Below are 60,948 nucleotides of genomic sequence, written 5' to 3' on the forward strand. Positions count from 1 at the left end.
TAGTCCTGGTTTTCATATGTGCGAGCTTTGTGACATTAATCAAGAAACGTCAAGGTAACTCTGATAATCCATCTCTACGCTGCTATAATAGGCATGCCCAGCTGCAATGGATGAATCTTTGTGTCCCTCCCCAAAATCATATGTTGAGGTCCTACCCCCAATGTGATGGTACTAGGAGGTGGAGCCTGTGGGTGGTAATTAGGTTATAAGGGTGGAGCCCTCAAGAATGGGATTAGTGCCCCTATAAAAGGGACCCCAGAAAGCTCCCTCCTCCTCTTTCTGCCACGTGAAGATACAATAAGAGGGAACTCTGCAACCCAGAAGAGGGGTATTACTAGAACCCAACCATGCTGGCACCCTGATCCCAGACTTCCAGCCTCCGGAACTGTGAGAAATAAATTTCTATTGTCTATAAGCTACCCAGTCTATGGTACTTTGTTATAGCTGCCCGAACTAAGGCATTAACCAACTATCAGGACAGAATTGCAGCAGTGAGATTCAAACGTGACACCATACATGTGAACATGCTTGGTAATTCCTAAAGTATTACAAACATAACCCTACATGGATACCTGCACTGTGTCTTAAATCTACATAAGCAACCCAATTTTCCTAGTGTTGTCTTTATTCTAGGCTGTTAATAAATGCCCATTTGTTCTGGAACTAAAAAGGGGCAGAAGAGGGGGGAAACACCTGTTGGGTTTTAATCATTTACAATCAGGCTGTTGTCCCAGCCAAAGAACCAATTACACCTAAAGTTAAAGCCCAACTGCAACCTATTGTAAGGATTAGGAGATTGGTAGATGTTTTTTGTTTAAATCCCCACCTGAGGCATTTCTTTCTTTTTTTTTTTTTGTATTGCTTTTAGAGAGAGGGGAGGAAAGAGAGAGAGAAAAGCATTGATCATTTGCCTCTCATATGCGTCCCGACTGGGAATTGAAACCAAAATCTAGGTATGTGCCCTGACCGGGAACGGAACCCACCACCTTTTGGTGTACTGAGCCACCCAGCCAAGGCAAGATTGATAGACTTTTAATGGTAAACTCTTAAGTGCACAAAGGCTTATGCTCAAAACTCCCATTAGCAATAAGGAGAGGTGTGCCTGCTCGGCCCACCGAGAGATGAGGGTTGAATGTGATCCATAATCTATCTCACTTAATGTCATCAGTTTCCCTATAGCCCCTTCAAACAATCAATGCCAGTGAAATGCCACAGTGAACTAACAGCATTGATTTAGGAGAATATTGATGGTCTATTTCAATGAAGCTTTCCAACATGAGCAGCCTACAGAGATTTTAAAATCTTAATATACCTTTGCACAGTTTTTGTTTATTAAAGAGGAAAGGCAATCACTTAATGATAAGAAGGTAGTAGAAGGGGATCATACACATGAATATACCAGCCAAAGTATTCCCCCGAATACTGTACTTGCGTATTTTCCTTTATTATTATTACATAAAAATTGATTACATTTTTGAGCCTTTATAAAAGAGAAAATATTTCCCATTCCTTTGGCTTATAAGAAATGAGCAAACCAGAAGAAAAGTGACATTGGCTTTTTAAAAATTTCCTTCAAAATAATCACTGAAGACACCCTTTAAACAGTCATGAAACACGATGCTTGGTTAGAATTTTCCCATTTACTAAACACAAATACCGTGTCTCCCCTTTTCTCACTCTGCATTCACTCACTTATTGATTGCTGTCACTTCTTCCTTTAAATATCTGATATCTGCCCCCTTCCTTCTAGTGCCTTCACACCTACCTTAGCTGCAGCTCCTTTACACCAGACCCAGACTGTGGCAGTGACTTCCTAGTCGCTTCTCTCTCTTTAAATCAGTGATATTTCAACCCACCTCACATATTCTATACTGCACAAAATGTAAAATCTTTGAAATCAGGATCTATACCCTGTATTTCCTTATATTATAGATATAGTAACCATTTTTTCCCCGAACAGAAAATCTTGATGCTTATTTGGCAAGTACATTTATAGAAAAAAGCAGAAACCTGAAATTGGACTTTCCTCTCCACGCCTGTGGTTACTGTATCTAACAGAACGCATTCTGCATCACATATATACAACACACATGGGTTTGACTGGTGGGTTGTTTCGACGTAAGAAATGTCCAAACCTGTAGAGAATTTTTATGAGTTTGTTTCAGCAAAACAGGTGACAATTGCCAGAAAACAAAATCTCAACAGATTGAAAAATGCTCCGGAAGATGGCAGTTTAACTTATTTTATATGCCACAATCAAAGGAGACGTAGCGGGAGGGGGATCACATGAAATCCATTCGTGGTAGCTTAGGGAGGTGGGAGAAAGCAAAGAGGGGAAATCTTTGAGACTGGATAGAGAGTAAAATGAAGAGACAAACATTTCTTTTATACGGGTGGGTACAGGATAGTTAAAGATGAACATTTATAGCACATAGAGATGGCATTTGGGGAATAAGGTAATTAGGGGCTCTGTTACCTCCTGCTCTGGTTCCGTGGGTGGACCCTGAGGGGTCTGGAAAAAGGGGATTATTCTGACATTCCAAGGGTTACGTTATCTTAGATACAAAAAGACAATAGACAGGCTTACTTAAGGTAGAGTGACCTTTGTTAAGGAAACTACAGGCCTACAATGTGAGCACCCGCAATGACTTGTTTTTAATTAGGATTTTTTATGTTCAGACCATCCTACATGGTTGCCTTTGGCCTCTGTGTTTGTCGAGCCTGCCATGCAAGCCTCCCCTGATCTTGTCAGGTTTAGTATGTGGCCTCTTTTTCATCCACACCACCAATGTAAAAAAAGGTATTTTCCATTTTACTTTTTCTCCAATCTCAGAGATTTCCCCACTTCGCTTTAAAAAAATTTTGAACCAATAGCCAACATTTAAAAATTGCTGATTTCACATAAAAATCAAGCCAGGGAAGAGATTGGCTTACCTTTGAATCCTTTGTTTCAAGAAATAAAAGCCTGAAAATATAAGCAAGAAATAAGAGGCTATATAGAATTGTCCAAACAGATCTGCAATAGAACTTATAGGAATGGTGGGGGGGGGAGATAGAAATTTAAAACTCAAGTTCAAAAGGAAATTAGACATAGCTGAAGAAAAAAAATAGTGAACTGGAAGTCAGATCCTAAAAAAAAACCTATCTAAATGCAGATACAAAATATTAAAGATAGAAAGTCTTGGACAATAGAATTAGAAGATCTAATATACATGTAATCAGAATTCTCCAAGGAGAGAGCAAAAATGAGGGGGAGAAAACACACAAAATAATAGCTGAAAAATGTCCAGAATCACTGAAAGTCATTACTTACCTGGTCTCAGAAGGCATGTAAGTTGTTGACCTCTTGTCTATAAGTAAATTTTTATTAAACTTTAAGAAATATGTCTTTCACTGAATACTACTTTACAATTTATAAAGGACTTTCAAATACTAAAATCTATACTATATGTTTTTAGACTTATTGGAAGTCTTTGATTTATTTTCCTGATAAGGAATTGAAGTAATCTCTAGGCCTTTCTCTTTAAAGTAGAGAAGAAAAACTTTCTTATCACTAAGCTTACTAACGGTACAGCACATTTTTACGTGTGATAGACATGCTGGTTACTACCACTGAATTTGATAGCTTCTCAGCAATTTTCATTTCAGCATTTTTGGGGGGATGTTTCCTTTGCAAATTTTGCTATCTTCTGTTTTCTCTGTCCAGCAATGATTTTGGGGATTCACTGAAGATACTGCCCTTCAGTGAGTTAAGTGGGGAGATCCAATTTCATTATGACCTTGGAGGCTCCTTAAATCATTTTCTCTATTTACTATGTGAATAAGTTTGAAACTGTTAGCATGGCATAACAGGCGACTTCTGCCTTCTGTCACTGCCCTCTTTCCCAGCTCTACTCTCAGTACAAGCACACAAGACAACTCACACTTTCCCCAAATATATGATCACATACCGGGCTCTTAGGCCACACCATTTCTGCACAGGAAATTCCACTTGACCCTCTCCTTGTCCCTCCCACTCTTTTCCAATGTTTTCCACACTCATCTCCTCTCACCTAAAATCTCAAGAAAGTCTACTGGTCCTTCCCAACCCTCCTCAAACTGGGCATCTAGCTACCCAAAGCTTTCTCTGAAAACATCTATGGCACCTCGTGCTACAAAGTATTCATCTCTGTATCCAGGCACGTCTAGCATGTGATGGTTGCTCAAATTCTTGGTGAATAAATGGTATAGAGAATCTGGGAAAACAAAGGGTGGGAGGGAAGCAAACTTGAAAGGTCACTGTAGGGCAATCTTACCCTTGAACCCAGAAAAACCACTCCTAGGAAATTAACCTATGTAAATAATTGAATGTGCTCAAAGATTTCACTGCAAGGCTCATTCTTCATTGCTGTAGAAATAGCAAAATCCTGGACACAATTTTTTTTTTTCTGGAAGAAAACAAGCCTCTTATCGAACTAGCAAACATTAACAATTAAGAATCCAACATATTTCTGATAAAGCTTGGGTAAGTTTTAAAAATGAGTCATTTGTAATTCAGTCTTATCTCTTATGCAGCCATTCTTCAGACAGTCCCCACATCTTCAAAAAGCCTCTCACTGGTCATCTTTACTGCCATCAGCCTAGTCTGTTCTATCCACACACATCTGGAGATGTGAAGTGGTGGGAGACATCTGTAATACTGTCATCAATAATTTAAAAAGACGATAAAGAACATTCTAGGCAGAAGAACGGCCAGCAGCAAAGGTCAGAGAAAACATGGTTGAGACATACAAGTAGACCAGACTGGCCGGAGCAAGGGAAAGGTTGAAACAATAGGTTATGTCTGGGTTGTACGGAGCCTTAAAATGCCAGGTGAGGAATTTGGAATTTCCTTCTGTAGGCAGTTAGCAGCCTGGACACAATTTTAAGACCTTCAGTTGGGCTTTGTCTAAATAAATGCACAGCAGAATACTAAAATAGCCATTTTAAAACATGAATGAAAAATATTTAGTGGCATGTCATAATATAATTTGATGAAACAACGTTCAAGGAAAACAGCAGTGTGTTCACTCTGATTACAGATAGTGCTATACATCAAATTATCAGCAATGGTTTTCTGGCTATAGGGTTTAGATTTTTTTTTCCAATTCTGAAAAAAAATCTAACTTTTCTATAATGAGTATTAATTGTTTTTGTGATTAAAAAAGGGGTTGATTTTAAAGAAGAGAGTCTTGTCCCTTTGTGGTCCTGCTTTTCTTTGGAGCGCCTACTATGAGGCCATTCATATTCCCAACAGTCCGGGGTGCCGGAGGGAAGGGCTGTCCAGATATTTTAGCCTCATTTCAGAAAATGGAGCCTTGGAAAGAAAAAACAGCTGCTTGAGTAAGCAGTGATTTGAAAACCCAAACAATTCTCAAGATTTCATGTTGGAGAACTTCCATTAGCCTGTTTCACTTTTCAAGATCAAGTCCTTCAAAATTCCGTGCCTCCCATTTGCCTTGGGAGGACCCTGTCCTATCCAGGGCAGAAACCTGAAGCCAGCATATTTCCACTTACTTTTTCATTTACTTGGACATTCCACAGCTGGACACACACACACACACTTTTATCTTTTATGAGGCTGCAGTTATTACCAGGTTACTAAATGGGGCCAGACCCTGCCAGCAGAGGCCCAGGCGTGGCTCCATGCCTGAGGTGCTGCGTTCCCCTCTCCAGCGGAGCAGGCAGGCTTCAAGTCGGGTGACTCGACTTCCTGGAGGTCCCCGCCCCAGTCACCGCCATCAGGTCACTGAAAAAGTCACGTTCTAGCCTCAGAGCTGTTCTGAAGTTTTTGGGAGGAAAGGGGAGGGGAAGTGGCAAGAGCCCTTGCACAGGACCAAGAGACAAGGCCGCCAGCTTGGTGCCTGTTGCTAATTAGGTGGCTATGGGGGTGATTTTCCTGTTGAGTATGTTAACCCGCATCTGTCAGAGACGGTGTTGACCTAGAATGTCCCTGCGAACGCTGGAAAAAAAAGAAAAAAAAAGAAAGAGAATTAACATGTATTGAGGGTGCCCGAGGCGCTAGCACCCATGTGAAACAGCCTTATTCAACCCTCCAACAACCCCTTATTGTAGGTGTCCTTGATCCCAACATACAGTTTGAAAAGAGAGACGAGGCACATGGTCTGCGAAATGCTTCCCAGCATTTTTGTATCCGTGATGAACTTGGAAAATATATTTTTACAGCTCACTTGGGCAAATGAGCACCAACCAACCAGAAGCCCGCTGCCCCACTGCCCCGGGAAGAGGGGCTCCAGCTCTCCGTACACCTGTCCCAGCTGCGCCTGTCCCCTGCTCCCGGGCGCGAAAGCCACGAAGCTTCCCTTGGCTGATCCAAGAGAAAGACGACACGGCCGCGTCAGGACAAACCTGCCTTTGACTCGCCGCTCTGCCTCCTGCTGATTCCAAGCTAAGCCACTGTTTTTGGTTTGGTTTTTGAGCCTGCTTCCTCACGTCTACGTGAAGCTAATAACCCGCACGTCACTAGGAGAGCGGCCGAGTAATGAATGTCAACGGCTGCCACCGAGCCTGCGCCCGGGGACCGTTCCTAAGGCGCGCTCCCGCGGCGCGTCCCGGGCCGCCTCGGGTCCCGCGCTGGGTGGGGAGCGCGGCCCGGCGTCCGGGGCGCGGCCCCGCGGGCGCCAGAGGCGGGCGCGCGCCCGGGGCCCGCGCGGGGGCGGGCAGGGTGCGGGAGGCGGAGCAGGAGGGGGGAGTTCCGGGTTTCGGAGCCGACTTCTGAGCACCCGGCCGGCTGCGTCACCGCCCGAAAGTGCAAGCCGGGGGCGGGGGCGCGGCGCGGCTGGAAGCCCCGGCGCCCTTACGGAAAGTGCGAGGCTGGAGTTCCCAGCCGCCAGCTAGGTGGCGAGGTCTCCTCCCCGCCCCCCCTCCCCCCCGCGGCGCCTCGGGCCTCCGTTCCCGCTCGCCCTGCGTCCCCTCGGGCCCCGCACGCAGTCCGGGAAAGCGCGTGGGGCTGTCTCTGCCCCAAAAGAAGGGACAGCCCCCCCCCCCCCCCGCGCTTCTCCACCCGGGGACCCGGCAGCGAAGCGAGACTTTCTTGGCCCGGGTTTGGGGCCATGCGGGACCCCGCGGGCCTGACCGCGCCGTCGAACCTCGCAGATCTCTGGGAGGAAGGGGGGGGAAGGGAGTGAACGAAAAAAGCTGGCCCTGTGCGAGCTTCCCCCACTCCTTCCTACCCCGGACCCCCGTCCGACTCCCCATTGCACAATTCCTGCCCCGTAATTGCCGCGTGACTGTGACCGAGCCCGGAACGCTTCCCAGGTCTCCCTCACGCGGACAGCAGCGGCCGGGTGTCCTGCCTTGACCCCAGGCGCCCTTTAAATCGTATTTCCGAGGGCGACTGTGTTGTCCTTTAAAATGCAGACGTTGCCCTTTACCAAGAAAGAAAAGCCCAGCGGCTTGTTGGCACATCCGCTCTGGGTCAGCGCCTGGTGAATGCAAGTGACCTGCCCTCCCCCGCCCCCTGTAGTATTTCCAGACAGAAAAGGGGATTCAGCCTATTTGGGGGGAATTCAGGAGCTGATTTTACAGGAGGGTGGGGAGTGATGCTTCCAGGTGTTGGCGACACAGTCTTTTTTTTTTTTTTTTCTTTTTCAGCAAAGAAAGAACTTAAATTTTTTTTTTCAATTACAGTTGACAATATTATTATATATTAGTTACGGGTGTATGACATAGTAGTTAGATATTTATATAACTTGTAAAGTGACCTCCCGCACTCTCCATAAGTCTAGTTAGTAGTCACCTGCACCATATGTAGTTATTATAATATTATTGACTGTATTCCTTACCCTGTGCTTTACATCCCTGTTACTATTTTAAACTACCATTTGTGCTTCTTATTCCCTTCACCTTTTTTCACTCAGCCCCCTACCCCCTTCCCTCTGGCAACCGTTAGTTCTCTGTATCTATAAATTTGTTTCTATTTTTGTTTGTTCGTTTATATTGTTCTTTGGATCCCACATATAAGTGAAATCATACGGTATTTGTCTTTCTCTGTCTGACTTACTTCACTAAGCATAATATTCTCTAGGTTCGTCCATGTAGTTGCCAGTGGCAAGATTTCACTTTTTATGGCTGAATAATATTCTATATTCTGTCTTGAGCTCTCCAAGAATCACAGTGTTCTTAGCACTGATGGGACACAGTAAGTACTGAATTAATAGGGGATGAATGAATATTTGGAGGGGGTATTTAAATGCTGTGTGTAGACCAATGCATTCATTTTGCAGATAAGTACATTTAGAGGTTAAGTGACTTGCCCAAACTTACGTTAGCTGATTAATATAGAAGGCAAGAATGGAATCTGTCTCACATTTTAACTCTAAATACTTGTAATTAGGAGTGAGTGTATTTTTCCCCCTTTGTGAAAATAAAAAATGCCTTCCAAAGTAATCTCAGCAAATCCTTACTCCACGCCCTCTCCCTGCCCATCTAAAACAAATAAAACAACAATAAGCCCCAATCCCATTACATGCATGTAATAGGCTAAATTGGGCATTGCCAAAGCAAGAGATTTGCAAGGCATTTTTGTCCTATGCCCATAAATTAATAGCACTCCTTAATTACACAAATGACGCCCCTAAAAAGAAAGAAAAGAAGAAGAAAAGCAAATAAACAAATTAAAAAGTGCTTCTCTAAGATGGTGTGAAGGATACCCGGTTCCCACTAACTTTCCTTTTGGAAGTACTGTGCGTGGTGTTTTGCCTGGGAACTGCTGGCCTCCTAAATGGCTGTAGCGTTGCTCTGCGACTGGTCGGCTATTTTACTCAGGCTGGGAGTCGATTTGTTGCTCACCTTTCAGAACACACAAGCTGCAGCCTGTGAGAACACAAAGGACTTCAGTGCCAATCTTGCAGATGGCTGGACAGCTTGTTGTCTCTGAAGTTTCAAGGCTGACCAAGTATAACAAAATGTCTAAATTAGGGACCAGTCGCCAAACAAGTAGATGTAAAGATCAAAGGAATTAAAGCCCTATAGCAATCGTGAGTAAAACTTCATTCTTTTGAGGGTTATCAACAGTGGTTTCCACAATGATGATTATGATACAGTTATAATCATATGAGTACAAACTTCTTATCCAAGAAGATTGGGGGGGAGGGACCCAGTGATCAGATGAGACTGTGACACGTATCATTTTTCAGGTTGGCCACATACACTCTGAAATGGGGCAATCTTCTTCTCTAGCTCCTCTGTCTTCACCCCTTCTCTACCTCAGCTGTCTTAAAGGTGGGAAGGTATAAGAATCGCTTAACCTTATGAATAGAAAGGGAAATTCAAAGTAAAACCACACTGAAAGACGTTCACGTACCAGCCAGACTGATAAACATGAGTCTGACCACTCCAAACGTAGAAAATGCAGTGGAACAGTGAACGCTGATACACTGTAAATAGGAGCATAAATCTGTATGAACACTTGGGAAAAAAACAGTTTGGCATTACCTGTACTTATCCTATGACTCTTCGACTCTACTCCCAGTTGTATACCCTAGACTAGAAACTCTCGCACTAAGAAACATGTACATGAATGTTTATAGCAGCATTGTTAGTAATAAAAAAAAACTGGAAGCAATCCAAATGTCTGCTAAGGGTAGAACATATGACTAATTGCTGTATATCTGTAAAAGGGACCACTATACAGCAGTGAAAGTGAACTGACAGCTACAAACATCAACACAGATAACACAAACACAATGTTTTGTCCTTTCTATTGAATCTATTGGGGTACATTGGTTAACAGAATTATACAGGTTTCAGGTGCACAATTCTACAACACACCATCTGTGCACTGTATTGTGTGTGCACCACCCCAAGTCAACTACCTCTCCATCACCATGTATCGCCCCTTTACCCTCACTCATCCCAGCAGCCACTGCACTGTCGTGCCTGCCCATGAGTTATTTATCTTTTTATTCCTTTTTGCTCAATTCCTCCCCCAGTGTCAAGCCACCCCTCACAGCTGTCAGCCTGCTCTCTATGAGTCTGTCTCTATTTTGCTTGTTAGTTCATTCTGTTCATTAGATTCCACATGTGAGTGGAATCATATGGTACTTGTCTTTCTCTGCCTGGCTTATTCCACTTAGCATAGTGCTCTCCAGGTCCAGCCATGCTGTCCCAAAGGGTAAGAGTTTCTGCTTTTTTATACCTGACTAGTATCCCACTGTGTAAATGTCCCACAGCTTTTTTATCCACTCATCTACTGATGGGCACTTGGGCTATTTCCAGATCTTGGCTATTGTAAATAACGCTGCAATAAACATAGGGGTACATATATTCTTTCCAACTAGTGTTTTGGATTTCTTCAGATAAATTCCCAGAAGTGGCATCACTGGGTCATGAGGCAGTTCCATTTTTAATTTTTTAAGGTAACTCCATACTGCTTTCCACAGTGGCTGCCCCGGTCTGCATTCCCACCAGCAGTGCACAAGGGCTCCCTTCTCTCCACACCCTCGCCAGCACTTGTTCTTTGTTGGTTTATTGATGGCAGCCATTCTGACAGGTGTGAGGTGATACCTCATTGTGGTTTTAACTTGCATCTCTCTGATGATTAGTGGTCTTGAGCATATTTTCATATGTCTATTGGTCATCTGTATGTCCTCTTTGGAGAAGTGTCTATTCAGGTCCTTTGCCCATTTTTAAAATTGGATTGTTTGTTTTTTTGGTGTTGAGTTCTATAAGTTCTTTATAAATTTGGGTATTAACCCCTTATGAGATATATCATTGGTGAATATGTTCTCTAATCCAGTGGGTTGTCTTTTCATTTTGTGGATGGTTTCCTTTGCTGTGCATAAACTTTTTATTTTATTCTGTTTTAGTAGCAGGTGCTCATTATGTTAGTTGAACCTGTAGACTCACTGAATTATGCCTTGTGCATAAAATACTTGATCTTCATAATGTTTACTTTGAAGTATCCAGAAACAATTAAATAGTAAGGCACTTAATTTAATAAACTAGGTAATTTTTGCCATCAGCCTTAGAAAGATCCATTCAAGATGGCTAAAATTTTAAAAAGAAAAATATTGTTATCTTCCTTATCTAGAATTCCTCTTGCATAGTAATGTTGGATAATCATGATTTTGAAACAAAGTGGCCAAAACGAGTGGTATAAATTCCAAGTGAGTGGCCCTAAGGGCCAATGAATACAGGTTCAGGGCAGGGGCTGTGTGGCCAAGGAAGCCCTCATAGACCAAAGAGTAACTGGGGATCAACCTGAAGGAACAAACAATGGGACCCACTTTTATAAATGTAAATAGGCAAAACCAGTTTTAGCAAGCCCATCATCTGACAGAATCCAAGACCGGGTGTAATTGGGTTCCAGGAAGGAAGACGACCCAGGTACTGTCTCGGGAAAACACCCAGACCCTGTCTGTTGGCTCATCTTTGTAGGTCTGTATAATTTTTCTGTCTCTGCCAGTGAACTTTGGCTGCATTTCCAGGCCCCATGGATCATAGCTCCCAATGGTGACCCAAGTCTGGCTGCCTGGAGAGATACAAACCCTTGCTTTTGGTCTCACCTCCAAGATTCCCCTGTGAGAGGCTGTGACTGGCATAACTTGGGTCTGGTGCCAACTTCTAGTCAAAGTAATTGTAATCAAGGTAAAAACCAGTAAGCCACCCCTATGAAATGGAGAGAGCACCCAACGGTTTCCCACTACAGAAGGGCAGGAGAGAAAAGTCAAAGGGAGCAGGAAAGCCTTTCCTAGTCAAAGGCCTGAAGGCAGAAATGTGTATGGTTGTTTTAGTAACATTGAGTAGGACAGTTTGTCTAGATATGAAGTTTGTGTAAAAGCACTGAGAGATTAAATTGGAGAAATTCCTGGCTGTCAAGCTAAAAGGTTAAATATTCTGTAGACAGAGACACTGTGGATACACACATGGGAGAAAATCCTGTGGTGACACAGGCAGAGGTTGGAGTGATGCAGCTACAAGGCAAGGAACACCAAGGATAAGCAGTAACCACCAAAAGCTAGGAGAAAGGCCTGGAACAGATTCTATTCCAGAGCCTTCAGGAGGAACCAACCCTGCTGACATCTTGATTTGGACTTACAGCTTCCTGATCTGTGAGAGGATAAATTTCTGTTGTTTTAAGTCAATAAATAAATAAATAAGCAAGCAAGCTAGCTAGCTATATAGGTTCAATGAGTGTAACAGGTTTCAATAAAAAACACTTATATTCATGAAGTCTTTCAAGGTCAGAAAGTCTGTTTAAATGCTTATGTTTACTACACAATAGTTTATAATAATAAAAAGCTGAAAACTTGCCTGTCCAGAGTGGCTCAGCGGTTGAGCATCAATCGACCTAGGATCCAGATCCCAGTTTGATTCCTGGTCAGGGCATGTGCCTGGGTTGCGGGCTTGATCTCCAGTAGGGGGCGTGCAGGAGGCAGCCGATCAATGACTCATCACTGATGTTTCTATCTCTCTCTCCCTCTCTCTGAAATCAATAAAGATATATTTAAAAAATAAAAGCTGAAAACAACCTGGATGCCCATCAATAGAGCAATGGTTAAAGAACCGATGGTATATCTAGCCTACAAAATTTAATATCATATTAAAAGGAATGATGTAAAGCAATAGTCACTAACATGAAAAGATTTGTTAAATTATTAGCAGAAAAAGGCAAGTAAAATAGTAGAATATGTATCATATCACGCCACTTATATTGAAGTATTTTAAAAACACATAGTTTTTATTAGGTAGAAAAATTTCTGAAAGAACATTCTTGAAACTGTTAGAGTGGTTTCCTTTGGGGAAGGAAGTGGGATTGATGAGTGGGCAGGGTGGAGGTGAAAAGCAACATTCACATTTTACTAGAGATGCCATTTGTTTTAAAAAGAAAAAAGTACAAATATATTATTAAAAATTAAAAAGTTAATTTAATTTTCAATAAGATAGGCATAAGGATATGTATCTAGTCTCAGAAAGTAGAATATTACTTTCCATTTCTGAAGCAGCTTGCAGTTTACAACTGATATAATAAACCCTTGCTATGTTCCAGGTACCTTTTAAGACTTTCCACATGGACCTAATATTCACCAGAACCCTACGAGTTGGGTAGGATGTTATTCTTTCATCTTACTGGTGAGGTGATGGGGAAACTGAGGCACAGAGAAGCTGAGTTACTGGCCCATGATCACATAGCTGGTAAGTGGCAGAGCTGGGATTTGAATGCAGGCATTCTGCCTCTGACTACACATATACAAAAGCATTTTCACATGTACTGACTTGTGTGTCCCCAAGTACCTACTGTCCCCCACATCACATGGGAGAAAACCAGGACCCATATCTCAGTGTCCTGTAATTGCCCATTTTCATGTTTATACACTCACTAGACTTTGAGCTCCATTATGCGAGACATCTTTGTTTTGTTGTGGATTTTTGCACTCCAGAGCAAAAAGTGATTTTGAATGCTATAGATTAAAAATGTTCACAAATTATCTGACACTAAGAGAAGGAGCCTAATTCCCCTTCCCTTGGGCATGAACTGGACTTTGTGATCCACTTCTAATGGAGAGAATAAAGCAAAAGTGGCCCTGTGACTTAGAGACTAGGACATAATAGGCATGATAGTTTCCTGCCCCCCCCCCATTACTTGCTCTCAGGGAAGCCAACTGCCATGTCATGAAGAGTGGCCCATGTGGTGAGAAAATGAGGCCTCAAGCCAACAGCCAGCAAGGAACTGAGGCATCCTGTTTATAGTCGAGTAAGTGCACTCAGAAGTTGGTCCTCCACCCTTAGGCCAGCCTTCAGATGATTGCAGCCCCTTCTCATCTGGTCTGTAACCTCCTAAGAGACCCTGAGCCAGAATCACCGAGCTTAGCCAATTCCAAAATTCATGACCTATAGAAACTGTAAAACAATAAATTTTCTTATTTCAAGCCACTAAATATTGGTATAATTTATTAAGCAGCAATAGATAATTAATACAAATGCTTTTTATTTTAAAATACATCTGTATATATCTGTAACTTGGATATTTATGAAATAAGCTTGTTTCGTTTGCATTTTCATGCATATGATCTTTTTCCCAATTGGCCTGAAGCATCCATTTACCTAAGGATGGTATGGAGAGGGTGGGATTCGGACCGTCAAAGGAAGAATTAATAAAGAAAGTGTTAAAAATCAGCTTCTGACATCCAAAATAGGATTTTTGATCAAAATACTTATTTAGAAAGCCAGAAAAAAAGGTGTGAGAGAAGAGATTTTCCACATTCCTTTTACTACCATTGACAAATCAACTAGGTTAAACCTACCAGGTTAACCTACCTGGTTAATCAACCAGGTTAATTTATCAGGTTAAACCTGGTAGACTATATCACAGAGTTTCTTTTTTTTTTTTTTAATATATCTTTATTGATTTCAGAGAAAGGAAAGGAGAGGGAAAGAGAGAGATAGAAGCATCAATGATGACAGAGTCATCATTGATTGGCTGCCTCCTGCATGCCCCGGACTAGGGATCGAGCCTGCGACCCCGAGCATGTGTCCTGACTGGGAATCAAACTGGGATCTCCTGGATCCTAGGTCGATGCTCAACCACTGAGCCACACCCAGCCAGGCTCACAGTTTCTTTTTAAGTACTATAGTGAGACAACTTTGTCCACCTAACATGACTAGACAACTGAGTTTGCTGTCACAGGACAGAACAAGGATATGATATTGAAGAAGTGGGATGTTTGAGCCTTCTTCCTGCTTCAATGGATTGTGGGGTGAAATTGGAGTTAGGAAAGCCAGTCAATGAGAATTTTCTTAGTAGCATTGTTCTGAATAGTCTGAAACTGGAAACAATTCAAACATTCATCAACAATAAAATAGATAAATAAAGGATTGAGTATTGGAATCCTAGCCAGAGTGATCAGACAAAAAGAAGAAATAAAAGGCATTCAAATTGTAAAGGAAAAAGTAAAACTGTCACTATTTGCAGATGACACAGTACTACATATAGAGAACCCTAAAGATTCCACCAAAAAAAAAAAAAAAAAAACCTACTAGAACTGATAAATGAATTCAGTTAAGTAGCAGGATACAAAATAAATATCCAGAAATCAGTTGCATTTTATACGCCAATAATGAACTATCAGAAAGGGAAACTAAGAAAACAGTCCCATTCACAATTGCTTCAAAAAGAATAAAATACCTAGGAATAAATTTAACCAAGGATGTGAAAGACCTGTATTTGGAAAATTGTAAGACACTGAAGAAAGAAAGCAAAGAAGATACAAGTAAGTGGAAGCATATACCATGTTCATGGATAGGAAGAATTAACATCATTAAAATATCCATATTACCCAAAGCAATCTATAGATCCAATGCAATTCCTATCAGGATACCAATGTCCTATTTCACAGAACTAGAACAAATATTCCAATAATTTGTATAAAACCACAAAAGATCCCGAAGAGCAACAGAAATCTTGACAAAAAAGAACAAAATTGGAGGAATCATGCTACTTGATATCAAACTATACTACAAAGCCATAGTAATCAAAACAGCATGGTATTCTTCAATTAAAATTTGACAAAAGAGGCAAGAACATACAATGGTGTAAAGATAGTCTAATAAATGGTGTTCGGAATATTGGACAGATACATGAAAAAAAAAAAAGAAACTAGACCACCTTCTTACACTATACACAAGAATAAATTCAAGACAGATTAAAGACTTAAATGTTAGACTTGAAACCATACAAATCCTAGAAGAAAACATAGGCAGTAAAATCTTAGACATTTCTCATAGCAATATTTTTTCTGCTATATTGCCATGGACAAGAAAAACAAAAGAAAAAATAAACAAATGAGACTAGAGCAAACCAAAAAGTTTTTGCACACCAAAGGAAACCATCCACAAAATGAAAAGACATCCCACTGAATTAGAGGACATATTCACCAATGATACATCTGATCAGGGGTTAATATCCAAAATTTATAAAGAATTTATGAAACACAACATTAAAACAATCCAATTTAAAAAATGAGCAATAGATACTTCTCCAAAGAGGACATACAGATGGCCAAGAGACATATGAAAAGAAGCTCAAAGTCACTAATCATCAGAGAAATGCAAATTAAAACCACAATGGGAAGATACTTCTGCCTGCTTTTTTAAATCAGATTTGGGAAAACCTAAACTTCATGCATATGGGATATGAGGTATTGATACTCTTGTCTTTTACTAGGTGAATGCACTTTTCCAGCGACCAGACCTGGCTACTGGGCCAAGGAGTGCCAAGAGGCTGTCTATTGAATCCTTGAGTTCTAAACATAGCCCTCTCTACACCATCCGCACCATAAAGCAGCAAGCCAATTGCTGCTAATAAGGATATATCACCGCTTCTACATATTAGTTCTATGGCCTGAGGAACCCCTAATGACCAGGGGGAAGTCAAGCTTCCAGTTCTTTGGAACCATGTCTGTTACACTTCTGATTTTTCATAGGAAGACACTGAAGCCAAGAAAATTTGAGGAATTTGCCTAAGACTGCATAGTTAGTATAGGAGCTGAGACTTGAAGACTCATCTGTTTTCCCCACACTGGAGGAGGACATCTGTGACTTATCACTGTAACAGGTGGGCATAGGGAACAGCAGTAACATAATGTTAGATTGTGATCAAGGTGCCTCAGGAGGGGTTAGAAACACAGTAGCAGATGTCCTGTAAATATTAAGGCACCATAGGGAATAAGACATTTGTCATCCTGCTGTCTCATTGTGCCAAGCTACAGGATTGAAGATGTTTTTGCCCTGTTTTTCCAAAGCAGGGCCTTTTCCAAAACAATTCAGTGTGATGACTACTTAAGCCCATTTTAAATGTGTCTGCTAATGAATTTCCTTGGTATTGGAAAATAATACCATTTTTCCTTTGTAATGTCCATTCCCCAAAGGAGCTCACATTGCTGCTGCTTTTTTTTTTTTTTTTTTTTTTTAAGTCACAAAGAAATCCATACTAAGGAGCAACAGGGCTCTTTCTAATCCATAAAATGCCATCAAAATGGATATTCTGGTAAACCACAGGGGTTTCAGGAACCATGCTGGAAAAGTTTGTAAGTGACTCTGCATTTTAGGATTTCTATAGCTTTTCTGGGGCTTTACCAAAAGGAGAGGAAAATAGATGTTGGGATGTTAAAAACTAGCAAATGTCCACTGCAGTGCTTCCCAAACATAATTTGACTAAAAACTGACATGATTTTATCTAAACAATGAAGCCAGGAGATAGGCCACCGGGTAAAATATTGTTACTGATACAGGCATACCGATAAGTCCAATGGAACAGTTAGCCAGCAGTAAAATCATGAGATATCACTAACTTTAGAGTCAGAAGTTCTGGCTTGAAGACTAGGTCTGTCCGCTATTTGCTAGCATTATGACCTTGGATGAATCACTTCACTTTCTAAGCCACAAAAACAGGAATAACCTGAAGATATAATTTTCAGGCATCATAGTGGGATTCTAGAAATATAAACACATGAAAGTCCCTGGCGCATAAAGGATATTTACTCTGAAATCCTGGGCCATAACCTTTTCTACCTTCCCTCCAAGTCACCCCACCCCAGACTTACTTTCTTCCCAGCCAGTGTTTGCTTTCCTGACCCAGAAAAATCTTTGGATCATTGCATTATGGAGCCCCCAAACTGTAGCCTCAGCTATGTGATTAGAGCATGGTCCTCTCAACTCCGAGAATGCTTTCAGGTTGGAATGCCATTGGAGCATGGTAAGCCTGACTCAGGCAGTGCCCTTGGAGCAGAGCCTGGAAAATGTCACTGGTTCCCATGGCTGGACTTCCAGGAGTGAAAGTGAGTGCCAACCGCCCCCACCCCTCACTGCACACTGCCCCTTCAGATTCTAGTTTGGTAGCTAAGCTGTGTGTCCCTTATTCCTCAAAATGTGGTTAAGGGTTTGGAACTGCTCCCTTGGAAGCCCCAGAATTTCTAGATAAGAAGTGCTTAGGGGCAGCAGTCTGGCTGAAATGAGTATCTAGAGGAACCGTTTTTGGAAACTGCATTTTTAATACGTAGGTTTCACTCAGATTGTATGCTATTTGAACTGGCTTGCGGTGGGGCTGATGGTGATTATCTAGGAACTTTGATCACCCCTTGACACCACTGTGGACTGCCCTCTTTCCATCTCTATGGCTCTGTACCTGACTTATGTAAGCAGTAGAGGCAGAGCAAAATTTCCTCATGGGCACTTTGGCTCTGCCTCCTGTCAGTCTGGGTTCTCTAGGAAGCAGACAGACGCTGGGATCGGGTCAGAAGTGCAAGCAACTTACTGGGGACTAATATCTGTGGGAGGTAAAAAGAGGAGGGTGTAGGAGTGAGCAGGGAAGTCTTTTAATCCAGGATGCAGGTCTGATACTTGCAAAAGGAGGGGAAGGAAGGATGATTAGGTAAGTGGAGCCTCAGAGAGTGGATGTAGCTCTGGAAATGTCACAGGCAGCCTAACAGGGGTCACGTCCACCTTGCATAGCAGTGGTCACGTCCTAGTATCTCTCATGCTCAGTCACTGGCCGAGGACGCCTTGGGAAAGTGCTGCGCCTTAGATGCTAGGGTGGGTCCAGACGGTGCTGCAGCTGGAGGCCATCAGCTCTCTGCGTCCCTCGCAGCAGGTTCTTTCTTGAAGAGAGGGCTGAGTGGCAGCCCCTATAGCTGCCACAGCTCCCAGTACCCACCTAGCCACTCTGCCCTGGACTGTAACTGTCCTCACGGAAGGGAGGCGGGATGTTGGCTCCTTTTATGACTCCCTCGGGTGGATGTTCAGTACGTCACTCTGTACCTTGGGTTTCTTCACGTTGAAGTATTTCCTCTGAGGTTTAGATGAGGTCATGAAGGCGGAGCCCTTGTGATGGGACTAGTGCCATTCTTAGGTGAGAGAAACACTGACAGGTTCTCTTTGCCAGATGAAGACATGAGAAGGTGGCCATCTGCAAGCCAGGAAGAGAGTTCTCCCAGGAACGGAATGTTCTGCATCTTGGACTTCCCAGCCTCCAGGTCTGTGAGGAATACATTTCTGTTGTTTAAGCCACCCCATCTATTGTATCTTGTTATAGCAGCCCTAGAAAATTAAGACAGTCTCAGAAGCATGTAGCCGCATTGTATCAGAAACGTTCATCTTAGAACTCTGTTCTTACAGGAGAATACCAACTAATAAAAACAGAATGATGGAATTTGAAAATCACCAGCGGATGCTAAAACTAGTTGACTATTGGATAAAAAGAGAATACTTACATAGCCCCCCAAACCTTCCTACAGATTATTTCCTGATTTTAAAAGAAAAATATATTTACAGCACAGAAATCTGGAAGATACCATGTCCAAATCAGCATCTCCGGTATTAAGTCAACATAGTATTATGAGCTTCCTCACATGACGGCACTGAGAACACAATACTGCTTCTGTGGAATTCCTGCCCCAAATGTATAACCTGAATGTAATCATCGGGCAAGTCAGTCAAACCCAAGTTGAAGGGCACTCTACCAAATAACTGCCCTGTACTCTTAAAAAAAGTCATGTTACAGAAAGTCAAAGGAAGGCTGAGAAACTTCCAGTTAAACTGAAGGTTAAAGAGACACGACATCTAAATACAATGCATGATCTGAGACTCGATTCTTGCCGGGGGAAATAAAACAGACATAAGGACATTATTGGGGAAATTGCATATGAACCACGTGTTAGATAATAGTATTGTATCGGTGTTAAAGTTCTTGCTGTGATCATTTTGCTGTGCTTATATAAGAGAATATTCTTCCCTCAGCAAATAGTCTGAAGTATTTAGGGGAGACAGTATTTAGTAGGAGACAGAAGATGTCTCCAACTCACTCTCAAAAGTTTCAGAAAAAAATCATATACACACACCAAGGAGAGAGAGAGCGAGAGAGAGCATGGTAAAGCAAGTGGGCAAAATTCTAAACAGCTGGTGATGCTGGGTAACGGGGATACAGTAGTTCTTCGTATTATTCTTACAAATGTCTTCTAAGTTTTAAATTGTATTAAAATTACAAACGACAAAAATACACTTTTAATTTGAAACAAAAACCTTCTTTCGATGATGTTAATCCGAGGGTTGAGAAAACACTTAAGGTAATTATCACAGGTTTTTGTTTCAGGCATTTAAATTATTTTGAAAATCAAAACAAGCAACTCAGGAGAGTTCCAGAAATGCACAGCACTACTTTCTATTGGAAATGTGATTTGCTTTTGTTCTCTAAGTGCTCCTCAGATATTGCCTGAATACTGGCCATTTGGTCAGAAGTGGGTGTCTACAGTGAGCCCTTTTGCAAAACAGAACATTTTATTATTCCAATTTCACAAATGGAAATAAAATGTATGCAAAGAATAAAGGCTGAGAGAAACACAATGAATCTACTCAAAATAATTTCAAATGACTTGGCCCTGTTTTCTTCATCTTGATGTTAGCTTTGTAAGCAACCCATACCTGATATCTGAGTGACAGCAGGATTGTTTAGGGAGAAAACAGTCGGTATTTATTTTCTTATAGAGTATTTATAAGTGAGAATACCATCTCTTCAGTTTATTCATTTACCAGTTTTCTAAATTACCATTTTCCCTTCTCCATTTCTCTACACTAGACTGTCTACCATTGCTTACTGAACACCTTCTAGGTGCTATGAAAATATAAGAGAAGACTGGGACATGGGTCTCTGTGGCAGAGACTACTAGTTGCCTATTCAACATCAATTATTTTTTTAAAAATGTCTTAAATAGCATTTAATTAATTAATTTATGTAGGTGCAAAGGTGAATATTTATTTAGAATGATAAAAGAAATCACAAGTCACACATTTTTTTAAAAGTGGTAAATATCACAAATCAAGAAAAAAGTTATCGACTAACTATATTTTTGAAACTTTAATAGTTTCTTCCGATGATCAACATCCATTTCTCGGAAACAGAATACCTTTCTTACTGCATTTATTCAACTATAAAATATTTCCCCACCTTCCTTGCAGATGTGGCGACCAATGAGATATAAACAGAAGTGGTAAGATGAGCTTCTGGAAAAGGTCTTTAAAATTCTCCTGGGAGGCCTACCGCTTCCCCTTCCTCCTTTTTTCCTGTTCCTTGCCTGGGACACAAATACGATGGCTTTCAGGAGCCACCTTGTAAACACCAAGGATAAGGCCATGCTCTGGGGAGGGCTAAAGGAGGGAAGAACTAAGAGAGGCTAGGATTGCAATGTTAGGGTCAAAACGACCAGCCCTGGCCTGCCTTTCTCTGGGCGCCTTCCAAGTGAGAGAGAATTCAACCTCGATCTTATTGAATCCAGCATCACTCTGGATCTCTGTACCTAGCAGCTGGATGCAATTCTTGAATTACATAGTCCCCGATTTTAAGAAGTAATTGAAGAAAGAAGACTAGTGCACAAAAACCACTTAGAGAACACCTCTAGGTCGCACATAGTTAAAAGTCCACAGAAGCAATAGAGGCCCATCGCCATTTCCGTCCAGTCCTCAGCTTAGCAACTTAGGGCATGTGACCTTGGGCGAATTCTCTAAACTGTCTGAACTTAAGTTTTCCCTTTATAAAATTAGGATGACAATAATTACCTTGTGTGGTCCTAATGAGGAGTAGAGATAATGGACCTGGCACTTAATAAGTGCTCAATAAATGATAGTAGTATTTATAAGCTACAAAAACGCATCCAAGGATGAAATCCATACAAGTCGAGGTCATCAGGAAAGCCCTAGAGAATGAGCTGGATCTTGCCGGCAGTGAAGGGTGAAAGTGTCCAGAGTGGATAAAGGAGAAAGGTGTTCCACAGAGAAAGGGAAAGGCAGGCGTAGCATGAGTGAAGACATGGGAATTGGCCGGATAGAACCTATTTCGGAGTTGCAAGGACATCAACATCACTGACACTGTAGAGTTAAAGAAAACAGAGTGGCAGAGGGAGTGTGAGACCAGGTAGCCTAGATGGGGTGCGGTAAGGTTGAAAGCCAAAGAGAAGATCTGTGACTTGATATGAAAGGGAGAATCCATAAATTTTATACAAAGGAATGATCAGAACAGACATCCTAAAAGCTCATCACATTAAGGTGTTCAGCTATCCCGAGTTATTTTCTTTTAGGACAAGTGACAAGGAAATGAGTTGGAGTGCCAAATGGAAGGCGAGTGTCTAACCCAAAAAGTTGCCATTAATTTAATGGAAAGATTGCCTAAGAGAAAACATTAACCTAATGGTTAGAAAGGTGTTCACGGGGTAGCCTGAGTCCTTTTAAGCTTTCGTCTGTGGTGTTTTTCTATAAAATGAAGACTCTGGCATTTAGCAGAGGTGTTTTTCCCCCCCTAAAATTTAATTAAGCCAATCAGACAAAATATGTTTCTCTGTTCAAACCATAAAACACCAGCAGAAATTCACCCATTTCGATTCTAATGGTATCTTTTCCTCTATCTCACTTAAAAAATCCACTTAGCAATGCCATTTGTTTCCAGCAAATATTTCAGAACTTTTCAAGGTAAAGGTTGAGGTCCATTAACCAATCCCTCCACTCCTTGGCTTTCACAGAATCACCACATTGTATAATAAAGTTAAATTATGATTGCTTTTCCTATATTAGGATGGAAATTGGTAAACTAATCCAGCTGTCAGAGCTCTTGTAGAACTATACTTCCCAGATCCAGCCCACCCACAAGTTCTGATTTGAGAATTCTTCCCTTCCTTCTCATGACCTGAAACTGAGTACAGTATATAATAGAAAATAGAAACAGATGGGTATGGAGCTTGGCTGAGTAATCACATCTCTGAGACGTCATGGAAAAGGCACAGATATGGAGTGAGAAGACTTGACCTTGAGTCCTGTCTCTCCAAGTAAGATGAGAGATGTTGGGCAAGACAGATTTCCCGAACCTGTTTCTTCTCCTGTAAAATAAAGATTAGAACCCTTTTCTATTTCCAGAAGTCCTTCCTCAGGAGGATTGCAGAATGTGTGAAAGTAACAGGCATTTCTTTACTTTGTTTATATTACTCTCTTCTAAGTTTTTAACTTCCGGACACCCTCCAATTTACACTGTTTCCTAAAAGAACAGAGAAGGACAGGGCCCCAAAAGAGGTGCTTTCATTACAGGTAAAGGCAGATCTGATAAAAGACCTACTGGTGCTCCAAGAATGAATTTCAGAGCAATTGTCTACTGCTCTGATACATAGAAATATTAGGGGGGAAGGAAAGGGATTGACTTGACCCCAACAGAGGGAACTAGCACTAAGGGGAAGGAACCTCAGACATAATGGGGGAAAACTCTGTAATAAGCCAAGTAAAGATAGGAGAACCTTTGGCACTCCTGTCGCCAGAGGTATTCAAGCCACTGTTAGGTGGCAGCCACTTTGCAGTTACTTTACACTGGAGGTCAGAGAGCTCCTCATCACTAAAAAGGTTCAGAATCTGAAGAAATAAAAATTTAATTAAACAACTTCTAAAACGTATTACCTGTTCTGAGAGTTCGTAATTCTATCAAATATTTTTTAAAGGGGGAGTTTAAGAGCCCTCAAACTTTTCTCAAAAATTGGACAACTTTCCAATTGGGAAGTATTAAAGTATTTCAAGAGCAAAGAGAACCTGGATATTAAAGAATATCTAGATCACTGCTCTTTATAATAATTAAACATTGGGAAGAACTGAGCAACCCCATAACTAGGGAATAAGAAATTATACTATGTTCACTTCATGGAATAGTATGTAATCGTGAAACCACATAAACAGAAAAATTATATATAAGTGGAATAATTGCAATAGGGAAACTATATCAAAAGCTCTGATGGCAGAAAAATGTGTCTGTTCATATCTCTGTGAGCCGAAGGGACAACCAGGGGTTTTCCTGGAGCACCGAGTGTGGCTGCCCTGCAGGGGACACTGCTGGTCCGGGGACAACAGGCCTCCCCCTGCTGCTGCTCTGACATGACCCCCCCCTTCCATTTTTTCCTTACCACCGTCTTTCTATGTGTCGTTTTCTTCATTCTGATCGCGGTCCCCACCGTCCCCGTCTTTCCAGGACTTGAACTTGTTGATCTTCTGGCTGCTGTCAGCCCTGCCTCGCGGAGTGGATCTATCACTTCTCCTTCCATGACGATATCCAGGGCCGGCTTCACGGGCGTGTGAACCGGGCACAGGGCCCTGTGCTTAGACGGACCGCTGCTGTAATCTTGAAATTCTTAATAATTTTTTCAATGAGGGAACCCACTCTTTCATTTTGCATTGGACCCCACAAATTATGAAGCCTGTCCTGAAAATATTTCAAATAGCTTCATGTCAAACTTCCCCATCTCTTTGGACATTCTTTTTGCCCGACCTGATTTGGGGTCTTTCAACCATCCTGGTTGTTCTTTGACTTTTGTTCCCAGAGCTCACCACAGACCCTGCCTATGGTCTAGTCAGTGTGAAGTATAGGGATGCCTCCAACACTGTTCTTATAATGGTTCCTAAGACTGTATAAATATTTGTAGCCATGGGAACCAATTATTGTTTACTACGCGACAGGCAATATGTTAAGCGTGTTATATGTGTTATCTAACCCTCAGGACAGCCTTCCTGCTTAAGAAACAGATTTATCCCAGTTTGTAGACAAGAAAACTGTGGCTTGGAGAGGCTACGTAACTTAAGACCATACAGTTACAGGTGGCAGAGAATTCAAACCCAGGCCTGACTGACTCTTCTACACCATGCTCCACTGTGGTTCCTCCCACGCTATTAGAGGCGCTCACTGTTTGGGAGGCTAGAGGCAGCCTCTAAAATATTGAGCTATTAACCAATTCTGACCTTATCATCAGCTACTTTTGATTGGCAGTGATTCAGCTGAGGTCCCTTCGGCTGCTGACTGAGCTACCGCCACGTGGCCATTCCTTTTTCCATGTTCATGCTCTCTGCTAGGTCCTTTCCCGAGGGTCCCTCCACCTCCCCCATGGCCCCCCCCCCGCCAGCTTAGCCTCTATAGTAGTTTCCAATCGCTGCTGTAGCAAATTACCACAAGTTGAGTGGTTTAAAAAATACAAATTTTAAATGGTGACAGAGGAGACTTGACTTTGGGTGGTGAACACACAATACAATATACAGATGATGTGTTATAGAATCGTGCATCTGAAGCCTATATAATTTTACTAACCAATGTCACCCCAATAAAGTAAATTAAAAAAACATTTTAATCCTCACCCCAGGATATGTTTTCCACTGCTTTTTCAGAGAAAGTGGAAGGGGGAGAGAGAGAGAGAGAGAGAGAGAGAGACAGTGATGTGAGAGAGACACATCGATTGGTTGCCTCCCGCACATGCCCCGCAGATCCAGCCTGCAACCGAGGTAAGTGCCCTTGACTGGAATCGAACCTGAGACCTTTCAGTTTGCAGGCTGCTGCTCTAACCACTGAGCCAAACCGGCCAGTGCTAAAGTTTTTTTAAAAATACAAATTTATTCTCTTACAGTCCTGGAGGTTAGGAGTCCAAAATGGCCTTTACAGGGCTGAGACGAAGGTGTCGGCGAAGGCGCGCTCCTCCTGGAGGCTTAGGGGGGAGCCGCTCCTTGCCTTTCATCTTCGAGCAGCTGCCTGCGCTCCTTGACTTGTGACCATGTCACTCTGATCACTACTTCTGTCATCACGTCCCCTCTGATGTTGACCCTTCTGCCTCCCTCTTCTAGGAACCCCATGATTACACTAACCACCTGCATAATCCATAATAATCTCCCTATTTCACCCCATTTGCAACTGTAATTCTCCCTTGCCATGTAACATACCATTGTGACGTTTCCAGGGGTTAAACATGGAGATCTTCGGGGGCCCACTGTTCCGTCGGGCGTAGCCTCTCCCCACCCCTCTCTCTCACACAAACTCACAGTTCCCCTTGTGCCCTCGATTCCAGGGCCCCCTCTATCCTGCTCACCTTCTTATGGACGCATTCTGGGCCTTCTGTGTGAAGCCGATAAACATTTCTAGAGCCCCTGTTACGTGCAGGCATTCGGCTAGGGCAGGGAAGACCTAGAAGACAGTCAGTCCCTGCACTGAAGGAGCTCACATTTTGGTTGAGCTGACAGAAAAATCATGAAAGACAATACGGCAATTACTGGATAAAAGGGAGCACAGTGGGTGGAGAGGCGCTCAGGACTGGGCTTGGGGCGGAGAGGGATATGCATAGATACATCTCACCGCCCCTATTCCTGTCACAGGTCCACAAAATCGAGAGGATTCGTCATGGAAAATGCGGGCCTGTGACCCGGTCTCGGAGCTCCTGAAGCGCCGGTGCCCAGGGAGGCCGGGGGCCGGGCTGCCCGTCAGAGACCCAGCAGCACAGGCGCCCGCAGGCCGCCCTCAGCCCGGGCCGCCGGCATCGCAGCTCAGGGCCGAGGTGAGGACGCCCCCGGCAAATGGAACAAGCTATCCACAGGGCCCAAGGGGGTGGGCTCACCCGGGTGGCTGATCCTCTCAGCGTCCCGGTCTGAGTCTGACCTAAAAATAAGGTCTTACTGTGAAAGTTGAAAAGGGAAGAAACTTGTCGATTAAAAACACAAAGATGTAGTTCAGTTCCTTTCTGCAACTCAAACGTGGAGCCTGAGGAAGGAGCCAGAACCTGTAAGCTTTCGATGATTTCTGTTTGTTTTAGATGCTGTACCACAGCCCAGGAGCCTGGATGTGCCTGGTGACTGACCTTTGTTCCTACCTGTTGGCCATTTTCTAACTCTTATCATAAGAAACACAGCGGCTATCGTCTGGATCTGTATGTTCCTGCCCGCAGACCAGGGGCCTCGTTTCCAGCTCTGTACTGAACTCTGCTGTCTCATTTCAGAAGCACAATCGTGTGTGTGTGTGTGTGTGTGTGTGTGTGTGTGTGTGTGTATTTGTTAATTTTCCTGTTTAATCATCCTGGTTATGACAAACCAGGCTATTTAACACACACACACACACACAACTTTTCCTTTCCAGTGGCACGTAACCAAAAAGCTACTTAGATGGACTGAATCCATATTAAGTCAGGTGACTTTGTGAAATCACTAGTGCATGTATTGAGCTTTATAGTTGACCAAAGGTGTTCTTGGCCACTGAATTTTGCTCCTATAACAACCCTGTGAAACAGCTGTCCTCCATGGGGGGGTCCATTAGCCCTAAAGACCTTTCCAATCCAAAGTCCCCTTCTGAGAACAATGACTGAATGGGGACTTTGCATTTTTTACTATGTAGAGTTAGATAAATTCTGCCCTTCATCTACAAAAGACTAAACCCGAATCAGTTGTACTCTCTTTTAGTCTCATATCTCCTATGGAGTCCCCTGATACCTCCAGCCATGTGGGCATTACCTCCCAAGGCAACCTCCACATTTGGTTGGTTCTGACTGATGACCAGAGAGGTTTATATTCTAGTGAGTCCACAAGAGGGTCAGAGAAAAGATGACACCTTTAAGTGGTCTGGTGTGGGCCCATTACAGGTTTTCTGTATTGGAAATAGTCAGATCCTTTCTCCTGGACAATATGAATATCAGGGGGTCATAGAAAAGGCATATCACTGAATTTAATGTCTTTCCCCCCAAAATAATGCACAAGGACTGCTGTTTATCACAACCCTTGAAGTACTGGGACTTGAAGTTACTCTGTGGCTAAAGAAGACACTATCTTATATCTAAACAATAAACCTCCATTAATGAAGGGACTATGGATGCTTTTCCTCCCTGAAACATTTAGAAGTCAAACTGATATAAAGGTCTAATTATTATGCTCATTCTAATGATGAAGACATGAAGTCTCAGGAAGATTCAGCAATCGACAAGTTCTCCTGGCTAGGAAGTGGCCCTGGCTATGGATTATGACTAATTAAAAACAAAACCTTAAGTGAAATTGTAAAAAATCAATTAAAACTAAACAATAAATTTAAACATTTTAATGTATGGACTTTAGATAATAAAGCCAAAACCCCATAGGACAACTTGGATGAATCTCCAGGCAATTACACTGAGCAGGAAAAAAAGCCAGTTCCAAAGGTTATATATTATATGATTCTATTCACATAACAGTTTTGAAAGGAAGACTAGATTAGTGGTTGCCAAGGGTTAGAGACAGGAACAGGGTTTGGGGGGCGGGCAGCCAGCAGACTTTGCCTCCACTGGGTGGTGTGGAGATGGCCGCTTCTGCCCATTGGCCAAGCAGAGCAGGAGTCAGATCAGATGTCCTTCGAGCCAACCCGCAGGAAAGCCTTAGCTTCCAGGGCACTTTCTCAGCTTATTGTCCACCTTAGAGAAATTAAGTGAAGTTGTAAGTTTTCCAAATGGTTAGTGTGACCCTAGGATTAATATACACAGGTACTTGCCTGGGTAAAAAGAACATTTACGGCAGCTTGGTGCTGCAGAAAGTCACTGGACTTTTAAGGGACGGTGAAGATTGATGACAGCCTGCAAACCATCGCACCCGTTTTGTGGAAAGTCAGAGCGACCAGATGGCTTGGGAAGTGGAGCTTGAAAAAAAAGAGCTGCTCCAGGTTAGTCTAGCTCAGTTCCTTCTGAGCTGGTGACGGTTCATAGCCAACAGGCCAGTGGCCGGGGCAGAGATGTACAAGGAGTTTGGTGCACAGTGCGCGAGAGGAATGAAGAGAGAAGGGACGCCACAGCACAGTGCAGGATTCGCAGCTTGCGGCTGTATCCGGATGTTGTCCCTTAGAGACGGTGAGGCTCTGAGCAAGTCTTGGTCTGAGTTTCTGATTCCCTGCTTGCAAAATAGGGTGATGAGCCTCTGCCCAGCCTGCCTTATCAGGTTACTGGGAGGAACAAATGGACTAGTGTTAAGAAAGAAGTATTTTGTAAACACTTATGTTCTATGCAAATGCAACGATTAGTAATGTGATTTGGCAAGATTCCTACTAGTGGTCCCTAAATAAATAATGTAGCTATGATTTGCCAAGTTAATTAAGTCTGCAGGCTGGCGGGTCATGACCGTCAGGTATTGATTGCATCACTAAATGACCAGGTGCTGCATTCATCATGAATTCATGGACGGGGTCAAGCAACTGGGAAGGGGGCACAATGGGCCACATCGGAGCTTAGCTCTAACTTCTGCCACCTTCTTACTTTGCTTTCATAGCTGATCCTTGGCCCAAAGCTATGGATACAGGAAACTTTTAATAATGAATGATCATCTAATTTGGTAAGGGGTTCTTCTTCCTTTTCAACTTAGATATTTTGGTAAGTGACTAAGTTTGGACATGCTGGACAGGAGAGGAGAGGGGAGATGATCACAAAGGGTGACAGCCTAGCCACCTGAGTTAAAAACCTTCTGTGAGAAAAGTGGCACACAGCATGTGCCCTCTGGACTCAGCTGGCTGTGTGGGTCACCTAGGTTCATCCTCTCTGAGCCACGGTTTCCTCACCTGTAAAATGGGAAGGATGACATTGCTCTCCTCATAGAACTGTCCCGAGGACTAAGTGAGATAAACAGACATGGACGAGATGGCACAGAGTAGGAACACAGTAATTTGGATCCTTTTTTCTTCCTTCAAAGAATAGAAAGACGATATCGTAACTCCTTTAAAATATCTTCCTGTGCCTGTTTTACAGTGAATGAAAATAGGAGTCTTGGATAGCTAAGCTTAACTTCTCTATAACTCCCAGAAATGCACCTTATCAAGCATGGGATTTGGAGTCAAACATAGATTCATATCCATGCTCCACCAATGACGAACTCTGTGATCGTAAAATACATTAATTTCTCCTAATCTCAGTCTCAAGGGTAAAATAGATTTCAATAGTATCTACAAATATGAGTTTAGAAAGTTAAATAGGTAGTATATGTAGTGTGTCCAGGACAGTGTCTTATATGCAGTCTAATGCAATAAGTAGTTGTTCTCATCGTAAATAACTCTCTCGGGTGTAGCCAGAGGAATGGACAGAGACACGGAGGCCATTATCCACAGACATGACTATTATTTTTCATAATCACTGGTAACCTGTGGTTCCAGCTGCGCAGTACTTTTTCCCTACAGTTTGCAGATAGTTCACACTAAAGGTCGAAGGGCGTGGATGAACCAGCAGGGTGGTGTGACTGCAAAAAAACACAATGGATATAATTCCAATACCACACCCGGGGGACTGGATGACACATTTAAATTGGACGTGAACAAGTTGGACATTATGCCAACGGGAGCAAGCAGGATGGGAAAATAGCTGGAAAGATGCCACAGGGGAATGTTTGAACCACTAGGATAAGAGAAACCTAAGAATAAGTACAAATAAGCCAATATTTGAAGGGCTGATATGTGAAAGAACCATTTCATTTATTGTCATTTCCTAGAGGGCAGAACTCAGACCAATGGGTAGAAGTTACCTGGGGATAAATTTAGCTCAATACAAAGAATCTTCTAACAATGCAGTCATCCAATGACAACGCAGCTGTCCATCAGAGGAGCGGGCTGTCCAGCGGAGGAGGACCCGAGTCCCAAAATCTGGCTCCGGGGGCTCTGGGGGTGAGGAGAGGCTGGGCTGGACATCCCCTACGTTCTCTGCAACCCTGAAATTCTACCTCCTGAGAGGCCCACAATGGCTCCCACAGTAGCAGTCTTGTGTTAGCGAGTCATTTGTGTGAACCTTCTGCTTCATGCTGTTACCTTAGGAGCACCACAATAGAAGAGAGAGATATCTTTTTAAATTTGATATTAGCTATAGTTACTGTAGATAAGAGGCCCAAAATATGTATCCAACCATTACATACTCCTTACCCACTCTGAGGAGGGGACCTGAAGTGCCAAACCAACCTCTTTTTCATGTTATTCATTCCAACAATACAGTGAAGAAAGAAGCTATTATTACTACTAACATTTAAAGACTAATTGTGAAGTAAAAAAAACAACACTGCTTCCATTTCAAGCACATTATTTAATACCACAAAGTTCCGTTTTCTTATGTGTAAAATGGGTATGAGACTGATATTTACCTGTAAGAGCTGCTCATTCATTCGTTCAGATATTTGAGCACTTTTATGTACCGGCTCTACCAGCTGGGGGCTTATATCACAGAGCTAAAAGACACACAGTCCTCATGGAGCTTCCATTCCAGTGGCGAGGAGGTAGCAAGAAACACAGTAAGCAAAGTGAAGTGTTAGTGTGAACATACTAGGTGAAAGAACTATGAGAAAATAAAGCAGGAAAAGGGAGGGGCCGGGGAGGTGGTTTCTGTGAAAGGATTAAGCGAGACAATGCAGGTGAAAGTTACAGCACAGGCGGGTTCTGTAGAAAGTCTTCAGTTAGCTATTGTCACCACGAGGACTCTGGCTTGCAGGGCCTATAGTTATGTGCATCACCCTGCTCCTGAATTACTCATTAGGTATGTCCATTCAGTTAAAACCAAAAGGAAGTGGACCCTGATATTGCTTTAGGATGGAAGGAGTAGGTGGACATGTCATGACTTTGGGGCTCCAGCGTTGACTCCTTTGTGCAAGGATGCTGACAAGGACCCGGAGGAGCCCTGGCTGGTGCGGCTCAGTGGATAGAGCATCGGAGCGTCAGCCTGGGCATCGAAGGGTCTTGGGTTTAATTCCCAGTCAAAGGAAGACAACCAATTGATGTCTCTCTCTCGCGTTGATGTTTCTCTCTCCCCCCTCCCTCCCTCCTACTCTCTGAAAAGCAATGGAAAAAATATCCTCAGGTGAGGATTAAGCAAAAAAATAATCTGTAGCAAATGTAGAAACACAGAAACTGGGGCTTGAGCTGCATTCCATCAGGTAAGCGACCTAACTTTTCTAAGCCTTAGTTTTTTTCCTCCACTTGACCAGGATGATTTCGGCACTTGGTAATAACATATGTATAACACTGGGCACAGGGCAGATACAGTTAGCTTACATTATCCCTGTCCAAACAAACTCATCTGAATCTTCAGATTTTCAGCGCATTCAGAAAGAAAAAACAAGGCAGTATTCCTCAGGAGGGAACATTCTGCAATCACGTGTTGCTAGGAGTTGGACTAAGGTCACTTGTTATGAGAACAAACCAGGAAAAACATCAGGAAGCGTTCAGCTGATTCAGTGCTCAGTCCAGAGCTCAGCCTCGCTAGTTCCTTGGCTGTGGTCTTTGGAATTCCAGAAGATGCAAACAAAGCCACACTGATTCCCTCACAACAGTTCTTCGTGCAAATCCGAGGATGCAGCCAACAAGCAGTCCGAAAGGATTTATGAAGTGTGCTGCTGTCCACAGAGCATGCGAGTCAAGGGCATACACAGGCTCTCTTTAGCCTGCCGTTTTCCCAGAGACCTCTGTAGCACAGGCCTCTGCCTCTTACCACTCTGAATGAGTGTCTTGGGGAACGAGAATTTGATTTGCTCTGTGTTGAACTTTTTCTTGAGGGGACAGCTTTGCAAGGAAGGAGCTTTCTGCTTTCCCAGAAGGGGAAAGCAGAACTCACATCCCCACCAGTCCCTCTTCTGGTAATTCTGAAGTAAGTGAAAGCTTTGGGGTATTTATTGGTATTCATGCAGTTTTCACTAGCCCTCCCAACACAGGGGAAGCTATTTCTAGAATTGGAAGTTCCCTCAGGGCAGTCTAGATGGCACAGTAAGTCCTACTCTGCTGTTAGAGGGCTTGCATCCAGCTATCTGCCCCTTCCAAGGGCAGCTGTGACCACCTGGCACAAAAGGAGGAAAGAGGCATCAAACGACGAGGTCGACTTTGCTGGGTCCAAGTCAGTGCTTTGCAAACTATCCATGGAGAAGGACCAGTCTGTTCTTATTGCTAACCCACCATAGACTAATACTTTTATAAAACACAATAAAAATTAACTGCTAGAAGAAAATTTAAAGACAGAAAATGCAAGCCAATGTTTTTATTACTAGACTCAACAGACATAAAATTATTCTGACAAATGGCTATAAACGCTTTAAATGTTTACTCACAACTTCTGTATCTAATCTAGCCTTGGACTGCAGCACTCATCTAAGTCATTGTTTAGCTACATTTACTTGAAACAAAACAGAAAGTCACTTGCCCCCTTTCTCTAGGAAGTAAGATGATATATTTAGCGTAGTGTCTAGAGTTGCAAGTTCTATTAGAAATTTTTTAAAACTTCAATTTAAAAATACTGCTATTGCCAGGCCAGGCGTGGCTCAGTGGTTGAGCATTAACCTAGGATCCAAGAGATCCGGGTTTGATTCCCGGTCAGGGCACATGCCTGGGTTGCAGGCTCGATCCCGTCGGGGGGAAGCAGGAGGCAGCCGGTCAGACCCTCATCACTGATGTTTCTCTCTCTCTCCTTTCCTCTCTGAAATTAAGACATATTTTTAAAAAAATACTGCTATTGTTTCATTGTATTTTTACTTTTTCAGTATAAATATGCCACATTTGAATGCTGCTGTAGTCATCAAAATGGCCATGTACATACCTATATGTGTGTATGTATATTTATGTATTTTTACCACAACTCCAAAGAGGTGGTGCATGGAGAGGTCCAAGGGTTCCCGATTTCACCAGAAAAAGGCATGAAGCCATCAAGAGATGTCCCATCATTTGACTTTTGGTCGAGGCCTTTTTCTAATTATTTTTATACTTTCACTGTTATACTTAGTTTTCTTTATATTTCACAAAACTTTAAAGCTATGCTAAGTCAGAAACCCTGGAAATACCTCTTAACAGTCCACAAATTAGAGAACTTTAAATGCTAAGGGCATGGGAATTACATTTTAATTGCTTACATGAAATAGCAATTACCTTCACCCTGAAGACTTAGGAAGAGAGCAATCAACTCAATCCTGTTGCTGGCTGTAACAGGCTATTACTCTTTTTTTGGTGGTAAAATATAAAGTTTATCATTTTAACCATTTTTAAGTGCACAGTTCTGTGGCATTAAGCACATTCACAGTTACAAATCCATCACCATTCATCTCCAGAATTTTGTATCTCTCCCAATAATTGTCCTATTAAACATGAACTTCCCAATTCCCCCGTCCTCCAGCCCCAGGCAACCACCATTCCGTTTTCTGGATGTGACTACTGTAGGTACCTCATGGAAGTGGAATCTCTTATTTGTCCTTTGTGTCTGGCTTACTTCACTTAGCATTCTGTCAAGGCTCATTCATGTTGCAGCATGTGGCACAATTTTCTTCCTTTTTAAAGCTGAATATTCCCTTTTACGTATATACATTTTGTTTTCATCTATTGATGGACATTTGCCGCAGAATCTATTTTTTTACTGTTGTGAATAAAGCTGCTGTGAGCACTGGTTTATAATTACATTTGAAGTCCTTCATTTGGGTACATAACCAGAAGTGGAACTGCTGGACCATATGGTACTTCTGTGTTTTATCCCATTCTCCCCATTCTCACGCACCTAAACCAAAGAATGCAACAAACATACCAACCAACGGGGTGTGTGTGTGCGTGTGCGCGCGTGTGTGTATTAACCAAAGCCTGATGGGGAACACCCCCATCAGGTTTCTCTTGGATTACCTGTCACTTAACCTGTTGGAACATCTTACATCTATGAACTGCCTTGAAGATGCCAAGGACCTCCGGGCCTAGGCAAGCCTCCTGGAGCTCCTGCAGCAGACTGAGCCTCAGGCTTGCCTGTGGACATGAAGTGGGACCCAGTATTTCCATCTGTAGAAATACACCCAAACTACACCCAACACTCACCTCTGCAACAGCCCACAGACTCAGGTGTGGATACTGGGATCAAGGTCGGGTTAAGTATGAGACCTGAATTTTAATGGAACTAGTAATGGGAAAACAGGAAGATGGGGGAAGGTGGTGAAATCCTCTCCAAGGCCAATGATTGCACAACGCCTGACTCCCTGAAGCACTTTTTCCACCTGCTATACTACTAAAAACGGAGTGTTCCAAATTACTTGAGAATTCACCAATCCCAGAACTTTCCTTTCTTAGTTCTTCCAGAGTTTCTGTCAGAAATTCCTTTTCTGCTTAAGGGAGCAGGGCTGGTGGTAGCATACACATCGGGGCAGAGCCATCACTCCCTACAATTAATCAAGAACATAGTCTAGCCTGCAATTTAGAGAAATTCTAAATGAACAAAGACATGTGAAGGTACTGGGCCACAATGTGGTCAATGCCACGCGGAAAATAACAATTCAAGCAGGTGTGGCTCAAGGGATTACTTCTTCGGGTGGAGAAGGGGAAAAAGGTTACAGAGAATTGTGTGAACCAGCAAAAAGAGCAGTGACCAGGAATGTCTGGGGACCGTATGAAGGTGAAACAGTCTCTCTGGAAGGGGAGGCACGGCTTTGCCTTGCCACTTGCTTCCCATTACCTTTTTTCCTGAAGCTGTTCCAGTGAAGGGCTTTAAAATACAAATGGCCCACGTCTAAGACAATGACTGGGCTGGGCTGGTTAGTAGTGACCAGGACTCTAACACATAATGGTTTTCCTTTACCCTGGCTCTTCTCACCCTGCAGGAGGCAAGGCCAGGCAGGCCTTGTTCTCTTTGTCCAAGCATATGGGTCACTGCTTTGGGTTCCTCACCAGTCAGCCATCAACAATGGTAAGGTTCCCAGATATAGGCATGAGCCTGGGAAAAGGTAAGAGGTCCTTGTTTAGGCACTGAGCCTAAACTACATGAAATTACCTGAGCCTTGCAGCCGACTGTTATCTAACACGTGATGAAGTCGTGCACTTTTGATTCTCGTTTGCTGCTATTCCATGGGTACAGCTTCCTTAGGAGTCTTGGAGGAGGGGTGGGGGAAACCCTGGCTTCCCTAACAACCCCACCCCAACAGTACTCTCTAGAGCAGGATGCAGGTTGAAGGTGTATGCTCTGTAAAATTTCCTAGTCTTTTATGCAAATCTTCTGTTGGCCTGGTATTTATAGCTTCATATCCTAAAACTTGATTTGTTCTAGATGTCACTGCAGGGTGGTCCTTGACTAGTTGATAAAAATAATTTACATTTTATTTTCATGTAAAGGTGACACCAACAGCAATAACATGAGCATTCAACAAACATTTTTTTAAAATTACACTTGATTTAAAATATTTATGTTCTTGAAAAAAACAAGCCATGTCCCTATCCATTCCTTAAACACAAAGATATAACTTTATTTATGTAATTATATCAGCGATTTTCAACCAGTGAGCTACACAAGTTTTTTAAAACACACAATACCTGACTATCCAGTCAGGGGCACTGATCTTTTTTCCCCTTAGGCTGTCAAATAAAAAAAAAATGACAACAGTCAACACAACAATAGCCATCTGGTAATTACACCTATTCTTTTGTCACATATTCAAAACATGTAACATTTTTTGGTGTGCCGCAGGATTTTAACAATTAGTTTGTGTGCCATGAGATGAAAAGGGCTGAAAATCACTGAATTATATCAACACTGTTCAACATGTAGGGCTTTTTTTCCTCCCTGTTTAATTAAGTTGCATTTCACTTTGAACATCTAATACTGTCAAGCGCCAAGCTACTGGAAGTAGGTTACCCTTTACGTTTACAAAAATGGCACACATTTCTCTGAACAGCACCCCAAAAATACTAATTCACACTTCGCACTTGTCTAATACCAGTTTCCTACAAGTTTCAGAGATCTTAACAAATGTCCAAACCTCAGCCTCCTAGAAGTCCCAAAGCTCTTGCTCCCTGCCCGCCCGGCGCCAGTCCCCGCGCCGCGGCGCAAACCACGCGGCGAGGAACAGGCGGAGGCGGAGGGAGGGCGCCCCCGCCGGGAGCGCGCGGGTTCGGCGCGCCCGGGGCGCACGCCTCCTTCGCCTCCTCGGCCTCCTCGGCCTTCGGGCCTCCTCCCCGGCCCCGGGCTCCGCGGCGGAAGGCAAGATGGCTGCCATCCTTCAGTTATCACAGTACTGTACCTTTAGAATGGACAGCATCAGCACTGTGATAACTGAGCCAGGGCAGCCTGTCAGTCTCCGTGCTGGCCCGCGGCGTCCTGGGCGGCTCCCCGCGAAGTGACGAAGGCTGAAAGGTCCCCGTCCGGCTGGAGAGGTGGGCAAGCGCAAGGAAACGCGGGGTCCTAGCCCCAGCGGAGGGTGACGCTGAAACAGTGAGAGGCGCGGCTGAGTTCGAGCAGAAGGAAAGGCCCGCACGCGATCTACACGTGCGGACGGCGAGCGACCGCGCGACCACGCGGCGGGCGGTCCAGCTGCTCCGGGTCGCTGTCCCACGCGGCGACTCGCGGGCTGTGTCCCTGCCTTCAGTCGTGCATGAAATAAAAACTTATTGAGGAACTACGATGTTGCAAGACTCTCCTAGATGCTCAAGAAATTAAGACAAGCCATGGCCCCTGTTCTCAAAGTGCTCCTGATGCAACACAGCGATCTTTCACTTCGGTCTGACATTCAAGATGCTTTCTTATTTGATTTTCCACACGAATCCTACTGGGTTGTCAATGAACTATTCATGAATTCATAAAAAGAGGATTCCGGAAATAGGTGAGATACTATCTGGCCCATTTTACAGACAGAAAATAAAAACCTAAGAGGGGTTAGGTGATTCACTTGAGATCATACCCTAAGTTACGGTGAACCTGGGCTCCAGTCCATGTCTAATGACTGAGGTCAGTGCTTTCTCTCTCTACCCAAATCTGGCCATTCAACTCCATCAACTGGATATCCAGGTTACACAATTTACACAAACAAAAGGATTTCTGAAAATATCTACTTTTTGCTTAAGGTTTTTAGTTTTCTCAGTATCTCAGGTCATAAAGCAGAAATTAGTGGGGGTTTTATGCTTTAAGAAGAAATGTACATTAGTTAAAAAAAAAGACTTTTATTGTTCTTATTCTGAGCGCTAAGAATGTACTCAAATTAATGACACTGATGATTAAGTACTTAGCATACTTGCAGGGCGTTTTTCACAACAGTTAATGTCAATCCTATCCTTACCGTGGTGCAAGAATCATTGATAAACTTTGAAATGCCTTTAAAAAAAATCAACATATACACATCACATGCTTTGAAATTATCTGCACCTTCGAGGTGTATCCTGAAGTCACTTCAGGGATGATTCTTACTTTAATGAAAAAGTACAAAAAGGTTCTGAAATTGGATTTCAGGCTTAAGAATACCAACTTATTAAAAACCATGATTCTCAGTTCTTTTCCATGTTGGCCATAAATTCTCAAGGCATTTCAATATGAGTGAAACTTGACAGATATCTGAAAAATAATGTTTTCAATTAGGCATTTACTCAAGTTTCAAAGACTCATTATATGTAAATTAGATATTAGCATTGTACTTCAAATAAGTCAGAAGATGAATCAATTCTTTCGATAAGCAGAAGTCAAAAAATAAGAGTATAATGATTCTAGCTCAATTACTAACCTTTATGACTATGAAACTGACCTTATCTTCAGAAAAGTCATATCCAATGAAATAATCCACCTACACACAAATTAAAACAACATTCTCTAAAGTGCAAAAATATCTGAAAGTTAAAGAGGTCACTGCCTAGGTCTTAGCCAACTGATGTAATACAAAATTGAAACACGAGAGGGCAATGAAGATTTTTTTAAAGAAAAAGTTGGATCCCATAACCTAAGATTCCTGGAAATAGCTGCACATTTTCACCCAAATTATAAACATCTGTTAAATGAACAAAGGTACTGTGGTTGTTTGAGAATAAAATGTAAGATAGCTGATCCATCAAAAGGATAAAAAAGATTACCACCTGACACCTCCTGGCCACAAGTTCTGTCCGCTTTGGCAAAGACGAATACTTGCTTTGAGATACTTGAGGGGGGGTAAGTATGGGAACAAATAAGTAACACTGATAAACTTATCAGTTATTAGACTGTTCTTCAGTGAAACAATGTCTAAATGCGAAGTATACAAAGATGAACTTAATGTTTGTAATGTACTACAAAGCTGAAATTCACTCTATTAGCCAAGACCAAAAACCAGACAACTAAACATTTTTGGTACAATAAGTAAAGGATATTTCCTTTATTTCCTTATTTTTCTCTCATTTCAATTTTTTTTCTATCTAAATTAGGGGTTAAAAAACAAGAGACCAAGTAATAAAAAGCAAATTGTTATTCTGTCAATAGTGAAATTAATATTCTCTCAGAATTCTAAAGCAGTTTCGAGAAAAATATGGGTTTTCCAAATTATAATTTATAAATATTAATTAATAAAGGCTTCAAAAATGTCAGTTTTGTTTCTCCTTGGAAATTATTCTTTACAAATGTACATTTTTTTAAAAAAACAAATCTATCGGAAACATTTTCCCATATATTTTTCTTACAAAAATGGAATTGTTTTGCTTTTAAGACAAGTGAATGCAGGTGCTCATGCTACAATATGAAAAATATACTGCACAGTAAGAGAGAGAAAAGGAAATAGTGATGTAAAATGTTTTCCTCCAGGGAGTAAATTGATTTTAAATTTTCTTCTCTGATAAAAAAGATACAACTGAGAACAATTTCTTCACAATGTATGTACCAAATATTACCACCTAGAAAATCGAGTATTCTGGCAAACTAGTATACTAAAGAACTTGCTTTTAAATCTTGTGTAGTACAAACATACACACAAAAACTATGTCATGTCCCTCTTATCTATGAACAGAAAATAAAAATGAAATGATTTTGAACCTTTAAGGATCTGGTTATATATTAAATAATTGGAGATATTATAAGCTGCTGGCATACAAAATATTTGAAAATACTTTTAAACTAAAATAGTTTAAATAGGTTCATTTAAATCCATCAGTCTTTTACTGGTGTGATTTTTTTCCCCCCACTGTGAAAACCATAATCCAACTCAGTGACACTGTAATACATGCAAATGTGACTGAACTGTGGTATTATAATAATGTACTGTCAACAAAAGATACTCAAATGTCAACTACTGCTTTGTCAGAGGTACAGAGAATGTATATTAGCATTTTATTGCAAAGCTTTACTATATTAAGAGTGTTTTAAAACTAACTTGTGCCAAAGTTTAGCGGGAAACTTTTTAAAGGAGAAAGAAATTGGCTGAAAAGGCAAGAAAAAGCTAAGGACCACTGCCCTACGCAAATCTGCCCCGATTCTCCCAGAGAAGCATTAATTGGTGGTGTAACTGTTTTACCTACTTTAAACACTGACCTCTAAATAGTCTCATGCTGCATAACCTTAGCAGGCCCATCTGGAGGAAAAGACCTATGATAGAAAGTATGCAGAGACAGAAGAATGTGCTTTCTTGCTTATACTGGACCAGTATTTTAGTCCAAAATTTGGCTCCAGGAGACTAAAATTTACAAATAAATGGACCGGCCCATAAATTCTGTTATATAGACCCCTTACACTTTCACTCAGCATACATACTTTTAGTCTGCCTACTCCACAGATATTTTACTTTCTGCTTTTGCTCTAGAATCCATTTTTTCCTCAGAGTTTGGATTTTAGTCTGTTCACAAGTCAGTTTTACTCTGATTTCACCCCAGCATTCTATCCTTTTAGAATAAATAATCTACCCCTAAAGCTAACCATCTCTAACAACCCTGACCGTCTCCAATTAATCCATGATCTCCTCATTACTGCAGCAGTGCCATTTAAAAATGCTGGGTCTTAAATTCTCAAATTCCCTTAACAGACAGCTAAAGGGGGCAATACCAAAGACTTGCACTGACCTCCAATTCTAGAGCCTTGGGCTGTTCCAGAAACACAATTATACTCCTCTTTTCTGCAGAGTCCACCATTCTCAGAGCTTCTATTTCTACAGCTGTAAAATGAACACATTTCTACTTGTAACATATGCCACAATTGGGCTACACTCATTATTAAGTGCTGTATCTCCTACTGGACCTTAATTCGGCACAGTTTACCTCTTCTTTACTCAAATCAACAGGACTGTTCCTACAGTCAGGGACTCTTTTCATGACCCTTCACAACACTAGCAATAGTCCTTTCCACAAAGCGCAAGCTCAACAAACATTTGATTAACTGATGAACCTCTTTATTTCCCAGGGATTCTCTAAATAGGTTATCAACAAAAGTATGTTTAATTCCAGCCTCTGTAGGTACGGTTTTAGGCAAGTTACTTGACAGTTTGTCTATAATAAAATGAAGGGATAGTACTAAATGGCCCCTAAGTCCCTTCCAGTACCATTACTGAATTTCATGAGAGAAAACCAAACTCCCAACACAGCACTATCTCTATTCAAATCAGCATTGTATTTTTTTGGGGGGGGGAAAGGGGTCAGCAATCTTCTAGGCACAACTACCACCAGTGGAGCTACGACAGGGGGTGGGGGAAGAAAGTAAATGAAAGGAAAGAAAATAAGCAAAGGTGAATGGTAAGTGGAATCACTAAGATGCCACCTGGTGTCACAATTGTTACTGTGCTACAAACTGTTCTCTGATATATTCTGGCATACCTAGGAGCCTTTTACAAAAGCAGCTACAGCCAAATGTTTGGGTACTCAAAATTTCCCATGCTGCCCCCCACTAACCCTTCCAGTACCCTGCACATTTTATTGACCTTCCTGAGTAGGGCACACCTCCTGCATAGAAATCTGCAAAGCAGTCACTATCAGGTCTCACATACCGTAATAACAACTCCTGGAGTCCCTAAAAAAGCAGGGGAAAGTAAATGACTGACAAACATGAAATAACTGTCATGCAGTCACCTCTTTTGAAATGAATCCATGGACCAAAAGGAGTGATGTTATAAGCCAGCACCGTCCAACAGAAGTAAAATGTAAGCTACGTGTGTAAATAAACAGATTAAATTAACTTTAACAATATATTTAAATTCAGTATATACAAAATATTATCACTTGAACATATAATCAATATAAAAAGTATTCATGAGATATTTTACTTTCTTTTTTGTATTAAGTCTTTGAAATATGGAGCATATTTTATGCTTATAACACATCTCAATTTGAACACTAAATTTCATTAGAAATAATCTGTATTTGGATTGTATAAAATTTAGTTTAAAAAGTGCACACACGTGCCCAAGTTGTTTCCAAATGTATTTAAGTTTTCCAATAGCTGAATCAAGTATCAATTTTAAGAATTATATGAAATTTGAAATTCAGTTCCTCATCGCCGTGGCGGTATTTCAGGTGTTTGATAGCCACGTGTCTAAGTGGCTACCATATTAATGCAGATACAGCCAACCTGTGTCTCTAACCTGGCTTCTTTTAAACCTGAACCAGATTAAAAGTAGTTACCCCTGTTCAACAGCAAGTCATTCTACAGCAACCACCAGGTGCTCAAATTATGCCAACTGTTTTCTGCCCCACTACTAATCCTTAAATTGTCAATATTTCAGTGATGATCACTTATTAAGCAGCTCTTCCCAAAGACTGAACAACTCTTTTAGCTCAGAGAGAAAGGCACATCTCAATTAAGGGAGAGAATGGAGACACTGAGATTCAAAGATATGGAATTTGTTTTGGAGGTAAAGGTGCAAAATCTTGGCATCATTACTTCTCTGTCCAGGATATTAGTTACCCTTCGAAAGTTATAGCCATTATTTATACTGAGCCACTGGACTCATACTCACAGCTGCTGTCACTGCATCCTTGGATTCTTCACCTTCCTCAAGCGCTCCCCCTCCTAGCCTGCGCCCCAACCTCCTTTATCCCTAGCAAACTCTCTAGCACACACTCCAGGAGCCCATCCTTACTTCATTCGAAAGAGTGCTTGTTATTGTTGACATACTGAAACACATGAATAATTCAATAAATGAATCTCAAACCATCCTATTAATCATTCATTGGTCTAGGTACCCAAGTTATCTTGAGAAAAGCTTTTCTGAATATACATGGAAAGTATGCCCCCACCCTTACCCAAAGGAACCAATTACAAACCCTACAGCTTTCTCTCTGCATGTCAAAGTTCAGCGTTCCTCTCACAGCTGATTTAAAAGTTGATCTTCTAAAGGAGCTGGATTCCTAAGGTAGTTCTATTTTGAGCCTCCTTCCTGTTCTGAAGCTAAAGTTGGAAGGGCTTAGGGGGTGATGTCATGGAAGGGAGACCGCTGGCTTTACAGAAGGGTCTTCTCCAGCAACTGTGGGGATGCTCGGGTGGTGGAAACTAGGGGGAGTATTCCTGTCTCATCTCTCCGCGCCCTCTCTTTTGAGTGCCAGCTACTCATCAGCCAGCAAGAAAACAAGTTCAAATAAGCATGCAAGCATATTTACAAATTTTACTCTTTAAGTGCCTCATAAATGAGAAGACTGGGGAGGAGGAAAATGCTTGAAACCAGGTTGGAAAAGGGTGGCCCTCCCCTTTCTCCACCTATTACCTCCACCTCTCCAAACATCTATCACAGGACCAGGGGCAGAGGGCGGGAGGGACAGTTGGCAAGAAGAATAGAGGCATGATAAAGCTAGGACGCTTGAAGAGGGAAATGCTGTGGGGCATATTCAGGACAGAAAGGAGACCCTTGGGTCTCTTTTCTTTCGCTGTTCTCTCCTCCCTTTTGTGTGGTCAGATTTGGGGCTGGGTGTGCCTTCTGGTTTGGGAGGCCTGTTTGGCTCTGAAGAACGAAGAGGGGCCAGGGTGCGGCCCAGGGAAAGAGAGCCAGAGACTGCTTAGGCCTGATTCTGGGCTAAACTCTTAGGGGAAGGATGAAGGGGACTGGAGGGGGACAGCTGAGAATTCCTTTAGAAGACCCAGTGCGGAGTAAATAACGGCACTGGGCCAAAGGGGGGTGGGGGTGGGGGTGGGGGCCGTTCACCTGTCTCTCAACCTAAACGCAGCAGTTAGTTGCTGGTTGGTGGGGTGAAAGTCCAGAGAAAAGAGAAAATCCCAACACATTTGTAGACCACAACTTGCCAGGCAGGGGGATGGATGTGCCCAGCGCAATCGGCAGGTGAAAGAAACACTTTCTGGCCAATTCTGGGGTGAGGGGTTGGCTAAAAGCTCTGGGGAACAGAGGATTCCCTGGTTTCTTGGCTCACCTCTCCTCCAAAGCTGGAACACGCGCAGGTGTGGTCCTTCTCCAATAAGGTGGCTCCTGGCGAGCGGGTGGCTGAGTGACGGAAAGGATTCCTTGGCCCGGGAAGGCAGGGAGAAGCCCTGGGGTCAGCTCAGGCCAGGAGCAGGCGGTGTCCGCCAAGTCCCCTCCCCCTTCTTGAAAACCGACCTGGACCGGCATAAATTACAGCACTACACCCCCCTCCCCAGTGTTTCTAATAAAAGAAACAGCTTCTCATGACTACATAAAAAACTGCAAGCTCTGGCTGATGAAAACAAACAGGTGAACCTGAAGAGAAGCGGGAAAGACCGGAGATCGGAGCGGGGACGTGTAGAAACCGAGGCTTCCCCGCCCTCCCCACACACCCTCTTCCCTCCTCGCCCGGAGAATCTGCGTGGCAGGTTGCAAGCTAAAAACGCCACCGTAGCAGCCCCCCGTCTCCACCCGGCGCCCATTCTCTCTCCTACCCCAGGGTCCAGCGTCTCAGCCTCGTGGCAGCCCCGTCCCCGGATGCCACGCGGGGCTCACCCTCACCCCGACCGCCGCCGCGGGGACTCCGGGCTTCTTCTCTCCTCCCTCCTCCTCCTCCTCCTCCGCCTCCTCCTCGCAGACTCCTCCCGCCGACCCTTCATGTAAACAACATCCAGGCTCTATTTACAGTCGCCGCCGGACCGCGAGGGACCCACGCCAGCTCCGTGGAAGAAGGCGGGGGTAGAGGAAAAGCGAGTGCGCAACATTTACACACACACACCCCGCCCCGCCCCTCCGTGCCGCTCCCCCTCCGGGGGGCCGCAGCGGGGCGCCGGGGGGCCACCCGCGGCCCCGTCCACCCAGCGCAGTGCCTGACACCCCAGCGGAAGGGAAACCGCGGAAATGCCCAAGGACGAGCCCCCCCCGCCCCGCTGGAAAAACACACACCCCAACAACAACAAACCCAGCCCAGCAACACGCTCGAAGTCCGTGCGGGAGTGCGAAGCCCCGGACCCGCCCGGCGCCGCCACCCCGGGGCCCGCCGCCTACCCGGAGATGACCAGTGGCGCGCGGTGCCCCAGGCAGCTGAAGGCTAGCGGGCGCGGGGCACTGGCTGGCCCCGGGCCCTCGCCGCCGCCCGGCCTGCCCTCGGCCCGCCCCCCGCGCGGGCGCCGAGCCGGCCGAGCCCCGCGGCGGGTGTGCGTGTGCGCGCGCCGCCGCCAACCTCGAAAACGCCTCTCTTCGCCCCCGCGGCTCCCGGCGCCCCCGGCCGGGTTCCCGCGCCCAGGGCCGGCGCTCCGCCGCGGCGCACGGGCGCGCACACGGACGCAGGCGCTCGGCTGCGCGGAGCCCCGCAGCCACCCGCCGCCCGCAGGCGCCCTGCCCCCGCACGCGCCGGCGCCCGGGCCCGCCACCCCACACCCACCTGCGCCCCCGGGGGTCCCGGGCCCCCCTTCCTTTGTTCTTCCCGCTATTTGCATGAGGATTATCTAATGACGCAGTAAGGCTCGCCACAACGTGACCGTCGCCATTTTTCTGTTTTTATTCTATCTCTGCCATGTGATAGATTGGGGGGAGGGGGGTGTTGGAAAAGGGAGACGGGATTTAAAAAAAAACAACAAAAAACTTCCGGGTCTCATGACTGGGAAGGGAGAAAAACAAAAGGGAGACCAGACACAACTCCCAGGGAAGGGGGGTGGGGGTGGTGTGTGTGCGTGCGTGCGTGCGTGTGTGTGTGTGTGTGCTCGCGAGCGCGCGTGCGCACCCTTCCCTGCTCTGGACCGGGAGCATCCTCCCACCTAGGGAGCCCCGTGACCCCGGCGGGGCCGAAGCGCACCCTCTCGCCGTGCCAGTCGTTTGTCCTGGTCCCGCACCGCCACGCGCACACGGCGGAGCTGTCAGCTTCGTCCAGCCTGGCGGCCTCCGCTCGCCGGTGCATCCCAGAGCTCGCGCTCGGGGCGAGTGTGCCGGTCTCGGTTACGTTCAGAGAAGTCTCACTATGACCTAAGGAAAGAAAGGATACAGTATTTCCCAAGTTTTAAAATAGTTTGCTTCGATGCTGTTGTTTATGACAGCCGCGTGGCAACGCCAGACAGCATCTAATATTGGTACGAATCCTTACACTCTTTCTTTACCCCCTCTTCTGTTCCCAAAGGGGGACACACCCTTGAGTGGTGTTCCCTGGGGGGTGGTTAGGTGGGAAGGGGCCATGCATCAGTGACTGACTGATTTGGGAGAAATTTCTAATGAGCCCTTGTTCAGAGCTGGGGAGCATTGCTGAAGGCTGTTGCATGGAGCAAGGTGGACTCCTGTTACACTAGACATTTCATTTTTTCCCAAGTCTCGTGTTCACCGTTGCTGGGGGGAAAAAAGTATTTGGGAACTCTGCCACATTTTTCAGTGAGATATAAAATTTTGTACTTTTGTTTACTACTGTATTTCCTTTGGGCACTTTCACTTTTGTTTCTCTTGAGTTTCATTTCTGGTTTCTTGTCTCTTTCATAATTCAGAGCAGAAATGGACTTTGGAGTTGACCAGGGATCCTCACTTTACAGGGGAAGAAACCTGAGGAGTGATGGGAATTGCTCAAGGCCACATATTTAATTAGAGTGGATTTCGGATGGAGCCCCATTCACCTGATAGCTGTGTTAGAGGGGTGGAGATGGAGGGTGGCGGATGGGCATGGAAGGTGGGGAATGGGCACCGAGGGGGAGAAATTGCTTAGTAATGTATGGCAGCAATTCTGCTTTGTAAAATTAATATCCTAGAAATTAAAGATGGAGAACACTTACGAGATCATTCCCTTCTTAGGATCGGTATGAATCGGTTGCTTCTTCAAGACCCCCTTTCTTAAGATTTGACTCAAATATATCTGTTAATTCAGATTCCACTTCACCTTTCCTGGGAAATTCTGTCATCTCACTGAACACCCCTACATGATTATTATGAATTGTGTTTTTTTTGTTTTGTTTTTTAGTAGTCACAGAGTTTACCTCTTCCCCTTTGTGCATCCACTGTGTCATTTGAATATTATTTCCTGGCGACTTTAACTCTTCAGTGTGCAGAACAGTTCATGTAACTCATGGACTAGAGGGTTAGCTTTGAGGGCCAGAGCCATGCCATGTTCATTTTATATCTCCTATGTTTAGCACCCTGCCTGGCAATGAATGAGCAAACAAAGGCGTGATGAAGGTCCTCCCCTCCATAATTCCATCCTGACCATTTGTAGGAAGTCCTCCCATGTTTCTGGTGAAAGCAGAACCCTAGAGATACTTTCTGGTTCTTAAGACTATTTTTTGCAGGTTTCTAATTAACAGGACCAAGCAAAACAATTTGCTTTCTTAATTTTTTTTAAAACAAGTGCTTTCTCTCCCCCTCCTTTTTTTCCACCATGTTTGGTTCCTCTTCTTCAAATTCCTTCTAATTCATATAATTAGTTATGTCAACACTCATCCTCTGATTTTTGCTTTCATAGATTCCAAAAGGTTGGTGAAGTTAAGCTGTGATTTAACCCTGCTCAACCTGGAATCAAATTATCAAAGGCAGCATTTTTATTTTTATTTTTAAATTGATTTGAGATAGAGAGAAACATGGATTTGTTGTTCTACTTATTTACACATTCATTGGTTGAGTGTTGTATGTGCCCTGACCAGGGATTGAACCACAACCTTGGCATATCAGGATGATGCTCTATCCGACTGAGCTACCCAGCCGAGGCAAGAGGCAGCATTCTTAATGATTCCTTCTGAATCCCAGTAACTAAGTGAGGAGGCTGGCAGTTAGAGCAGGCAGGCTGAAGAGGGCTGCTGAAAAGATGTCAGCATCTGGACAAAAACTGCACATTTGCAACTTTAAAAGACAGAAGAATAACTGATGTTTGCAATTATATTTACAGCTCAGCGAAGGGTCTGGATTGTCACAGATGAGTTCATACACATCCAGACTGATGAGGTTCGAATGCATATCTGAACACCAACTGCACGTATTCCTTAGGGTAGGACAGATGAAGTTGGTATCACTGATCATAACATCATTACCATTGTGTATTCATCCCAGATAATAACAGTGTGATAATAATTTTAAGTGTAACAATATCACCTTCCAGCAAGGTGGAGATGAAACCCAATTATGTGGAAAGTCATGTGCTCCCTTGAATACAAAACTGAACAAAGAAAAAAGGAACATTGCTCAAAAATATAGGAAATACCTCCAGAGCTCTTGTCTTCCGCATATGTGCACTCACACATTACAAAGATCATCAAACTTTGGTTCTCTGTGGCACACCTAGCTGCTGATTAAAGAGAGCTGTCACAGGCACTCCAACAATCTTCTCTCTCTCCAATATGCACTTGAAAATGACAATTCCTGGTGCGTTCGAGCATGGACTTTGGAATCAGGTCCTAATCTCAGCTGTGCCAACCCATTAGCTGTGTCATCCTGGGCAAGCTATTCATCAAATCAGTTTTGATTCTCAGTTTCTTTGCTCATAAAATGAACATAATAACATCTGGCACAAAGGGGAATTTTTTAGGATTGAAATTTAATAAAACATATATAAACACCTAGCATGATACTTGTGACATAATCTTTAATAAGTGGTTGTAATAATTTTTTAATTGTATTTTTATTTGCCCCATGTACTTTCTATAATTAGTCTATCCCTTTCGGCTTTCTGCATTTGAACATTCAACAAACCTACTATTAGTGAAAGTTCTGCTGTGACTATGAAGACAAATAAGAATAAGTTCTGCCCTGAATAAATTCACCCTTAGGCCAGGGAAAAGACACACATACAAGTAACTATACTGATGCTGGTGTACTGAAGGCAAGCACTTGGTTCATACCGCTTTATAATGACCTACCTGAGAAGCATTTAATTAATTAAGATCTAGATTTATTAATACGCAGGCAATGACAAAGCTTATGGAAGTAGTTAGGAAAATACCCAAGAAAAACCTCAAAACAAAAAACTCACATTTTCACATACATGAGGAAGATTACTTTTAAAATTCCATCTAACCAGTGTAACTCTGCAGCTTTTCAAAACAGTTTTCTGGAGTGGTATAAAAGTCAGGCTTCTTTTGCACGTGTGTGAAAAAATGCAGGTTGCACTTTGAAGTAATGTTGGAAGATATAGTTCATAGGGAGCACTTCTGGTTGTTAATTAATTAGGCCACTTTAATCAAGAACCATTTTCTGAGAAACTTATTCCCAGCCCTGGGTCAGGCGCTAAAGAAACAAAGATAATAAAGACATAGACTTTGCCTGTCAGGAACTCATTCAACAAGTCTTTATTGATTACCTACTAGGAATGCAGTGGTGAGTAAGATATTCAGCTTATTTGAAGGAGATTGATACATACATGTATCTTTCCAGCTTCCTCAAGAAATGTGCAACAGACACAGGGTTTGGGCAAGACAAAATATCTCTATCCCCCTACTCCTCAAAACAAAGAGCAGTTCTGGAAAGAATAGTGTGGTCTCTACAGCCCAAGTGAACTAGGGAATCTCTCTAGCATTAGGCAGAACTGTGAAGTGAGCAATGTTATATTCAATTCTCCTCGAGTCTGGGCTGTATAAATAGCTTTCTGCTTTCTCAGTTCCTGTCTCTTTGAACTGCTTTGTTCTCCAAAGGACTACTGCAATGATGATTCTAAAATGCAAACTTGGTTATATTATTCCCCCACTTAAAACTGTCATGGCTCCTCATTATATGCCAAGCATGGCACACAAGACCATTTGTGGTCTTGCTCTGCCAAGCCTTCCAGCCTCATGCTCCATAACCCACATGTAGGGTTTGCCAGGTTAGTAAATAAAAATACAGGATGCCCAGTTAAATTTAAATTTCAGGTAAACAACATTTTTGGGGGGTCTAAATGTGTCTCAAATATTGCATATGACATACTTATTCTAAAATGTATTCATTGTTTATCTGATATTCAAATGTAAGTAAGCATCCTGTATTTTATCTGGCAACCCTACATATGCAAGTCTAATTGATTAACTTTCCATTTCCCACTAGTCTCTTCGTGCCTTTGTAATTGCTTGATAACTTCTCTGCCCTGTTCCTCACCCACATGATACTCTTCTGCTTCTTCAAAAGCCAGTCGTGGGGTCCCGCAGCTCCGAGATGGGAGTTTGGAATCCATATGCTGGGGATGGGCCTGGCCACCTGTGTGCCTTGTTTAGTAAGTGGGCTTTGGCCCCAGTTTCTGTTCATCTTTCCCATTCTCCTTCCTGGAACTGGAGTTCTGCCCTGAACCCTGGTTTACTTGGCTGGAACCCCACATGGTTTTTCAGCCTTTTGAACTCTCTCTCTGAAGCTGCGGTCCTAGATTCTTTCTCCCAGTTGCTGGCTGGGCTCCCGATCTAAACTGGACGGATCATTGAAACCTGCCTCCAATGCTGTCACCTTCCTGTCTTGCCTAGTACAAAGGATGGACAAGAGACTCACATGAGATCAAGTTTGTAAAAGTGGTTTAGAAAGGGTAAAGCCTTTCTGATGGTAATTTAGTTTAGACACCTAATTTCAAGGTCTTCACCTAGTCTTGTGCATGGAAGCCCCTCTTTAAAGTGCTCTGGGTTTCCTTTGCTTTTGCTCATGCCCAATGATATAAAATGATGTGGAAATTTTCCAGATGTCCTCTAATTTTGATTCATGCATTCAGCTGCACTGGCTGTTGCATTATGAATGGATCTGCACCAACAGCTTTAATTTTTTTAATTTTAATTTTTTGGACACACCTCTTCATAACTAAAACAAAAGTCTCATGAACTTGCAACAAAAAAATAAGATACCTGTGAATAAACTTAACCAAGGAGGTAAAAGACCTGTATTCAGAAAACTATAGGACATTGAAAAAGGAAATAGAGGAAGATACAAACAATCGGAAGCATATACTGTGTCCATGGATTGGAAAAATTAACATTATTAAAGTGGCCGTACTACCCAAAGCAAGCTAGAGATTCAACACAATTCCCATTAAAATACCACAGAACTAAAACAAATATTCAAAAAAATATATATGGAACCAAAAAAGACCCCAAATAGCCTTAGCTATTCTAATATTGGGAAAGAACAAAGTTGAAGGGATCACATTACCAGACATCAAACTATACTACAAAGCCATTGTAATTAAAACAGCCTGGTACTGGCACAAGAACGGGCATATAGACCAATGGAACAGAACAGAGACCCCAAAAATCAACCCACACCAATGTGGTCAATTAATATTTGACAAAGAGCATGCAATGGAGTAAATATAGTCTCTTCAATAAACAGTGTTGGGAAAATTGGACAGGTACATACAACTCACACCATACATAAAAATAAACTCAAAATGGATAAAAGACTTAAATGTAATTCTCAAAACCATAAAAATCCAAGAAGAAAACATAGGCAGTAAAATCTCCCATAGCACTATTTTCACTGATACATCTTCCTAGGGCATGAGAAATGAAGGGAAAAAAATCAACAAATGGGACTATGTCAAACTGAAAAGCTTTTGCATAGCAAAAGAAACCACCAACAAAATGAAAAGGGAACCTGCTATATGGAAGAACATACCCGTCAATGATACATCTGATAAGAGATTAATTTCCAAAATACACAAAGAACTCATACAACTCTACACCAGAAAGACAAACAATCCAATTTAAAAATGGGCAGCCCGGCCAGTGTGGCTCAGCAGTTGAGCATAGACCTGTGAACCAGGAGGTCACAGTTTGATTCCCCGTCAGGGCACATGCCTGGGTTTTAGGCTCGATCCCCAGTAGGGGGCGTGCAGGAGGCAGCTGATCAGTGATTCTCTCATCATTAATGTTTCTATCTCTCTCTCTCTCCCTCTCCCTTCCTCTGAAATCAATAAAAACATATTTTAAAAAATGGGCAAAGGACCTGAATAGACACTTCTCCAAAGAGGACAATAGATGGCCAATAGACATGAAAAAAATGTTCAACATTACTAGTCATCAGAGAGATGCAGATTAAAGCTATAATAAGGTATCACTTCACACCTGTCAGAATGTCTGCCATCAATAAATCAACAAACAACAAGTGCTGGCGAGGGTGTGGAGAAAAGGGAACCCTGGTACACTGCTGGTGGGAATGCAGACTGGTCCAGCTACTGTGGAACAGTGTGGCGTTTCCTCAAGAAATTAAAAATGGAACTGCCGTTTGACCCAGTGATCCCACTTCTGGGAATATATCCTAAGAATCCTGAAACACTAATCAGAAAGAATATATGCACCCCTATGTACTATCACACTATTAGCACTATTTACAATAGCTAAGATCTGGAAACAGACCAAATGCCCATCAGTAGATAAGTGGGAAAAAAAGCAGTGGTGCATTTACACAATGGAATACAGGGTGTCCCCCCAAAAAATGTATACACATTTTTTAACAGCTGATAGCTCAATTTTGAAAATGAAATGCATTTTAATAAACACTGCCTTTATAATTATTCAAGGTACGTGCATACATTTTTTGGAACACCCTGTATTATGCAGCTGTAAAAAAGAGGAGCTCTTACCTTTTTCTACCGCATGGATGGACCTTGAGATTATTATGCTAATCGAAATAAGCCAGTTAGAGAAAGACAGATATCATAGGGTCTCACTTATCTGTGGAATCTAATGAACAAAATAAACCAATGAACAAAATAGGTCCAGAGGCATGGATGCAGGGAACAGAATGACAGATCTCAGGGTGGTGGTGGTGGCCCAGGAAGAGATTAACCAAAGAACTCATATGCATATATACATAACCCATGGACACAGACAATAATGTGGGAAAGGCCTGGGGTGGGGCAGGTGCTAGGTGGAGGGGGTAAAAGGAGGAGAAATCGGGGACATCTGTAATACTGTCAGCGAAAAATAAAAATAAAATAATAAAAAAGTGGCCTGGCTGGCGTGGCTCAGCGGTTGAGCATCAACCCATGAACCAGAAGATAGTAGTTCGATTCCTGGTCAGGGCACATGCCTGGGTTGCAGGCTCGATCCCCAGTAGAGGGCGTGCAGGAGGCAGCCAATCAATGACTCATCACTGACGTTTCTCTCTCTCTCTCCCTTCTTCTCTCTGAAATCAATAAAGATATATTTAACAAATAATAATAATAAAAAATAAAATCTCATGAACTGTGTCCACCCTGAGTATGTGTATGAACTCTAAAATTTTCTGTTGTGTCTATCTTTTAAATATTGGTCAACCCACCAAATTAATTTCATCACCCACTGATGGGCTGTGACGTGCATTTTGCTAAGCACTGATCTGTGCTATTTTCACTGAGATTTCCTATATTAACCAGCTAACCAGGACAATTGTCAAATATCTACCTCATTTTGTGTTGTCTGCAGTGGACCCACATAGCTCAAAAAAGGAGTTGAGACCACATCATTGAGTTAAGTCACAGTTGTCCCTGCTGATAAGATCAGTAAGCAGCCTGCAGCAGCCAGACTTTCTAAGCTGCCTGAGGTTAATATGTAAAATTCCTGGCAAGGCCACTTATAAAAAAGGATAGCTGCAGAATTACCACAAATGGCAATTACATTCATCTTAGAATCGGGATGTTGTTTGGGGGCAATTCTTTAATTATTTCTGGTTGAGTTAAAGGTACTTTTAGATTTCTGAGGTTTCACACTGATTTTAGAGTTAAAACATAAATGAAAGCTTTCTCACTCACTGCTACGATTTTGTTTTACTCTCTTTCCCCCTAAATGATCAGTGGTTAATCTGGTATTGAGACTGTTTCAAGAATCTGGGCAATAGTAAATTCCAGAGGAAAAAAGGAAAATGTATGGAAAGGATGTATGGTCCAAACGTAGGGAAAGAAAACAAACTATCCAATGAATTCTATGACACAGGTAGTCGAGCAGCTGCTAGAATTCAGGATGCCCCCCGCCCCACACACCTCTTTTCTTTTAATTGGGGCTGCCTCATTCATCTTCCTTTATGGCAGGGTTGTACTTTGGTTTTGCTGGCCTTTGAAAGACCAGTTTCAGATCAATGGTGGCACAAAAGCTAGATCAGAGGGAATTTGAGAGAGAACAGAAGAGGAATTAGGGATAGTATAGACAACTATTTGACTACAAAGAGTTAGAGAAATCAAATGGTAACCAAATGAGCAAAACAGAGTCAAGGGGAGAGTTTTACTTGTCTTTAAAGTGCTTGAAATGATTTGTTTATATACTAATGGAAACGGTCTGGTAGAAGAGAAATTCATGACGTAGGAAGGAGAGAGAATTAACTGGTCGTACGTTCTTGAGCCAGCAATTTACAAGTGGAAGCTTTTATGTAGAAGCACTGAGAGTACAGTCTACAGACAGGAGGCAAGGGGTACACCCGTGGGGACTTACGGATGTGGTAAGAGTGACCAGAAGTTCTCTTCTGGTTCTCTAGTTTTCTCAGTGAGGAAGGAAGCACCGTGAGCAGCGGAGAGTGGGGATGAGAGGGAAGAGAGGAATAGGTGGGAAACAGTCCTTTAGCAGGACGTGAGTGTAGGCAGGTGGAACGCAGGCAAGTGAATGGGTCCGGAAGATGTAGGATGTTAGCTGGGAAACAGTGAGGGCCTCCTTAGGTTCCTGGTGACAAGTTTAAAATCAGACCAATGCAGGTGTCAAGTTGGATTTAACTGGGATTATGATTTTGCCAACCAGGATGACAGAACTGAGGTGATTAAGGGAATTTACTGGGAGTGATTACATTTATTGACCCTGAATTTTAAGCTGGGTAAAGAGGGAATAGAGGGCCTCTAGGGGCAAGGGATAGTAAAGAAAAAAAAAATAGTGCCTGGGATGCTCCTCTCCCCAGACTTTGCATGACTGGTTCCCTCGTCTGGTTCAGTCATCTTCTGATACTGCCCTTTTTTTTTTTCTAATCCTTACCTGAGGATATAGTTTTTCCATCGCTTTTCAGAGAGAGTAGAAGGGAGAGAGAGAGAAGGAGGGAGAGAGACGTTGATATGAGACAGACACATTGATTGGTTGCCTCCCGCACGCACCCCGACCGGGGCCGGGGAATCAAGCCTGCAACCGAGGTGCTTGCCCCTGGCCGGAACTGAACCCGGGACACTTCAGTCTATGGACCAACGATCTATTCACTAAGCCAGACTGGCCAGGGCTGATACTGCCCTTTTAAATCTCTTCAGGGTAATTAAGGTATTTCCTTATTACTTTTAAAAAAATTATCATCTATCTATCTATCTATCTATCTATCTATCTATCTATCTATCTATCTATCTATCTATCTATCATCTATCTATCTATCTATCATCTATCTATCTATCTATCATCTATCTATCAATCTATCTATCTATCTATCTATCAATCATCTATCTATCATCTATCTATCTATCTATCTATCTATCTATCTATCTATCTATCTATCACCTATCTATCACCTATCTATCTATCTATCTATCTATCTATCTATCTATCTATCTATCTATCTATCTATCATCTATCTATCATCTATCTATCTATCTATCTATCTATCTATCTATCTATCTATCACCTATCTATCTATCTATCTATCTATCTATCTATCTATCTATCTATCTATCACCTATCTATCATCTATCTATCTATCTATCTATCTATCTATCTATCATCTATCTATCTATCTATCTATCTATCTATCTATCTATCTATCACCTATCTATCTATCACCTATCTATCTATCTATCTATCTATCTATCTATCTATCTATCTATCTATCTATCTATCATCTATCTATCTATCTATCATCTATCTATCTATCTATCTATCTATCTATCTATCTATCTATCTATCATCTATCTATCTATCTATCTATCTATCTATCTATCTATCTATCATCTATCTGTCATCTATCTATCTATCTATCTATCTATCTATCTATCTATCATCATCATCATCATCATCATCATCATCATCATCTATCTATCATCTATCCATCCATTTCACTACTAGAATATAAGCTCCATGAGAACAAGGACTTTGCTGTAATATTCATTATTTTATAGCCACAGCAATAATTTTGCCAAGGAAAGACTAAAAAGTATTTGATAGAAGAATGATGAATGATTAGGATATGATTTTAAGGTCTTCACCATCCTGATTGGACTCTTCTACCCATGCTCTTGTTTGCCAGTTTTCTCCTGCTACCTCTGCCAGGAGAAAGAGAATCATTTCCTCAAGGTTAGAGCTGCTTGCTAAACCTACCACCTCGGGTGGGAGAGCCCAAGGAGAACTTTACCACAGACTTGTGCAGGCACCAGGTATTTCAAAGGTGAGCCAAAAAGTGTGCCATAAAGACACACTAGGTTTCTGTTTTGTTTTGTTTAAAACATCTTTATTGAGGCTTAACTTAGATAGCATAAAATCCATCCACTTTAACTGTAAATATTGAAATTTACAACCATCACCACAATTCAATTTTAGGACACTTTCATCACCACAAAAATGTTCCCTATGCCCCTTTGCAATCCATCTCTTTCCCCACCCCAGCCCATCTCTCTGTCTCTACAGTTTTGCCTTTTCTAGGATTGCCACATAAGTGGAATCAGACAATACGTAGTCTTTTGTGTCAGCCTCCTTTCATTTAGCATGATGATTTTATTGTGAGCAATATTCCACTCTATAGATATACAACATTTTGTTTTTCGATTCAGCAGTTGGTAGACACTGTTTCCAGTTTGGGGCTATTATGAATAGCACTGCTATGAATGTTTGTGTGGACATAGTTCTCATTTCTCTGGGTAGGTAGCTAGGAGTTTAATAGCTAAGTCGAATGGTAAGCACGTGTTTAACTTTTCACAAGGTGCCGGTTTCCCAGAGTGGCTATTCCACTTGAGATTTCCTTGAGCCATGCGTGTGTTTCTCCGTGTCCTCACCAACACTTAGCGGTTTTGTTTTGGCCATTCTAGTAGGTGTGTAGCGGTATCTCATTTTAGTTTTAATTTGCATTTCTTATGACTAATGATATTAAGCATCTTTTCATGTACTTATTTGCCATTTATTTATCTTCTTTGGTGAGGTCATTATTCAAGTATTTTGGTCCTTTCTTATAGAGTTGTTAGTTCTCTTACTGTTGAATTATAAAAGTTCTTCATATATTCTGGATTCAAGTTCTTTATCAGATATATATTTTGCAAATATTTTCATTTTCTTAATTGTGTCTTTTGAAGAGCAAAAGTTTTACTTTTGATAAAGTTCAGTTTGTTGCTTTTATCTTGGATTGTTCATACTTACTGGGCCATACGTAAGAATTCTTTGTCTAACCCAAGGCTGCAAAGATTTTATCCTATGTTCTCTTTAAGCTGCATGGTGTAAGGTGAGGGTCAAGTTTCACCTTTTTGTTGGTGTTTATCCATCGTTGCACACCTATTGTCGAAAGGACTGTTCTTTCTGCGTTGAATTACATGGCACCTTTCTTGAAAATCAATTGACCAGTTCTGTTACTGGACTTCCTGTTCTCTCCCATCCATCTAAATTTCTATTCTTTCTGGATAATTGTAGCTTTGTAGTAAGTTTTAAAATCAAGTAAAGCCTTCCAACTTTGTATACTTCTTTTTCAAAATTGTTTTGCTATTCTAGTTTCCTGGTACTTCCATATAAATTTTAGAAACAGCTTGTCAATTTCCACAAAAAATCCTATGAAATTTCGATAGGTATTACATTAAATCTTATTCATCCATATGGGGAAATTGCCATCTTAACAATATTGACATTGTATATGTCCCCATTTTAATAAATCCTCTTTGATTTCACTCAGAATTGTTGTGTAGTTTTAGTATACAGATTTGCACTTTTCTTGTTAAATTTATTCCTGAGTATTCTATCCTAACTAACTTAGCTACCCAGCCATGGCTCCTTCGGAAGGTTTTATGATGCACTGTAATCATAAACCAGTCTTTTATTATTAAACTTAAATGGCCTATTCAAACAGTTCTGAGACCGTTCTTCCACCACTGATGAAGGCTGGGGTGGCAGGTACTGGGGATAATATTCATTTAGCCTTCTGAGCTCTCTGGGCGGACTTGGTGACTTTGCCAGTTCCAGCTGCCTTCTTGTCCACTGCCTGATGACACCCACAGCAACTGTCTGTCTCATGTCACGAACAGCAAAATAGCCCAGAGGAAGATAGTCAGAGAAGCTCTCAGCACACATGGGCTTGCCAGGAACCATATCGAACCATCACCAGATTTCAGAAACTTTGGGGCCATCTTCCAGCTTTTTCCCAGAATGATGATCTATCTTCTCCTTCAGCTCAGCAAATTTGCAAGCACTGTGAGCTGTGTGACAGTCCAGCACAGGTGCGTACCCAGCACTGATTTGGCCTGGATGGTTCAGGATAATCACCTGAGCTGTGCAGCCAGCTGCTTCCACTGGTGGGTCATTGCTCTCACCAGCCACATTGCCATGACGAACATCTTTGACAGACACATTATTGACATTGAAGCCCACATTGTCTCCAGGAAGAGCTTTACTCGGGGCTTCACGGTGCATTTCAATAGACTTTACTGGAGCTGTAACGTGGACTGGAGCAAAGGTGACCACCGTGCCGGGTTTGAGAGCAGCAGTCTCCACTAGGCCCACAGTACCAATACCACCAAGGTTGAAGACGTCCTGGAGGGGCAGACGCAGGTGCTTGTCAGTTGGATGAGTTAGCAGCAGGAAGCAACCCAGAGCTTCCAGCATCGTGGTTCCACTGGCATTGCCATCTTTACTTACGGGTGACTTTCCATCCCTTAAACCAAGGCATGTCAGTTAGCACTTGGCTCCAGCATGTTGTTGCCATTCCAACCAGAAATTGGTACAAATGCTACTGTGTCAGAGTTGTAGCCAATTTTCTTGATGTAGGTACTGACTTCTCTAACAATTTCCTCCTCTCCTGGCTGTAGGGATCAGTGGAATCTGTTTTGTTAACACCAACAATCAGTTGTTTCACACCCAGTGCATAAGCCAGAAGGCATGCTCACAGGTCTGCCCATTCTTGGAGATACCTGCTTCAAATTCGCCAACACCAGCAGCAACAATCAGGACAGCACAGTCAATCTGGGATGTGCCTGTGATCATGTTTTTTGATGAAGTCTCTGTCCTGAGGCATCAATGATGGTCATATAATACTCGCTGGTCTCGAATTTCCACAGGGAGGTATCAATGGTGATACCATGCTCACGTTCAGCTTTCAGTTTATCCAAGACCCCGGCACACTTGAAGGAGCCCTTCCCCACCTCAGCTGCCTCCTTCTCAGATTTTCCAATGGTTCTTTTGTTGACCCCACCACATTTGTAGATCAGCTGGCTAGTGGTAGGCTTGCCGGAATCTACGTGTTTGTGCCCAATGATGATGATGTTGATATGAGCCTTTTCCTTTCCTGTTTTGGCTTTGATTTAGTGGTGGTTTTCACAACACCTGTGCTCTGGTGGCAAACCCGTTGTGAAAAAGCAAAACACAATTGGTTTTTGTTTATCCATCTTTTATCCTACAACCTCGTTAAACACACTTACTAGTTCTAGTAGTTTTTTTGTAGATTCTTTGCAATTAAAATTATTTTCGGCCATATTGAGGTATAACAGACAAATGAAATTGTCGTATACTTTATGGTTTAACATTAATTAGATGGCATTTAATTAATAAATTAATAAGTGTTAATTCATCTGAACATTGTCCTGTGCATCGAAAGGTTGCCGGTTCTATTCCCAGTTAGAACACATGCCCAGGTTGCACATCCAGTCCTGGGTCAGGCTGCACGCAGGAGACAGCGGATCAGTGTCTCTCTCTCCCTCTAAAATATCAATAAAGACATATTTTTAAAAAATAAATAAAAACACTTAGGTTCTACTGTTTTAGCAAATTTCAACTATAGGATACAGTATTTTCAACTATAGTCAGCATGTCAAAGATTTAATCCTCAGACCTTAGTCACCTTACACCTGAAACTTTGTGCCCTTTCATCAGCCTCTCCCTATTCCCTTATCCCCTAGCCACTGGCAACTACCATTCTGCTCTCTGTTTATACTTTGTAAAAAATTCCACTTATAAATGATACCATGCAGTATTTGTCTTTGTATGGCTTATTTTATTTAGTACAGTGCCCTCTGGCAAATGGCAGGATTTCCTTCTTTTTAAAGGCTAAATAATATTCCATTATATATATATCTATATATGTATATGTACATATATACACACATATACACACACACACATATATATCTTTTTCTTTATCCATTCATCTCTGATAGATACTTAGGTTGTTTTCAAGTCTTGGCTATTGTGAATAAAGTTGCAATGAACATGAGAGTACAAACGTCTCTTGAGATAATGATTTTGTTTCCGTTGGATATATACCCAGAAGTAGGATTGCTGGATCACATGATAATTCTATTTTTAATCTTTTGCTGTACCTCCATACTGTTTTTCATAGTGGCAATACCAGTTTGTATTCCCAACAACAGCACAGAAGGGTTCCCTTTGCAATTAATTACATACAGGATCATGTTGCCTAAGAATCATAATAACTTTTAAATTCTTTGCTCACAGCATTTCAATTAACCTTCTCAGTTCCTTTGGCACCCCACACCATAGCCCCCAAATATCCTTACCCTTGGTAATGTCAAGTACTCCTCCTCTGGCGGTAGAGTAGCATGTCCTTAAATTCCTCCTAAAGATTGGAATGTCCTGTGAACAGTAGTGTTGACCTCTAGCTCCAGCTAGGGTAACTTTCCACATCCATCTCCTGTACAAAGATAAACATATCATAAGAGTCAAGTGCTTGTGTTCATGCATCTAGGATCCTTTCCCCATCTGCCTCTGTGACTTGCCTATATCTTTGCTTCTGTTGTTGACCAACCATCCTATTGATGGCCATACTCTTCTTTTTTGATATAATACATTTAACCAGATTAAAGTAAAATCTTTGCCAGGAAGTTCTCTGTCTTTAGTTATGCTGTCCTTTTTCTGCTCTGATTTATTACCTATTTTATAGTTTTACTCTGAAAGTGCATTCTTATTTTTAATTTATAACTGCAGTGTGTGTGTGTGACTGCACGTACAGGAGTAGAGTAAATATCTAGGGATAGCACTCAGTTATCACCCATTACTCAAGTCACACTTGTTGTCATTAAATTCTATAGAG

At 42.4% G+C, this 60,948-nt stretch overlaps 1 protein-coding gene and 1 pseudogene across 1 annotated transcript; both read right to left on the minus strand.

Annotated features, from left to right (window-relative positions):
• Positions 1-36,781: 36,781 nt before the first annotated feature.
• Positions 36,782-49,978, minus strand: LOC148092444 (uncharacterized). Its single transcript, XM_087820715.1, has 5 exons — positions 49,903-49,978; positions 45,613-45,834; positions 44,389-44,486; positions 41,426-41,495; positions 36,782-37,158 (listed from the first exon to the last, which is right to left on the minus strand). Exons 1-5 carry the CDS (start codon positions 49,976-49,978, stop codon positions 36,782-36,784), a joined length of 843 nt encoding a protein of 280 aa, XP_087676841.1.
• Positions 49,979-57,816: 7,838 nt separating this feature from the next.
• On the minus strand, positions 57,817-60,310 carry LOC107533849 (elongation factor 1-alpha 1 pseudogene; annotated as a pseudogene).
• Positions 60,311-60,948: the final 638 nt, after the last annotated feature.

This window comes from Miniopterus natalensis, chromosome 9 (genome assembly GCF_054644295.1).
Source record: "Miniopterus natalensis isolate mMinNat1 chromosome 9, mMinNat1.hap1, whole genome shotgun sequence".
NCBI lineage: Eukaryota > Metazoa > Chordata > Mammalia > Chiroptera > Miniopteridae > Miniopterus > Miniopterus natalensis.

Bases quoted from the DNA above. Each gene is read 5' to 3' on its own strand.
- LOC148092444 (XM_087820715.1), bottom strand. From the start codon at position 49,978: ATGGATTCCAAACTCCCATCTCGGAGCTGCGGGACCCCACGACTGGCT. The intron at 45,835-49,902 runs GTGAGGAACAGG...TTCTTTCCTTAG, and splicing joins AGCAGAAGAGTATCATGTGG to GTCATAGTGAGACTTCTCTG. The intron at 41,496-44,388 runs GTGAGCCCCGCG...CTGCTTTTTTAG, and splicing joins CGGCGGCGGTCGGGGTGAGG to GGACTCCAGGAGTTGTTATT.